Below are 65,499 nucleotides of genomic sequence, written 5' to 3'. Positions count from 1 at the left end.
GCAAAATAGTCGATAAAATACATGCATCAAAAAAGCGACTTTATTAATAGTAAGTATAGATACAAACATTTTTAGTCTTTATGATGCATGTAATAAATTTTATTTTATATAACAAAATTTATATTAAATATTTTAAAATTATATTATTATTTCAAAATTTGTTGATAAAAGACATGAATGAGAGGAAAAAATTCACTAAAAATGTTGGCAAATACTTTACACTAATAATATGGTGAAAAAATTTATTATTATGATAGAGAGGATATATGTAAAATATCAAAATTTAATTTAAAAATTAAAATGAAAGAGAATAAATAAAAAATTATAAGTAGTTAAGATCAATATATTTTTGTTGATAAATATTCTAATATTTATATTCAGAGAGGATTATATATATATACAAATGTTGAATATAATTTATATATTAAAGTATAATATTTATTTGTATATATAATTATTTTAAATTTTATTTATATGTAATCAACATTTAACTTGTAAAAAATACACGCTAGAATATTAGTTAACTTAAAAAAAAACATGATTATTTAAAAAAAAACTAAAAGAGACGTGAATATAATGAAAACTACAAGAAAAAGTAACAAGCAATTGAAAAAGAGTTTGGTATTATATTTTATGATTATTTGGTATGTAATTTTATTTTCAAAATCTATACTATATGGTATGTTTAGTTGGCGATAAGTAAAAGTTAAAATATTATTATCTTATAATTTATAATATAAGATAAGTTTATATTTCTTTTTAAAAAAGAGCTTATTTTTCAGCTATCATTTATATTTATAATATAAGATTATTAATTAACTAATAAAAGGGATATAATGGTATTATGAAAAAGAAGAAGGGACATAATGGTAAATAGAGGGCGAACGCGTCTCTGAGTCGTCTCTTACGGTGAATAATCCAACATGGGAACCGTGTTTGTTCATTGTGCGATGGAAATCCCGCCCTTTTTCCGTTTCTCTCTCTCACTCCTTTTTCCTTTTTCATTATTTAATTTAATAATTAAATATTTTTGTTCTACTTACTTTTCCATTGAGTAGGGTGAAAAAGGAGGAAGGATCTCAAAATCAAAATTTAAAATATAATAATAATAATAATAATAATAATAATAATAATAATAATAATAATAGTATAAAGGAATTGTTTCCATGCTTTCTTCTTCAAAGGGGAAGAGAAGGGTTGCAACTGTTTTCTGTTAAGCTCCGAAATCAAATTCCCTCTCTATCCTCTTTTCAGGTTTCACGCCAATTCCTCTCTCTATTTTGTTTTCATCTCACATCATTCTCTTTATTCTTGTTGCGTGGATCTAATGTCTCGTATCTCTCGCTCCTTATTTTCTCAACAATTCCGACTCTTCCTCTAGATTCCATCCTAAGCTGCATTTGCAATCACTATCTTCAAAAGCGTTTTTCGATTAGTCACAATTTAAATATTAGGTGCCGCGATACTCAATTCGCTTTACGATTTTAAAGGCAACGGCACCGTGCGTGCGTGCCCTAGAATTTCTCTTGAATTATGTTCTTAATTGAGCAATTATTTTGGAATTTAATCGCTTATGCTTTTTGCTATTTGTTTGCGTGTGATGTGATTTACGAATAGGGAATGGTGTAAGTAAATGTATTCGGTTCAAGTTACTCGATCATAATTCATATGTTTGCTTTACTTTTTCTTCTGTAAATTTTATCAACACTCAATTTTTCGTCTCTGAAAACTGCATCAAGCTAGTGAACTCCATTGTGGATTTTCTTGCTGCCCATACTTACTATATTTTTTTATGTTCTGTCTAGTTATTTTTGTCAGTATGATAACATTTTTTTTAAGAAAGTAATTGTTATCTATTACAATGCGTGACAGTTTGTCTTAAATGGTCAGGTTTTATGTTTGACGAAAGAGTTCGATCAAATGAGTTTAACCATGATAGATTTGGGGATTTCATTTCTGAGGTTGATCACGAGCCCTGATGCGTCCAGTGCATCTATTTTTGGATGGCTGATCACTGGATCATTTGGACTAATGGCTGTCGTATATGCTGTTCTCAAGTGGCAGCGTAGATCCTCGTTGAATTGGATTAAAGCTGCAGCCAGAGAGAAGAAGAAAGTTTGGAAAAAGTTTAAAGTACCCCTATCAGGTCATTCATGGATTAAAGATTTTACTTACAGGGAACAGCCATCCACTTGTTGTTTCTGCCTGACTTCCCTTTGGCCTTCTCAAAATTTAGGTACAACAGCCTCATCACGAACTCCTCTCCATCGTTGCTCTGTTTGTGGTGTGGCAGCTCATTTCCTTTGTTCTCAGTTTGCAGCAAAGGATTGCAAATGTGTGGCGCAGGCTGGTTTTGGCAATATTCGACACCACTGGTCAGAAAGATGGGTTAATGTGGATGACCATCATGAGATGTCTGCCTTCTGTTTTTACTGTGATGAGCCATGTGGTGTTCCATTTGTTAAAGCTTCTCCCACATGGCATTGCCAGTGGTGTCAGCGCCTTATTCATGTGAAATGTCATAACAAGATGACTAGAGATTCTGGCGACTTTTGTGATTTGGGTCCTTTGAGGCGAATTATCCTTTCTCCTCTTAGTGTCAAAGAAGTTGATGAAGATCAACAAGGAGGTCGACTAAGTTCTATTATAACCTCTTCTGTTCAAGGTCAAATTAGAAAGCGGCATAATCGCAGTAAACAAGGAGGTGGTTACCATACTAATTGTAAGTCACGTGATTCTTTGGTTACTGAAGCAACATTTTTGGAATCTGTATTGAATGGTCTCAACTGGAATAAGCCCAGTGATGAGAAGCGTTTCAAGCATGTAAATAATAATGGAGTATTAGGAAACGGTTTAACTGCTACCCCTAGTCTAATCAAGAAATACACATTGGTTGATTTGCCGCATGATGCAAGCCCACTTTTGGTCTTCATCAATGCCAGGAGTGGTGGGCGGCTTGGGCCTTTTCTTCAGAGGAGATTGAATATGATACTAAATCCTGTTCAGGTGATTACTTTGTCTTTGATAAACAAATGTTTTTATTTTTAATTGAAGTAATGACATCTGTTTATTAAGCATGTTGAAGATATGTCTTTTCGATCATTTTCAAAGTCAAGTTGGATCATATGATTTAGGATTTTGCTTGATTAGTAGTTATATTTAATGATGATCTTATATCAAGAATCCTTTGATTCTACCTTTCTCTTTCCTTCATACTGCTATGTATATATTTTAAACAGATAAAATAAATTGAAATTTCTATATTTTAAGATGTAGTCTGTTTTTAGGTAGGGCTGCAGAGTGACAATTTTGGAAGACAATTGCAATCTTAACTGTTTTCTACCAATATTCTTAAAGAAAAGCAGTTGTTAAACTGTGTGCTAATATTTGTTAAGAGAACATTTTTATTTAATAAGTAATGCTGTAATTTCACTATCGAGCCATGGATATCAAGTGCAAATTGTCTAATCATGAAATTTTCCCGACTATTTGCCATGTGACCTAGTGGCTACTTGTTTAATCCATATAATTCCTAATTATGAAGATTATGAAGATTTGCTGAGGTATATTATTTTAAACTATCCATTGTTCATGAATGTTTAAAGTAATCCAAAATCAAATGTTTTGGTGTTGTACCAAGTATTTTAATCTTTCTTAAAACTGCTGACAAGTTAATAAAAAGAAATAGAAACTAGGTTCTTATGTAGGTAAAAGAAAAAAAAAAGTTAAGCATAATTGTGGTTTTTCCTCCTTACCATGCAACGTGAGAAATTCAACACATTATGTTTTATCATATTGTTATCTTTCTTTCAACATTCTCATAAAATAGAACTTTCTGTTGATTTTCCCCTTGAAATTCTTGTGTTTTTATGGTGGATAGTTGTATGACAATACAGATTAATGTTTTATTGAATCCTAATAAATAACTCTTTTAAGAGCAAGTTATTTATGAAAATTATTTTATACTTTTTCTGTAAACTAACATGTCTAGTATGAATGTGGGAAAAAATCACTTTTCTAGTATGAATGAAAAAAAAGCATTACTTGTCTAGATAGATAATGTTTTCTTCCATATCATTGTCTCACTGGACATTTTCTGGTTTAGATCTTTGAATTGAGTGCTTCTCAAGGCCCTGAAGTGGGCCTGGAATTGTTCAAAGGTGTGCGATGTTTTAGAGTACTGGTATGTGGTGGGGATGGCACTGTTGCATGGGTCCTTGATGCCATAGAAAGACACAATTTTGAGTCACCTCCACCTGTGGCAATACTTCCTCTTGGCACTGGAAATGATTTGTCCAGGGTCATGAATTGGGGAAGAGGCTTCTCTGGGAATGATGGACAAGGCGGATTGACCATGCTTTTGCATGACATTAGCAATGCAGCAGTTACTATGCTAGATCGCTGGGAAGTTAAGATTGCAGAAGAAAGCTCTGAAGGAAAACCAATTAAATTGAAAACTAAATCCATGATGAACTATCTAGGTACTTTTCTGAAACAACAAATCAATTATTACCCATGATTGTTTCTTAAAGAGTTACTGACATCTACAACATGCTTTTATAGGCATTGGATGTGATGCAAAGGTTGCATATAAATTTCACGTCACACGAGAAATAAATCCTGAAAAGTTTTGTAATCAGGTAGAAGTTCTCCCTTTCTCTACGTATATCATTGTAAAATATTCATCCATGTCGATTGTCTAGTTTTCTTAAATTAATTTCAGTGCATATTATTTCAACTACCATTGTAAAGACTGAACCATATTTAATAAAAATTATGCTGCTGGTACATGCTTTAAGGATAAGCTTATTCTAAATTTCCCTTGTTAGCAATTAGCATTAAGGTGCAAAATTTAGTCGACTGAAATAGGAACCTATTGAGACTGACCTATCCTTTTAACGTTTTTTTTTATCAATCTCGTAATGACAACCTGGAGACTGGTAATTATAAGTGGATGATTAGAAATACAATTTTGGTCACTTCAACAAGTTATACATGTTTACTTCCTCATTTTTTTTTTTTTTTGTGTTTTCTTATCTAGGGTATTTAGCTTTTTGCTCAATCCATACAATGCTTTCTTTCTTACTTTTGAGTTTGGTTCTTACTTTTTGGGTTTGTTTATCTCTTTCAATTAACAGTTTCTGAACAAATTGCGATATGCAAAAGAAGGAGCAAGAGATATTATGGATAGAACTTGTGCTGACTTGCCATGGCAAGTATGGCTTGAAGTTGATGGGAGAGACATTGAGATTCCCAAGGTAAATTACTGATTTTGATAGTTATTTTCACATTAAGAGATTGATGTAATGAATATCGTGTCCTCTAAATTTGCATGTAGAGCATCGTTTATTAATTCTTCTTTCATACAGGATTCTGAGGGCTTAATTGTGCTCAATATTGGGAGCTATATGGGTGGAGTAGATCTTTGGAAAAATGGTTATGAGCACGATGATGATTTTAGTCTGCAATCCATGCATGATAAAATGCTGGAGGTGGTATGTGTATGTGGAGCATGGCACCTAGGAAAACTTCAGGTATAGGATATTTTAATCTTATGCGCTTCTGAAATATCAAATCAAGTCTTTATAATGACATTAATTTTGTGAAATTATTCTACAGGTTCAATACTAAATCACAAAAAATATTTTTTCTTATAATTATAAATTAATGATGTGAATACGTTTAGGTAAGTTGTTGAGGTGTTATTTCTTTTTTAATGTTATAACTGTACGGAGTTTAGTCATTAAAGAAAGTAATTCAAAATTTCAAATACTGAGTTCCAAACTGATCCAAATTTTAACATTCCAATTTCTAAAAGTGAAAGGTATTCACAGGTTTGATCATCCCCATCACTTCCTAATTAATAGTTAGGTCTCGGAGACTCTTTATCATGACTTTATTTTATTTTATTTTATTTTGTATGCTTACTCTACGTTGGACTCGGTGGAAACAAAATAAGACCAAGTTCCTTACAATTAGAGGTATCCATCAGTTAAGACTAAAATCACAGAGAATGCCAGAAAAGAAAGAAAATAACTATGGAAATTCTTCTTAAGCCACTGAATATTCCGCCCTGCTAAAACTTCCCTACCTTAACTCTTGCCTAAACCTTTCTCACTCCCCTCCTTCACATTTACCCAGCCTTCTTGTGGTAATGCTCGAATCGCTTCACTCATTCCTTTCCCCCTTCATATTGCACCAGCTTTCTAGGTTGTTAAAAATCCTTTTATTTTCTTTTGTATTTTTCTCCTGACCCCCTCCCAAATCCTCGGATGGGAATCCTCCTTTCATATACACACGGCCCACTCTTAGTTGGCCCATTTGTATCAATTCTTAGGGTCAATAAACTAATAAAGTAATTGAAGTTTTGGATTTGTAGTACATCTTTCTGAATTTAAAAATCCTACTTTTCCATATATACTATACCTGCGTGATTTTAAATTTGATCCAACGTCAATATAAACAGTTTTTACTAGTAGTATCTTTTAATAAAAACTTGTCATACTATTGCAATGCTTATAGAATAGATAAAAGATGAAATTTTAAATTCATGGTAAATTAGTAATAGCAATGCTTGATTTTCCTGTACAGGTTGGACTTTCACAAGCAAGAAGGCTTGCTCAAGGTAAAGTCATCAAGATACACTGTTCCAGTCCTTTCCCGGTTCAAATTGATGGGGAGCCGTTTATCCTACAACCAGGCTACTTAGAAATAACTCATCGCGAGCAGGTAATGGTATGCTTTCATATTTTTGTTGTAAATAACTCATATTTTCTACCCAATGGTTCATTTCCAGTATGCTGTTTAAGCGAAATAAGCTGTTGTGCGTATGGGTCTAGGATGTATTCCGCTAATTAACTTACAATTACTCTCATAAACTGTGTACCTGCATCTTCTGGGTATAAAACAGTGATATGTCATCGAGCCTTTTCATAAAATAAATAGATAGAATCACGGTTTGTATTGTATTCACGTGTAAAATTAGGAGGTGGGGTGGGGGTTGACACTGACAGACTGCTCGTCCCTGTTGCAATAATTAAAAATGGTTTGTATCTCCTTTCAATCCCTGGGAGGAAAATATATGCAGATTAACACGTCTGAGGGTTTAATGTCTGATTAGCCGAAGAGGCAATACCTTGTTTTACTCGTTTTGTTTGATGTTTTAGTGAAAAGAAAAAAAGTTATCTCATTCTAGTTGTTATTTTACAATACCACGAAACATTAAATATTATTTTCTATTATACTCTTAACTATTTATTATAGGGTGAGAAAATAAAAATAGAAGTTTATGTTAGAGAATGTAATTATTAACTAATATGAAAGACAAATATAATAATATTATGAAATTACATTTTTCAATTCCTGTGTTAGAACTTCAAACGTTAGAACAAAATAAAAAAGAATGGAGGATTGAATAGGTTAATTTTACTGATCTCTTCAAATTTAAGCATTCGCAACTGTGCACAGTTTAACAAGAATTCTGAATAGAACCAAATTTCACTTTTATATGGAAGTGTGTTGATTTGATGAAGGTCTTAATTTGTACATTCAGGCATTCATGTTGAGAAGGACTTCAGAAGAGGAGCCTAAAGGACGAGCAACTGCAATTATGACAGAGGTGTTACTAGATGCGGAGTGCAATGGCATTATTAATGCATCTCAGAAGAAAGTTCTTCTCCAGGAGATGGCCATCAATCTTTCTTAAATATCCATACACGGGTTTTTCACTTTTTGCCCTTTAATCCCTTTTTATAGGACCATTTTTGGAAATAGACACACAAAGATTAGCTCCACGAAGTGGCTAATGTAGTAAGAGCAAAAAATGTGCGGCGGCATGGTTAGGCTTTCCATTTACTGTCGTCTTGCGTCTAACACCCTACACACTGTATATTGTAATCCGGCCAAATATAATTTCATGAAATCCTTGTAGTTGTACTATTATTACCACTAATGAGAAAAATTGTTGAGTGTTCTTAGTGAATTCAAATTTTTTTCTCAAGTATCTGATGAAAAATACCAGTTTTAGTTATGAAACTCGTTTAAAAATATCTTGAGTAAAATAAAATTGATTGGTTTTGTTAACATTAACTTAAGGGTTGATATTAGGAAAATGCAAGTAAAAAGTTATCATCAACAAAATAAAGAGGAGATTATTCTCCCCTTCTTGAGATATGCAAATGCTTGTGCCTTTCTCCTTGAAAGTTAGTATTACTCGAATGAATATTGCGATGGGAGATTATGGGTTCTAATGCAAGTTTAGACTTAGCGGCTTCTTTGTGATGGTTGTTGATGTTTTCACAATTTACATCTTTACGAATGATGGGTCTCTGAATCAAAATATAATGAAGGATAATTATAATACTACGTAGGAGGCTACTACAGCATCTCCCTCCGTTGCCACGTGGAAGATTTTCTGCTTAATGGGGGTACTTTTGCAATAAGGCACTTTTATGCTAAAAAAGAGACAAAAATTTATCCACAAAGGGTATCCTGGTCCTAACAACATAAATTAATGGGATTTAACGGAGTTTTTATAGGAAACATAAAAACTTAAAGTGAAAAGACGTTTTTGCTTCTCTGATAATAGAGTGTATAATTAAATTGAGAGAGGAAGAGAATGTTATATTATTATCTTTTAAAAGGAGGTAATGTAATTTAATAAAACATAAGTGAATTATATTTCTGGTATAGTAATAAATATTTTTAAATAATTTGTTTATTATATTGTCGCACGTGTTGTCATACGCCTATATTTTAATTTAGTATATTGATCGTTATGTTTCATATATATTGATTTATAAATATAATTTAAAAATAATATTTTCAAATTTAGACCAGAATGTGACAGTTCAGTCTGTCTAGTCAAACGGTGTTGTATTATTTTGAACTGAATTCATTATATTTTAATATTAATTCATTATATTTTTCTCTAAATCTAACTAAAGTTACCGGTAGTAATCTCTCTATTAATTGAAATTATTTGGCATGATTTTTGCTCTTGAAAATGCATTGCTATTTTTTTTTATTATAAACTTTTCCCTTCATGTGTATAGGAAGAGTTAAAATTTAAAATTGTACTTCTTTTTACAATGTATGTTCTCATTAATAGGTTTTATTACTTTATACTACCAAGTCTTATTTTTTTTGTTCTCTAACGAAAATAGGAGGATCTTTTAGAAAATGTATTTAAGGTTTTCATAAAGAAGAAAAAAAATTACTGTTTATTTAAATAAGCATAATTTTATTAAATTATATAATATTTTATTTGTTCTTTTTTATCTGTCAAATTTTTAATAAATTTTTATTTATATTTGCTTATTATTTTTAAATTTTAAGACAACATTAATTACTATTTTATCAATTATATTCTTGCATATCACTTAACTTTTAATTAATTTACACATGACAATTATTATACATTTATTAGGAATAAAAAATGGAAGAGAGTATAATAGAAAACATTAAAATCATTTTATGAATAATAGAAAAATTTATTATATTTTTTGGTATATATAATACAACTTTAAACCACTATTATAAAGAAACAAAGATAATATAAAAATTAATACAACTTATATATATCAACTATCATATGCAAAAAGTTTAGATATCATATCATACGAGTTACCAAAATAATCCGAGCATCAGACGAGTAATGAATCTAGTTTCTTTGGTTATAAAAACTTGCTTTTTTCCATTGATACGTTTAAATTTACACAAATATAGTTAGTTGTTGTTACTCCTAAAATTTAGATAATCATTATAATAACAATATTTCTAATATAGTTGGTCAATTAATTAAAGAAAATATTGCTGTAACAAAATTCTTAATATAATTAATCACTAATTTAAAAAAGAGTTAATTACTTATACATTGTTAGTGTAAAGTTTTTTTACACTGACAACCAATCATAACTTTTAATAGTGCCATGTTAGTTGCTTATTTAATAAAATAAAAATAAAATAAAATAATTTAAAAAATATGATTGGTTGCCACTGTAAAAAACTCTACACTGACAGTGTATAGATGATTAACTCTTTAAAAAAAGACTTGTCTATAATAATGAGCAATTCACATTTATTGAGCTAATTTATCTATAATGAATAGTTTTTCTTCTTGATGAACAAATAATATATAAAGAGTGTGTTTGGTAAAATTTATAAGTTAGTCGATTGAATTTTCCATCAATTTATAGATCGCATGAACCAAATAACAAATTTTCTTGGCCTAATATTACCTTTTAAGTATGGAACCACCTTGAGTGCAACATCCAAGTACTTAATACATAGTTGTTGCATAAACTAGGACAACACATGAAATTAGTATGAAATTAAGACAAGTAAAACACAAGTACATTAGTAGGCTATCGGTACTTTGCTAAGATTAGCTAGTAAAGGACCCTCTTTGCCAAAGCTAATCGATGATTTTATTTATAAGATATTTGGGCAAGTTTAACTCCCAATAAGTTGAGTTCAATTCCATGATGATATCTAAAGTATATTTCCTTTAACAAGGAAACATACTAGTTGTACTTCAAGTAACCTATCTTAACACCCAAGAAATATTTTAGATTGCTCATGTCTTTCGTATGAAAGCAATCACTCAGATATGATTTGAACTTCCTAATGGCTACATGATCATTGCGTTCTATTGATAAGTTATACACATCAGCCAACACCATAAGCTAAGAGTTCATTTTCTTGCGGTGAGAAGCGAAAGTAATTAAAGTAGGATGTGTGAAGTTGTAGTAACATAATAATATATGTGAGAGATTTTTAAAATTAATAAAAGATTTTTATCTTTTCATGAAGTTTTATGTCTCTTTATGCAAAGTCATGAAAGTGACTCTTTACTAAGAGTCACGAGATGTATGACTGTTAACTAAGAGTCATGAGTTTGTGACTCTTCATTAAGAGATATGATTGTTGTGACTCTTCAACAAGGGTCATGAAATATAACTCTATTAAAAGTTAATAGATGTAACATTTTTTTTTACCAAAAGCTGTGAAATTATTTTTTAAAAAGTTATATCTCTTTACCAAAAGTTAATAGATGTTATATTTCATCAATGTCTCTTTCAAATGTATGTTATCTCTCTTCACCAAATGGCATGCAATGGTCTATACATATAGATTTGGTATACATGCAAAATAAAATAAAAGAAGAAGCAAACAACTACAAAAACACAAATTATCCAATTCTCTATATTCAAATTATTTCTTTTCACCCCTTGAGTAGACAAAATTGAGAAAATTAATATATTGTAAACTACCATTGACCATTCACTCAACGTGAGTGTGCAAACCACATCAAGGAACTCATTTTATCCTGAAGGAGATTCGTTGGTACACCCTCTTACATCCAATTCATTGGTAGGGAAAATTAAACTTAAAGATATTAGTGTTTTACACATGCCCTTGAGATTGTATCTTTCTTTTCATTTCTTCATTATTGAATAATCACACTTTAGTTGTACCAACAATCTTCAAATTCAAATACCATTAAGCAAAATCCTTCCAACAATATACAACTTTACAAACTAACATCTAAGAACTTGTTTTAATACGGGTAATTTTCAAAGTTCGTCATTCATTTTTTGTTGTTATGCAGGAAAACTCAAAGGAGTCATCATGAGCGCTTCTTATAACTCACCATGATTAAAAAACTTTATGGACATCTATTTTATGTAATTTCCAATTATTTGTTATTGTTAAAGCATGCAATAATTATTCTCACTATAATTTGTTTGCATGCTACAAGAGAAAATATCCCAATATAGTTTAATCCTATATATATCATTAGAGTTGTGTTTTATTTTGTACATCCACTTACATTCTAGTGCCTCAAGTGGGTCATAAGTAGTCTATCCATTTAATTTGTATATCATGAAAAGATAATAGCTCTAATTCAATTTCTCCTTTTATTACATAAACTCATGATGCTCATCAAATAACTTAACAAATTTCAATTGATCAAATCATAAGTCTTTTCATAATTAATTTTATCAAACAATATATAATTCTTTGCAGAATCAACCAGTTCATTCAGTATGGACTTACCATCTAATATTTGTTTTGGAAGAAAAGTTTATGACATTTAGAGATGACTCCCATCAGCGCACCTTTGTAAATCTAGCTGCAAATTTTTTTAATATGATTTTATATATACATACCACCGATTTATAAGGAAATCAGTATAAATCAAGATAGAGACCGAGTATTGTCATTTTGAGGTACCAAAGCTAGAAAAAGAAAGTGTTACCTTTAGGGAACTCTAGCTCAATAGCATGTAAAACTCCTCCATGAATTCATACACCTCAACTTTTAGAGTACTTTAGTAATTATTAAAAGGAAATATTGAAGCCAGTAGGGTCAGGGCTTTTGTTTCCCTCTCACAACTCCATACTACTTCCTTTATCTCCTGAACAGAAAAAGGAGATATTAAAAAACTTTTGTCACTTAATTGAATCCCATCCTAAGAATGTCTATCAAATAAATTAATACCCTCTCAATAATAACTGAGCACATAATCAATATATAGATGCTAAGCGTAATAGGAAATGATTTTTGGACTCTTGATGAACTATTTGACACTTAATGAGAAAGACAAAAGAGAGAAAAAAATAAATAAATAGATGATATAATGTTATAGAAAAAAAAAAGATAGAATAATTTGAGAATCACAAGATTATATAAACATACATTATTGCTTGATCTCAGAATCTTCCAAAAGTCATGTTTGATATCGATCCTTGGGTCAGATGGCTATATACATACAAGTCGCTTGGATAGTGTGAGATCAGTGATGAAGAAATTAACTTGCACAATTGTTAAGCTCATGTCAAAAACCAGCTGGATTCATACACGTGCAATGGGTTCAAAACAAAACGAATGAAGACATATATTGCCACTCTAGTACTGTATACATTTCCTTTTCCAACCTCCCTGAGAGGGAGGGATGAAACATGATGCGCCAACAAAAATTGCATATCTTCTTTTCCCTTACCTCCATTGTTTCTTCCTAACAAACAAATCATGATGGCCCAAATCATTTTGTCTCTTCTCTTTTCTTTTCCCTTCTATATGTGTGCATACCAAATAGAAGGAGAAGGGAAACTTGGAGTGCAAAAGGGAGAAAAAGATCAACGTGCAAAAAACAATAGTTTAGGATTAAAAATAAGATGATGGCTCAAAATCAATTAAATTAATATACTTGAATAAAACCAAACACATATGCTGACCTAGCTCTTAATAGTTTTTTGAGTATAGTAGAAACCTCCCCCCTTTGGTTTAGAACATAGGTATTTTCTATGTCACTAGAGATAATTCTAATAAAATTATTTTGCATGACAAAGTTTTCATTCCAAATATTTAACAAAGTTAAATTATCGAGAAACCTCCCCCTTAATCAAAACTTGAACTCGAGAAACTCTCCCTTTGGGCACACTCAAATTAGCAACACATTTAAAATGAAATGATTATAGCCAGGCAGCAAAACATTTGAACATAAGTCCAAGTATTAATTTGCATCCCCATCCAAGAAACTCGCTGTATTTTCATTATTTTGACCTGTTTTTTATGCTGTAGCATCTAATAAAAAATTTGACTGATCAATGACGGAAAGATTTAAATTGGATGCATGCCTCATCTAACTAAGTATCTACACATGAAAATGAAGCTATATCTTTTTTATTTTTATTTTTCTTATTTATCTATAAACATGATGCACACAATATTTTAAAGTTAATAATCAAAAACTAATTTGCATCTATGAAGTTTAACTTTTACTGACTAAATATTATTATTTTTATTGATTAGATATTATTTTAACATAATTAAAAATCGAACTTAAAAACATTCGACTATTTATATCTTAGAAGGTCAATTTATCTATAAATATGATTCACACAATATTCTAAAATTAATAATCAAAAACTAATTTACTGAAGTTTAACTTTCGCCAATCAAATATTATTTTTATTGATTAGAAGATATTATTTTAACATAGTCAAAAAAACGAACAACAATCTATATCTTAGAAGGTTAATAAGATAAAATGTTTGATTAAATAAAACTATATATAAACTAGTGACAAAATAATTATAAGAATTATAAAATCGATGCTTGGTATTTTTAAAAAATGGCAAGTGAGTTACGCAAATTTATCACTATATTCGTAAGTAAACAAACATTACACAATATATTGAATTTGTTTATCATTAGTATTAGTATTCTTGGGAAAGTTTAACTTTGTTTTTGAAGATTTTATTGCTGGCATAGCTGGCTGACAGTGGAAAAGGTAGCAGGAAGCTCAAATGATAATAAATTGATGATGAAGCTGTCAACAATAAATGAGTGCAATTGTTTCACTTCTTTAAAGAGACCAAGTTTGTCATGAAGCGATCCCCGAGTAGCTGTGTCTTTCTCTCAGTTTCATTTCCCAAGAAACCATCAGATACTCTTCATTAATTTACTCTCTTTCTCTCTCTCCAAATGCTTTTCAATTTCAAATGCTAGCCAAAAGATCTCGTCTCAGTATTACTATGACTGCACGAAAAGGCGCATGAAGCTGATATTGCTGATCCAAGCCTTTTCCTTTCATGGTTTCTGCATTTTCAACAACTTTAGAAGCTCCATAAATACATTACACTAAAACACACACAATAGTAATAATGGAATAGAAGAAAAGAGAAGCTCTATTTTCTCCTTCTCTTTTTTCCAGGTTTAGTTATGCATGCAGCTAGATTCATACAACATCTGGGTCGTCATGATAATGGAAGCTGGCATGCATGGTGTGGTCATAAATCATAATCATATCATATATCTGATCTCTAGCTACTTAGCAAGAGTGACATGACAGACACATAGAATCCCTAACTAGCTTCTCCTGATTCTCACTTCTTCTCGTTAACTGTTCCAGCACATTGATCTCTTATCTCTTCTCAATGTTCTCATGGATCCCTTCTTTCATTCATTAACTCATTCACACGTATTTGCCTCAGCAACTTCAGCATCTAGTGAGTGCATGCTTCCAACACTCATCACTGTCATTTCACTGCACAACAATACTATAATAAATTCAGCAGTGCATCATGTTTCAAAAGCTCACATCACACTCATAAATATTCAGATGTATCATATGTTCAGTTCAAGGTGCGTTATATGATCATTAATTTAATTAATGACTTATTAAATGTATATTTATTTGTTGCTTGACAGGGTAACTGTTGATTTACCTGAAGTACATTCATTCAGATGTTCATGAAAATGATGGCTAGCCTGTTTCCCGAGTAAATTGTTGTGAGGTTGCATTCCCTATAATTTTCACCGGCCTGAAAACGGGTTAATTGAAAAAAAGCTGAAAGGACTTCAGAAGAAGGATGATATGTTTGAAACGCTAGAAAGACCTAAGAGGCATAGCAGCTAGTTGCAGAAAATAAAGAATTTCACATCTGATAGGTTTTCACTGTTGATGCTTTCATTCAGCTTTCTTGTCCACGTGAAATAAACATTCCCGCAGGCCGCAGGTGTTATGGCCTGGGATTAGCCATCGTATTTGTTAATAATATATTCATTATTCACAGTAACAGTATCTTATCTCTTTCAAATGTTAATCTAAAATTAATAATGTACCAGAAAACTAGACAGATTTGCTTTGTGGTATAGTAGTACATGCCATTTTCTCTCTCTTTGTGTGTGAGAGAGAAAATATAGAAACACAAAGAAAAAGTCCATTTTGAAAAGAAAATCATTTATTTAAAAAATAAGATTATTTCTTGAAATTAATAGATTTTCAAGCATGGACTAATTCTTCATACAAATGCTTCAAATTAGTGAGGAAAACTAAATCTATACATGGGAGACTTGAGCACAGTTACATAATCTGAACAGATGCAAACTCAATCTCTTGTTTTCTTTTTCTTTCCACATATGTAAACAAATTGATTCAGCCATCACTAACATTCACAAACGAAGGTAACGAAACCACAACCTTTATAAAACACACAAGATTGGCAGTGAGATGAAAATTCTGAGCTTGCAAAAACAAACAGTAAAAGAGCATTATTCTTTTTAGTTATGGAAATTGAGAGAAAAATAAAAGGAAGAGAAAGGCTTACCATGAGGGCATGCAAAAAGGAAATTGAAAGGAAATAGCAGCAAAAGTTGGGTGGGGGGAATGAAGCCTGGTCCGAGATGGGTTAGAGGGTAAATTTCCATTGGAAACTTTCACTGATCTCAGTACTCCATGACCTCGAGCCAGACAACATTCCTCTCAACCTCACCTTTGCAAGGAAAGAACACACAAACGCACATGACATGTGTATAGAAAGAACCTATTTGTGTTTGAAGTTTGAAGAAGTTGAAACGATGATGATGATGATTAGAAAGATATAAGCCAAATGAACAAGTACTTTTGAGGGGAATGAAGCCTGGTCCGAAGCCTTATAGTTCCAACCACTGTGAACCTCCTTTGTGAAAAGCCTCGAGCCAGCCAACATTCCCCTCAATACCAACCCATCTCAACAACACCTTTTCCTGTTCTCTCCCTCAAAACCCTAACCCACATATACCTTCTTATATAAGAGACCCATGTGTGAGAGAGAGAGAGAAAAAAAAAAAAAAAAGCAAGCACTGACTCACACCACACTAATGCTGCTTTTAAGTCACCCTTTCAGATGTTCCAAAATTAGCTTATGCAAAACGGAACTTAAACTAACTACTGAGGTGCGTGTGAGATAAGATAAACATAAACAAAAACAAAAACAAAATATCCCCAAGTATCGTACGTAGTTAACTCAACACCACAAAAGACGGAGAAATTCTTTGAACAAACAACATCCAAGTGATTTCGATTCGTTTTATGTAACGAAATTTACTCATGATTTACTAAATTCGGTTACCTAAAGTGAAAGCACACAGTTACATTCATCCATTTTTTTTTGTAATTTAATAAGAATGTAAAACTCTTTCGGTGATATGAATTTTTATAATTTTTGGTAAGTTATATTTTCATAAAGTGAAAGCACACAGTTACATTCTTATTAAGAATTTTTGGTAAGTTATATTGTCATATGATCATGTTAGAATTTTTTACTTATATTTTTTTTATAATCACGTCATTGGTTCAAAATATTCATTAATCTTATGAAATATTTATCAATTTTAATAATGATTAATTTTGTAGAAAAATCTGATCAATAAACTTAGTGAAATATCTGATCTTAAACATGATTTTTTTTAATATTATTTTTAAGATTCATTGAATAACATGGTGATACTTTTCACTTATATGAAATAATTTATAGGAATCAAATATGCTTATAAGTTTCCATGTTGGTTAGGGAGAATGAATTTTTAGTTTATCATTGTTTTTGTCAAATGATTAACTTTTTTATGTATAAAAAAGAAATTGTTATGGGAATGACCTGGTGGTGCCGGTCAACCAACCGACCCGTAACCTGCTAGCAACAGTGGGTGGTAGTCAAACACTACACAGAGAACAAGACAAAGTGAGTATTTAAAATACACTTGACACGAGACAAGTATGTCTTTAATGCGATTCTTTCATCATTGCCTTATTATTTTTAGCCTTTTGTTATCCCTACTTTCAAACTCAACTGTACCATACTTTACCCGCACGGCCACATCATATCACAATGACATACTTTTCTTTTTCACTTCTCTTTTCTTTTATCTAGCCACTGTATTTTATTTGATATTAAATATCTGTACACTCGCTCGTTAATTTAACGTTAAATATGAAATTAAATGGCTACAATGATACTGTAGACAAGAGAACTACCTGGATGGTCTAGTTGAGCTAGACAAAATAGTCTCAGCCTTTTGTGCTACACCAGTCTCGTCAATTATTGGACTCAATGTAAAAATTACCAGTCTCTAATTCTTTCAATTATATATAAAAAACAAAGTGTAGCCATGTCTTTATATTTATTTCTTCACCACCATTTTTCGTTGAAATATTTTTGAAAATAAAGGTAGTTTACATATTATATAAAACATTTTCATTTACTAATAGCCTGAGCAGTTATACGCTTAAAATGTTTCTAATAAGCACACATCTATATATGCGTGTTAGCATGCTAAAAAAATAAGGATTTATACTTGTGCCATGTTCATATACAGATGCGTCTTGCACAAGGATGTTTGCAATGGCATAAGAAAATCACATGTAAAAAAAGTATACTATATTGTACGTATAATAATTAATTCGAGTAGAGAAAAGATATGTGGGTCATGTGGGTGGAAGAGAGATATATCATTCAATCTGGAAAGAAATGGGTTAATGAGTAGCGTATAAGTTTTGAGCTGTTGAATATATTATAGGTAATATAATTAGCATATGATTTACTGCACCTAAAGACCACTAAATTTTCATGTGGGAGCAGATAAAAACTATCATAAAGAGAGCCAGATATACACTTCTGACTCCAACCAGTGTCATGTCTAATGTCTAGCTTCTTATAGGTCCTCTCATTTTACATTTTCAAGACACTAACGATCCATCAGGTGAGTTGTAAATACGTATATTTTTTTTTAATGTTTTTATGTAACTTCTCATATCATTTTACGTTATTACTTGTGCTTGAATCTTTATTATTCCTTTCTTCTAAGGTAACAAGCACACGAGTTTTATTCAAAAATATATTATTCTTATTCGTAATATCATTATTTTATAAGTTGGTATTCATCAACATAATTGATATAATGTTTGGAAAAACTATTATAAGAAGCTTATTTGAATTTACGAAAATATATCTTATAACTCTCATAAGTTCTTTTTAGAAGATTTGGTTTTTTAAAACTGAGCAAGTCACTATAGAGGATAAAGTAATAAGAAATATTAGTTGCTGATAAAAAAAAATCAACAATTGACATCCACACCACGTACACTGGTTGATTCATACTAAATGAGAGATTAAGATTTCTGATATTAATAACCATTAAAATAATTTAATGTCATGTGAGATAAATACACAAAATGAAATGAATAGATCATATATAAATAATATTGAGCCTTATTATAATTGTTTCATTATCTCTTCATGTAATAATAATATATAGTATAACATTGTGATAGTAACTAATGCCAGGATCCAAATCCGTAGAAGTGTGCAAATAGCATAACCGTATTACTATAGGTAAGGTATCTTGATGACTAGGTACGCCAATTTCATGCAAATCATTGAATTCATGAAACGGTATATGTACTGTTTTATTTTTTTTTCCCTTGTTAATTGATATGATAAGGCAGAGACGTTAGAGATTTGATAGTATCTTAATAAAGCAGAAGAAAGTAGAAGGTAGTATGAATTAATTAGGTGAAGTACGTAATTGTATGTATAAAGAGTAGAGCAGTAGGCGCGTTACAGAAGAGAGTCCTGCGGCAAAAGGAGCAGTTATGTATTTTGTTGAGCAGAAGATGTAACATTAGAAAAGAAAGTTTTGAAGGCGTGGAAGCTTAAGGCATAGAACTTTTGTCTCAGCATGTATGTGAATAAAAGAGGAAAATGGGACAGCGTATGTTAGGTAGGTGAAAATTAATTAGGACAGAGGACATGCAGCTTGTGAAAATTGAGGAATGGAAGGTGAATGATACTAATGCACATGCATGAATTATGAATATGATGCATGCATGCATGAAGTTGGGGTATGGGTGGGAGCGTGAAGAGTAGTGAAGAGTGAAAGACGTCATGGGAAAGACGGCGAATAGGGAATGGGAGAATCAGAGCCGTTGAATGAGAGGATCGAAGGGCTACAGAGACATGTCGGTGTCAGCGGGAGCGTAGGATGGGGAGAAGGGAGTAAAGAACCCGAGTAACGAGGAGGAACAACACCATTATATCACTTCTCTTCACCTGGACCACTCCTGAGTCCTGAGTGACTCATAAAACACCATTTCAAAATTAACTTTAAATCTTTAATTACATCGATAAATTTAACTTTAAATCTTTAATTACTGTATCAAATAAATTTTACAGATTGCACTTAAAATCATGATAATTTGTACTAGTATGTATGGTTTAATAAAGAGCATGTTGAGAGCAGTAGTAATTAAAAATATAAAAATGAGAAGGGATGTATTTATAGTAAAATGGGGGTCAAAGCGGTGTGTGTGGAATGGACGGCCGAGATTCTCCGAGCATGGTAGGCTGCAGGCATGGCCATGTGATAGCAATAAATGCTGGTTGGTACGGCGGGGTGTGGGACCCGCGTGGAGGGGACAAGAGCACGTGGTGCGAATTGAAGAGTTGGGTCACGTGGGGGACCACCCATGGTGACCAGATATGTTTGGTTCTTGTTACTTACTGTTCCTGTTCCTGTTCCTGTTCCTGTTCCTGTAGGGACCACTCTTTTCAATTATGGGCTCATCATAATGCTCATCACTAAGCATCTTCCACACCACCCTCATTTCTCGGGCCCTCCCCTAATTTACATGTCGCCTGCATCTCCCCTACCCTGCACTTCAAATCTCACTCCTAACATCCTTTGACTTTGCATTCCATCTCACATTATTATCAACAACAATCACTCCCAAATATCCATCACTAATACTATATCTTATCAACCATAAACACATAATAAATACAACAACATCCATGAGCCTTCAACTTTAAATAATATATATAATTTGTTACTAATACTTATTCATTTTTAGTTATCAATTTTACAACTACACTAGGTTAATTTATACATCAAACAAAAAAATGTATAATATTTAAAATTAGAATTCAAATTGTGTAGCATTTGATTAAACTTTAACCACTATTACACGATTAGTGTTATACATTAAAACAGAAGCAACAAGAGGTGATGGTTGTGTGTTTAAAAACGGTGGGAGTGAGAGGATGAGGTGGTCGGGTCTGGAGTCTCAAATCTCGAGCCATAAGCTCAACAGGAAAGCTATGTCCCAATGTTTTGACTAATCAGCGCAGACATTTATTACCGTCGACTTTATATATGAAGATCTGTGCATGTCAAGCGGGGGAATCCAAAGATGTTTGCCATTTGGACAACTTCAATTCAAAACAAGATGATCATGACCTTGCAATTGCATTTTCCACATATATAAATCACATCACAAGCTTTATGTTTTAAAGGACAATTAATGGCTCATTGCAACTTATTAATGGGTGCAAAGAAAGCTGCATTACAGGACCACTGTAGTGTAGTGTAGTGCCATTTTCATGTTCATCAAATCACATTTCTATTTTCCTTTTAATAAATGCTTGGTAGGTCTTGTTGGTGGAGATACCACGGGCAAACAACCTCATCTGTTTAATTCTGACCAATGTCACGCCATATTAATATTCCTCACATCTTTTTCTTAGACAAAGCATAAAGATCCCAATTTCATATTCAAAATGAGCCCACCCTCGTACGGACTTCCTGGTATTCCAAAATGTTTCATCATCTTGATGGATAGCCAATTGCAAAACCAGACATCCTTACATCAATGAGAATATCCATACAAATAAAAAGGATAGCATCAGCACGTAGGGTGACAATTAACAAGATATAGGTTCATATAATTGCACCTACTACTACAATTTAATAGAATCATCTGGTTAACTTTCCGTGGGGAACAAAACGAATGGCAAATGACCTTAGCTTTGTGTGCGTAATCCATAACTTACCATACCCAAAAAATTAAATGGACCATGATAACCATTTTAGGATGTATTGCAATAGAAGGAAGAGAAAGGAAAAAAGGTGGGGGAGAAAAAGTGATATACTGTGTGTAATAAATTATTTGATGAGAAAGAAAATGCAATAGGAGATGAAAGAGAAAGTGGGTATATAAGAATAATTAGTCAGATAGAATAAAATTATACACATACACACACAACAGGATTTACAAACAGAATTGTAGGCAAAATAGCACCAAAATGGTAAATACAGGCAACGAAAATGTAAAGCAAATTTTCAAGGCAAATGCACTGAGCTATCCTACATGGTAATTCAAAATAACTAAAGACAGTACATGGAACCAAAGTATCCCTAACTTTACTCGGATAAGAGTTTCCTTCAAATCTAGTGCATAATTATAGGTAACAATTTCTATCAGCCAAATGTTTGTTAGGACATTAGGCTGTTAGCTTAATATAGCTGGTTCATCAGTACAGATCATTTGCTTCAAACTTAAGTTACCAATGCCCAGGAGTTACTACTCAATCATGCAAAACCCTATCTTTATAGCATGCTTTCTCTTTTGGCTTTTTGATAGGACACTTTTAGCTTTCTATGTTCTGAATAAGCAAGCACCACAGAGGCACTAAGTTTTACGTCAATGCATGTCCATACATATGCTTCATAAAACATCGAAAAGCATTATCTGTGAACTCATCTACTTAAACAGTCATATCTTCAACAACTAAACTGCAAAGGATAAACAGCATCACTAGTCTGACAAACAAAAGACTTCAACAATTGACCATGAAGTTTATCAGGTAGATGAATGACATCCAAGGAGAAACTGGAAAAAAAATATATTATAATATCACCATTCAGATACAAAAGAAGAAAAATGAAGTAACGGAAGTTATAGCGGGCCCACATGATACCCAGCTTGATACATTACCCGACAGCAAAGCAGCACACTACTTTCATTTTAAACCAAGTTAAAATGTTCAGTAATAATATCTAAACGAAAACAATAATTACAATGATAATATAATGATCACTAAATCAGCACAGGGTTAAGTTCAGAAACTGATTAACTGCTTTTTAGGACACGGGTGTGATAGGCACCACATGCAACATCTGAGTATATAAATTTACTAATCAAGGACAATCGTTGGCTTGTTGCAATATTCATCTACCCCAGGTGCTGAAAGTTTTTATTGAAGAACCAATAGTCAATAGAAGCAGTACATGGTGGGGGGAAAAATAATTGCTATCAATTGAACATACCAATTTATCAATTCCTATTTCACCAAATATAAAAACAGAACCATTTCCTATAACATTTACATGAAATGAAGAACACACGCAACAGGTGAATTCTCAATGAAGGACAACCAAGGCATGAGAAGAGAGAGAATACACACGCACAAATTCAAGTATTATTTGTCCAAGCCAATTTTAGCTACTAAGCAGCGATATATTAATCAAATCATACACCAAAACAGCATAGATAATAATTAAAAGCTTCAAGCCAGTAGATCTACTTATATTAGAAGCAAAGGGACATTCAATTCAACAGCACATTTCCTCCATAATCCTTGGGGCATTCTCACTTCATGATTGAGACAAGTATTCCAAATATAGACACCAAGCTTGCACAACCAATTTTCTTATGGACTAATAAAGTGTTTCGAAGAGCTTTTGATGACCTTGTTTAGGCTCATGAAAATGGCTTATGATTCCTATAAACTCTCCTCAGTTATTTCAAAAGCTTTTAACGTCAAATTTATGGCGTAAGCTCATGTGACGAGCTTATTTAATAGCACTTAATTCAGTTGTTTACCCAAACAACATTCTTATTTAGGAATTTTGCAGACACACTTTGAAAATGTCTTTTTTTGATCTTTCAGCAGTTTGTGCCTCAATCGTGCCTGAGAAGTCAAGTAAATATATAAATTGACTATGAATTTGACAATTACATTAAATGATTAAATCATGATGGAAAACAATAGACTGTCGTATCCATTTAATAATAGAAATTATCACCTTTATAAAGAACAACTTCGTTCCCCAAGAATCTATTACCATTGATTCTATAATTATTTTTTGTTGAACTAATACATAGAGCAATAAAACTTCATCATCTTATTTTATTTTTTAGGTTATAAAACACAAGCTAATTATGTTCATCAATTAATTATATAATTAGCATGGCCAATGAAAAACCTTCTGGTGATATCAATATGTATATTTTATAATTCTTATTCTCATCTCTATGTTGTTAAGTGAACAAAATATTAAATAAAGAATAAAAATATCAATTAATGTCGCCAAAAAATTTGTTGGGATATTCTATAGTATTTGTATGGAGATATTATATAAAGATTATAACTTCGTTATTTTTATAAGGTTATAATTTCATTATTTTTATAAGGTTATTTTATATACAATTTCACAATGATAAGATATTGTCCATTTTGGACCTAAACTTTTAAGTTTTGCTTTTGGTTACCTTTTAAAAGTTTTCTTAATCATTGAAATATGTATGTATTTTTATAAGTTTTTATTTCTCTTCTTATTTTATCAAAATAGAATCTTATTTGTATCCTAACAATCCTCTCCTCAAATAAGGGATCTAATCTTTCATGCAGCGGAATATATTATATCACACTATCACTTATAACTTTATAAGAGTTATAATTTATTAATTTTCAAATATGATTTATTTTATATTTACATTTTGTAAAGATATAATTTTTATCAAAGGAACATAATCAAATTTTGTTTATAATATTTTTATTTATAGAAAAAATTATGATACAAAATCAAATATTAATATTATTTTATTTTAAAAATAAAGAAATAAATCATAAAATAATCAAAACAAATTAAATCTAAATATTCAAAACATAAATAAAAGATTCTTATCAAAACTAATTTATTTTCTTAAATATGTTTAAGCATATTTCCAACATAATTCTAAGTCTGTCTCACTTTCATCTTTTTATCAATATATTTAACAACTAATCGTCCACGTGAAGCTTCATAAACTATAATCCTATTCAGAAGAAAAACGGACTACTATCTTAAAAAATTGATCCCAAATTCGTTTAATACTCTTTGTATGGTTCTCTCTCCATTAATCTATCTTACCTTGTTTCTAACATCCGCCTAATGAATTAAGTGCCAGATTGGAGTTTTATTGTATCTTATAACAAAAACAATGACAATTAAAGTAAGATAAGAGCATTATTAATTTAAAATTAAACCCCTGGTAATACTTTGTTTCTAAGCTAGCTACATCAGAATTGTGTGAGCGTCAAATGCCATACATATCCTGTTTTTAACTCAACAGATAGTAAATAGACCAACATTATGTTTATGAAATTATTTTCCAGAATCTGCTTGTAATTGTAAAGCTATTGCAAGAGAGTCTATGAAAGTGTTTTCATTGTAGGCATCAATAATTTTTAAATGAGATATGATAGTGTACTTTTGACTAATAATTACAAGTCTGTAACAATAATTGTAAAGCTATTGAAAGAGAATGTAATGATGAAGAATTGGAGCAGAGAAGAATGTATTGTAATTGCGAATACCTGCGACTGCGAGTGTTGTCTGGCGGAATGATCAACACTTCTCAAAATCTTTATCAATTGAGATGTTGCTCCAAATCCAGCTTTCATTAGATACAAATTTAAAAAATAATTTAAAAAATTTTCTAATGAAAAAATACTTTTTATCTTCGATACAAAAGCTCTTAAAAAAAAACATTTATGTTTTGTATCCTAACATAATCAAATTCTTCTTGCCATTGTTTTTTCAACTATTAACGATATAACTCATCTGAATTAATACAATTTTTTTTGGTACCTTCAATAATCATTTTATACTTTTTTTTTAAAAGTTTTTTCTTCTTTCTCATGAGTCAAGTAAGATATATTTAAGACTTGGAGCTGAAACATGTTGAAATAATTCCGGATTAGCTAATTACATTGAGCGGCCATTCTCAATAATAAACAAGATAATAATAATGGAGAGAGAAAACAATAGAATTGATGAATTTTTTTAAAAAAGGATATTTTTTATAAATTCAAGATTATTAAATAATTTTGTTTAAGCTTTTAATGCTTATGAATTAGTTAAAAATAATTTAAAATAATGAAGAGGGAATAAATAATATTATTATCTTTCCTTAAATTACTTAAAATTAATTTTCTCAAAATATTTTTATTAAAGAAAAAACTGAAGGATACAAAAATCCTTGAAACAAACATCCATGGACCATGGGCGAGTTAGCCCAGAATCTTTGTCTAAAGGAGTCAAGTCCCAACTGTTTTAGTTGAAGCCCAAGGTGGAAAATGAGATGACCCAGTCCATGGAAGAAAAGTATAGGCCCATCCATCATTCTATGTTCTTCTTCCCATTTTACTTATATACCCTTGTGAATTCAAAAGAAACGAGAAGGAAAAAAATATAAGCAAAAAGGACAAAGAAGAATAGTGATATTTTTTTTAATTTTTTTTAAAAATAATAAATTTTGTTGATCAAACATTTCATTTAATAAATCTTTCTTTATGACAACTAAAGTTGGTAATTTTAATAAACTTTAATTAATAATTAAAAAAATGTCATTAACATTTTTTTACAAAGAAAGAAAATAAAAATAATAATAATAATTCGATGCATGGAAATAATAAAGAAAGAAGTGGAGAATATTTTTTTACCTTATTTATTTGGATGATTCAAAAAAGTGAGAAAAATAAATAAATAAATTAGAGAATTACACAAAAAGTTTTCTATAATAACTTTTAAAAAAATCAGTCTAATTCAAAAGAAATTTAATTCTTACATTATTTTTTCTCAACCAGAGGTTATTTATTACTTTTTAGTATAAAATATTTAATTAAAAAACACAAAATTAAGCAATAAATATTCCCTTCCTCGTCACGGCAATTAGGAGTATTTTAGTTTTCTTTTATGTAACTAACTACCCTTTGATTTCAATTTTTTTCATTGGATACTTCTACCCTTATATTTGTATTACACATTTCATAACTTTTAAAACTAGTTCACTCTTTGCAATAAAAAAAATAATAAATAAAAAAAAAGACCTACCTATTTTGAAATCTTAGTTTTTTTTTTTTACAACTACTCTCAACCTTTTCAAATAAATGTACAAAAGCACAAAATATATCTTTCTTTTACTAGTAATTAATAAAAGGAATGTCCTATTTTAGTATTTACATTCGTTTAGACTTTTCTTTAACTAATTTGTTCAATTATCTCACTATTTTGAAGAAAATTGCACATTTTTTATTTTATCTTTTTTTTCCCCCATTTTTTACAATAAGACACATGACACCTCTTTTTCACTAATATATAATAACGGGTTCGACACATGAAGAAAAAATTGAACAACTAAGGAGAAGAAAGATCATTAACTAATCTAGTACTATAATAATTCATTACATATCATATTAAAAATTAATTAGAAACATGATCACCTGATTTACGGTGAAAGAAACATACATGTTCTCAAAATGAGGGGACCAAATAAGAGGGCACCTTGTGATGAAGGTGACAGATGAAGGAAATGTTGGTGGATGGAGGAGGGTACCTCCCAACAATGTTGAATGGGATTGGGGACAACCTCTTTTCACCAAATGCATTCGCCAAACGTTGGAGTCAACTAATAAGTTTAGGACGAGACCCAACACAAGGCCACAAAATTCTGCTTTAACAAAAGAGCATATCCCTAATTAGTGGCAGAATAATCCACCAAGAAAGAGACCTTAGTCATTCTGAATTAGACCACCACTTACTGCTAAACCTATCGATCCAACTTTTGACTACTCCATCAACACTAATCTTTATTTTATCAACAACTGAAAATGAAAATGTCGGCAATGAAATGTTCCTAAACAACTCCAGGACCAGAAGCATTGAACAATTAGCTATGCTATCGATGACAAATTTTATTCGGTGTCCATCCACCAAACTAAATAAGAAAAAGTTAATTAGATTAAGACCATAATACATATATATTAATAATTTTTTATACATTACTTTTTAATAATTCAACAATTAAATAAAAAGTTCTTATTCAATAGACTAATTATACAATTTTTTTATAAAAGAAATTTAAAACTGTGGAGTAAGTTGAATGTAATGTATACTATACTTTTTAAATATAAATAAATATTAATATAAATTATTTAATTACAAATCTCTAATTTATTTTTTTAAACAAAGGTAATATACATGACATTGAGATAATACCCAAATATTAAATAATTCAACTATTAAAATTTAACTCATACTTACACATATGAATATTTCTAATAAATAAACTCACATTTTAATTGGAATGTATTAACAATTTACACTTAAAATTTAGGATGAAAGAATTTCATCATTCTAATTTATTTTAGAGATATCATAGTAATTTAATTAACTAATATATATAATTTAAGTATGTTAATTGATAAATCTATTATGCACGAAATTTAAATAGTTAATAATTTTAGTAACTACTTAAGTTTCGTTCATATAATACTTAAATATTTTATCAATTAACATGCTCAAATTATAACTTACAGTGCTAGTCTACACTGAGTTTCAAACATAAATATATTTGAAATAAAATATAATTATATTTGAACGTAATTATAAATTTCAACCATGATTTTTGTAGTAAAATTTAAAAAAAGTTGTATGATTAATATAATTTCAAAAGTGTTAATTAGGTTCTACAAGTTGTAAATTTGAAAATTTTCAATAATTATAAATAGTTTATAATTTTAAAATTTTAGTTTTTAAAAAGTAGTTTAGTTTTTTTTATATAAAAAAAATTATCTTCAAAATAAACTCATTTAAAAATTTCTTATATTGTTAAAATTATTTTAAGAGTACATTTGTATGATGCTAACAATGGTAATAGTAGTATTAATGATGATAATGACAATAACGACTAAAGTAATAATGGTAGCGATAATAAAAGTGGTAGTGGTAACAATTATGATAGTGCAAGTGTCAATGGTGACATAATAATTCTGACCTAATGGACTAGTGTGACTAGCCCACAAATAAATTTGTATTGGACTTTAAAAATGATGGCCTAAATATAATCATGTTATTTTGGACTGTCCAACTAAGATTGGTAGGCCAAATGAACTTAAATTTAGTTGACTCGTAGGCTTACGAACTGATATATGAATGATGATACATGATGATGTTTAAAGTTGCTTGAAAAGGAGATTTGATGAAGTTAATTAAGTTGTATGTTGTATGTTGTTTATAGTTGATCAAGTTACTAAGTTGATAGGCATGTGGTAAAGATACATATCTTAGTTGAGATATATAAAAACTAGAGGAGAGTAAAGTAGTTTTAGAAATTAAAATATTTTATTGTGTGGATATAAGTTGTGGTGCTCTGAAAGCTTAGTTGAGAACCTTTTAAGTTGACTTCTAAATAGATAATTGTTTTAATTAAGTTGTCTCTTTTAAGTTTTATGTGAAATTTTTATAGGAGTTAAATCAAAGCATATGTGTATAAAGTGACCAATTAAGTAAAATATGAAGTTGATGAGTAAATCCTTAACTGGTTACTAGAATGGTGTATAGTACTTTGAGAATAGTTGACGGGTCAATCTCATAAGAGATTTAGTTTATACATGTTAAGGTCGTGGTAGACACACTCAAACTATTATACCATAACAGTAGTATTAGATTTTCATAATTTAAATGATGAAATATGAAAAATCAAATTAAGTTATATACCTAACACTCTTAGAGACCTAATAATATTATCTATAGTGACCATTATAATAGTGATAATGATAATATAATTAATAGTAATAACTACACTAGTAGTGATAATATTAATAATGATAGTAGCAATCATAACTTAAAAAGATTATTGTCAAATATAATAAGAGTGTGCTTTTCTAAAATTTAAAATTAAATTCATAATTTTAATTTTATTATTATCGAAGAACACAAAGAATAATAACCTCTATCTAACTGAGAGTATCTATCGGATGAAATTAATAGTATATTCAAAATTACAATTAAGTTTCTCTTCTCATTTAATAGATTTAATTTTTAACTTAAAAGTAAAATTCTCTAGCATATTTGAGATTTTTACTAAATTGAAGTTAACAAAATTTGTGATTTTTAACATATTTAAGTTAATAACAAAGAGAGCGTGTTATTAACACATTTAGAAAATGAATGTAAAAATATTTTATAATTGAGTTAAAAATCATTTAAACTTTATTTTAATTAAACCCATTATTTAAAATTTGTACTTGAAAATAAAAAAACAAGCTTGCAAAAAAAAGAAGCCTAATTCAATAAAATCTAATAGAATTGAAATTAAATTGATTTGGAAGTGCAATATTTGAAATGAAGCTGATAACATTAAAATATGAATTAAATAAGATAATATACATCTCATTTAAAATGATAGTGATACACGTGATGAAAAAAAGAAGAAACACATACACGATATCCGTAAACACCATGGTCTTTGGTCGAGAAGAGATGTAAGTTGAATATATGAAAAGTTATGAGAAAAGAAGAGAATAGATATATAGTTACATAGACTAGTCCAATCCTCTGCAATAAAAAGACACAGAGACATAGGCACACAAGAAGTAAAAAGTAAAAAGTGATGTAAGATTTGTGTTGCATGTGTAAATAGAGAGAAAATGGAATCAGCAAGAGTGGAAGTTGAAGGCATGAGGAAGGTGTGGATGATGATGGTTAGTGGATTCTTTGTGGATCCTCCATCTGAGATGAAGAAAGTCATCAACGGAACATGGGAGCTTGAGGGGTCCCTGGGTGTGGTAGCCATAAACCTCGTAAGCCTTATCCAGAAGGTGCTTGAAGAGAGGGTGATACAGATACCAAATTGGAATCATAAATCTTTCACACCCATGCCCACCACCCTCTTCCACCTCAACTGCTAGCCATCCCTTCTTCACCTTCATATTCACTAAGGATTATACTTATACACCTCTTTCTCTTCTTTGCTCTTTGCTTTCACCCTTTCTTCCTTTTCTTCTTCTCTATATATATATATATATACACAAATAATAATAATAATAATAATGCTTTTTCTTTTGCATTATTTTTTGTCAACTTTTTAAAAATAAAGTATGCATATCAGTGTTATCTTTTTCTTTTTTTTTAAGTGGGGATTAAAGAAATCTCAATCATATATAATAAGACGACATTATAATGAATCGTGACGCAGCACACGATTAATAATAGTAACACTGTCATGGTATCATTAATTAGCATGGCACTAGCACCCTACGGATATGCTTTTATTTAATTTTTCTTTATCCAAATACTAACCCTGGACTCACTACCTTTATAATACTCAAACTAAAATATAAATTAGTCAAACTTTACACGTACGGATGTCCGGCCATTTCTCTCTCCTTATCTTTAACAATAATATTTTGACTATATTCATATTTTAGTCCTAAAAAATAAGAAATGGGTTAAGAGCTTACACGAAAAAAAATATATTATCTTTAAATAAATACTAACCAATCCAAAGCTTTATTTTTTCTTCTTCTAAAACATAATGATTATTTTAAAGTTTAAGTTTAATTGATTTTTTTTTTAATTATATCTATTCAATAGGCGTTTTTTTATATCAGTTATTTACTTATCTTTTTATAAAACAAAATAATAGAGTTTAAAAATGAGATATATTAAATAAAAAATTTAAATCTAAATATTTCTTAATTCATATACGTTAATCTTAATAACTAAAACTTAACTTTTGGAATAGAAAGAATAAAATTTAACTCTTAAGACAAATTAATTATCATGTATGTTAATAACATTGATAAGAACTAAAAAGATTAAAAAGCTACAAATATTAAATTAAAAAATTTATCGTAAATTATAAAAACTAAAAATAATTAAAAAATATATACTTTAAACTAAAAGAACTAAAAGAAAGAATAAGTAAAATTATATGATTTTAAAAAAATTCTTTTAACCTTTAAAAAATTATATGTACTTCTACGTCTTATATTTATAAACGAGTTAATCTTATATTTGTATTATCTTTTGAGTTTTTTCCTAATGGGTCGTGTGCATATTTAAGTGTAGTTTGATTTTAAAAAGTCCAACGCAAGCAAATTTTGTAACCACATGCTGACACGAAACGAATCTTCTGACTAATTTAATGCATTTAAATCATTGAATTTATAATAATAAATCAAATTGTAACGTATATACATTTAAGTTAAAATATTTATTATACACATATCATAATCTATTTTTATAAATTTAATGATTTAAATACATTAAATTATTATAATTTTTATGTTTTAAAGTTAGAAAATTTGAATTCAACTCATCATCACCCCTACCTTGATCAACAGTAATTCAGGTGTTATGTATGATATTTTGGCTTAAAAGGCATCTCTATGTTTATTTTCTTAGAAGTTATGCTCACCCTTTCAAGTCATTTTGAGAAGAGAAAAAAAGTATAAAAGAGAACAAATTTTAATTGTTTATATTAGAAGAAGAGGAAAAAAGTAGGACCTATAATAAAAATAATATCTTCATGAAGGAAGAGATTTTGTAAAATATATACAAAAATTGTGGGATTTGTTAAAAAATAGTATTTTGATCTACTTTTATCTTGTTTTCTTTTTCAATTTCAACACTCTAAAAATGTACCTATTTTTATTCATTCTCTCTTTTCTCATACTCCTTAATTTCTTTTATATTTCTCTTGTCACCCCTCAATGTTGTTTTATTCCTTGAGGCATACGTACGTTACAGGGGTCCAGTTTATTCTTTCTTCCTTTGCAGTTCCTTTCTTTTTATTTCCATACTGTACAAAAGAGAAAGGATATATCCGGAAAACCAAAATAAATAAATAAATAAATAAATAAGGAAGGTTTCCTTTATGACGTGATTCTACCCTAAAGAAGCACAAGTGGCCGTGTTTCTATCTAGCAATTAAACATTTTAAGAGATTGATTCAAACGCATACGGGGAATAAAGTATTATTTTGCTATTTTGAATTATTATTATTATTTTTTTATAATTCAAAGATATGTCTCAAAATAAAAAATAAAATAAAAAAAAGAAATAACATATGGTAATGTTTGGACGTACTAATGAGTAAGGTATAGGTAGTGCGGACCATACCCTGATTTGCGGCTTTACTTTGATGTTTGTGGTAATGGCTGAAGCTGAATGAAGAGAAATAAATATGTGATAGTTCAGAATTGGCCGGTGGTGCTGCTGCTGGTGCTGCACTCTTCCCAACATTATCATTATCAATTCAACTCTCCTGCTTCACCTCTTCCTTTCCTTCCACACCACTCACTCACACTTCATCTCTAATCATTACTCCCACTCTAATGAATTAATATTTTATTAAAATAATAATAATAATAATTTTAATGATTATTGTACCAGAAAATATAAGACAATTACATATCACAATACATGACATGACTATCACTCCGACATTAACTGTTTGACTATGCTGTCTTGGTCATACTGACAATTAAGATGGCCGAATGACCACATATCGTGATGTCTTGACTCCTTTAACCACTTGGTCACAATTATGATCATCAAATCAACCAAATCATCACTAATCTTATTTCTCTCTCTAAATTTTATTTGTTGTTCGACTTAGTCATAATGAAATGAAAGTTTAAGGGTTGTAATTGTTTGAGATGAATATTTTTATGAGTTCTTTTAAAATGTAATAATATTGAGTACATTTTTTTTTTCTAAACTGAGTAAAAAGGTGAACATTTAAAATTTTCTAATGTAAAATTTATTATTTGAATTCTTTTTTCATGTTTATTACTACCTCCTGTTCTTTCCGTAAGAAATAAATTACGGTATATTTCTTATAAAAAGAACCAAAATAGTATTATATATACAAGTGAATCTCATAGAAGAAAAATTTATTAGGAGAGCATCTGGTGTCCTAAAATTTATTGTTATGAAGATGAAGAAGAGGTAAAAGAAAAAGGTTGATAGAAGAGATGATTGTGTTGAGCATGATTCGAATATGTATTAATAAAATAAGGAGGGTAGGTGTGGGTGGGTGATGTTTTCACTTCAGTTATATATGGTCGGAAAGTGAGTACGAATGAAAAAGAAAAACCGAATACGAATTCATCCTCTTCATTTACTCGTAGAATCTTCTGTTCCACAACTTGCCACGTGTTCGGAGATGTGAGCATGAAAAATATGAATTTCATTTTAACCTTTTTGGGTGCAGTCTTGTCTATGTTCACTTCATCCACCATCTTTCCACTTTTGAACACAACTGCTGCTTCATTCAATTCCATTACATGCAACATATTTTCAGAGAAATCAACACAACCCCAGATGCTCTTCTAAGATATGCAATGTTCATGGAGATATATAGGTTTGAAAGTTTTTTATGTCGCGCCATATTTTTTACAATTTCCTCTTCAACCCCATGCTTCAACTAATGTCCACAGTAGTTTTTTCTTTTCTTTTCTTCTTGTTGGTCCTCTTTACAATAAAATAAAAAAGTTATAGATGGATTTTTCTTTACTACATTAATATTTCAAACAATAATATTTGTACACATGATCAGTGAAAAACTACAAAGGGTTGTTAACTATCTTGGGAGAGATTACATCCGGTAAAAAAGTCTTGATGGTTCATGTTAGCTCCATATGAGTTGAAATGCACCATTGTCCATTGTAATTGGGTGACTTTGAAAAGTTATAAAGAGATATCTTACTGGTTGAATGTGGATGGGTGTCTATTAGGATCTTCAAGAAAGGCTGGTATTGGAGGTTTATGTCGTGACCATAATGGTAGCTTCAAACTAGCTAGGTTAATTTCTTTGGCACTATAGAAAAAAACTCAATCCTCTTCGTATAGATACTTGCACTTCTTCAAGGATTGAACTTTGTTGGGATGCTAGCCTCAGACATCTCACCTACAACTCAGATTCTTTGATGGTAGTGGAGCTGGTTAATAGAGTTTGATGCCAACCATTTCCATTTAAACAAACAACTCATTATTCGTAGACTACTGAGACGCGACTCATCGTGCGAGTTGTGACATACTCTACATGAAGGGATTCAAGCCGTTGAGATTTTAATTGCTTCACTCCCTTTATTCTTTTTACAACCATTTTCATTTGTATACTTTTTTTTTTCATACTTCACACTCCTAACATCTATTCCACAACTTCTCCTATATTTTTCTTATCAATGAATGATTTGTTATATAATAAAAAAAACTAAACATTTTAAGAAATATATATTTTATATTCAAAATTCAAATATTACTCTTCTTTATCATTTGAATATTCAATTTCATATTCATTTTAATACTTTTAATTTCTTATTACTTTAAATATATAATTTTAATATTTTTTAAAAAAGAATATCAATAAATAATAAAAAGTAATTTTGTATCATAATATAATTTTTTATTATAGATCAAAATTGTTTATTTATTATAAATTTTAATTACATAAATAAATAATTATTAATAGTAGTGTCAATAAAATCACAGTCAAAATAATTACAATTAATGTTTAAACCAATTATTAATAGTAGTGTCAATAAAATAGGTGTCTTACTATGTAGCAAAAACAAATGTGTCTTGTAAATGGGCCATATCTATTAATTGGGTTTGACAGCCATAGAGGCCCATATAAGCAAAAACGAGAGCCCCTTTATAAGGATAACACTGGTGCTACTTATCGTAATGTTGTGTTTCTCAGATTTTCTTTCTGTGCGAATAGTTCTTCGATTCTTGTCTATTGTACGTTTTTATCTCTGAAACTTTCAATATTTTTGTAAAATAGCAAGTTCAGCTTCTTGGTTGGACCTTGATGCTTCTACGGTTCCGTCAATCTTTTTCTTAAACTTGCAACATCAAAATTTGCAGTATCACTCGTCTGAATTTGATTTTCCCGTGATATTTCAGGCCCTTTATCACTGCAACATCTTACTCTTTCTTCTTTCTTCTTTTTAATTTGAGCAAACATACTCTGTCCTAATGTTTTGAGCAATTGTTCTTGAATGTTCAAGAACGTACGATGTCGTACAGACCTGGAATATTGATTTTGATGTTTAGGGTTTAGAGATTTTCTCCCTAATCAGATTTGCAATTGTATGGTGCCTCTCTCCCCAAATTTTGATGGTGTAATTCTCACAGCTTACAATTATATTGTGAAAATGAACCAACCTAGCAGGGGTAGTATTTTCTCAAATATCTGAACTGGAAGGGACATGAAAGTGGTGGGTAATGTGCTTCCATCTAAGCAATTTTCTCATTAGACAGTTCTGATTGTGTAAACTTACATACAGCACTTGTCTTTACATAAAAGAATTTATACTTTTTTAAAAGAATACAACTTTTCATTCCTGCACCGTTTTATGAATAAATACTTATCTTCATAAAAAGATGCAACATTTTCATCATTTTAAAAATCTCTCACAAATTAATAGTGCATTAATACCATTTTTAATAAATAAAAAAATTTCTTTTTCTCAAGACATTGGTTAGCTTTCACGTTAAGGATGATCAGAAAACCAAAAGCTAGAAGAAATTAAGAAAGAAATATTGTAGCAACTATTATAGCACATTTCTAAAGTTACAAAAGCAACACAGTTGTGATATACATAATGCAACCTGAATCTTCCCCTGTTCAAATATGTAGCCTGTGACAGACCCCTCATTCGTTTCCTTTCTTTTCTGTTGTACATCCAGCATTGTTTAAACACAGACCCTTTTAGGTACTTATACATCTTTCAAAAGTACATTAAAGTACACATATGTATATATTATATTGTATGTCATATAAAACTACAGGATTTCAAAATTGACTCTCCAGCTCTGCTTATCTTGCTCTGGAAAGCTGTATGGCTTCTTGATCAAGAGTGGTTTCATCATTCCAAACAAATTGGTGAGTCATGAGTGAGAGTTCTTGATTCCTAGCCTCTTCAAGTTGCTGCCAATCAGCCCATCTATCTGCCAAGCCCACTCCCTGCAGCATTTTTACCACCTCTGACATCGTTGGACGATCCTCAGGAAAGCCTTGGGTGCAAAGCAATGCAACCTGAAGAATGGTCTCAACTTCCTTTGGATCATAACTCTTCAAGTTTCTATCCACAATGTCCTGCAACCTCTTTTCTCTCAGCAGATTTTTTACCTGTTTAAACAAGCTTCATTAATATAATAGTACAAGGTGAAAATATATTACAAGTTTGTAACTTTGAAGCAATATCTGTGTAAATACTTTTATCTTGCTAACCAATTAGAATTCATGTGAAATATGACTTTGATATAGTTATTATAAAGGTCAACAAACTTAGTACACATGATTGGATAATAGTGTAAAAAGCTTTTATAAGGGTTAGTGCACTTTGATTAAATTCATATATTATTTATAGGGGTTGGATCAAGAAAGGACTAAACATTAGAACAAGCTCATAACAGCAAGGCAATAACACATCCTTGTATCACCAGTAAGCAGCATTTATGTGACATGATTAAGTAATTGGTGAAACAGATTACATGATCGATCAGAAGAACATCCTCGTCTTCTTCGAGCCGAGAAAGGTCTATTGCACGCTCACCAGAGACTAGTTCAAGAAGCGTTATGCCATATCCGAAAACATCAGTCTTTTCTGAAGATTTTCCAGTGGACAAATACTCTGGGGCAATGTGACCCATTGTGCCCCTCACTTGAGTGGTGACATGAGTCATCCTTGCATCAACCAGCTTGGCTAGACCAAAGTCACCTAGAACAGCTTCAAATTCATCATCTAGAAGGATATTTGCAGCCTTTAGATCACGATGTATTATCTTAGGATTGCATTGTTCATGTAGATACTCCAAACCATGTGCAGTGCCAAAAGCCACGCGTTTCCTTGTTGGCCAGTCCAAGCCTTTCTCACCAGGTTTTAAATCTAAGGCAGCAGAGAGAAATAGTGTTAAACAATAAGCACAAAGCTTGGAAAGGGATGGATCAGATAACAAATTCCTTTATTTCTCTTATTTTCAGTATGGACTAATGATATTTGTTCATCTTGGACAAAACTTAGATACAGTATTATATATATTGTTAGGACTGATCTCCAATTCAAATTCAAGTTTTATCTTGATAATATGCATTGACATTTAATGAAAATCATTTATTACATATATTTATGGTGATGAAACTTTAGTTCCAATTTGAGAAACATATATGATACTCTATGAGTACTCCATATTTTGTTGTCAATATTTTCACATGCTCAAGACTGAAACTTAAGTTTGAATTTGAAGCATGGTGAAAATGATAAAAACAGCAATCTAGTTTTAGTTTTACCTCTGAGTCGATATGCTACACTAAGATTTTCCATGAAAGGGTATACAAGGATTTTTTCAGTTGTGGTTGTGCAGAAGCCAATTAGTCTTAGGAGGTTTCTATGAACTGCAACGCTTATAAGTTGAACTTCTCTCTCGAATGCAGCCTCTCCACCAGGATTATGATAATCAAGAAGGCGTTTTACAGCGACCTTTGTGTTATCAGAGAGTACTCCTTTGTACACTTTTCCAAAACCACCCTGACCAATTACATTGCTTTCACTGAAATTTTTAGTGGCAAGTTGGAGTTCACGCCAAGAAAATTTTCTCAACTGCCCAAAAGAAACTTTGGTATCGTCTTCACCTGTAGAATTAACTTATCAGATATTACTATTACTTTTCTATGGTGTAAGGAATATGAATTAGCCCACCCTGGTTGTCTACAGAAATCAAAAGGAAAATGAGAAAAATTTGAAATTTATATTGAATAGAAAATCAAATTAAAGAAAAATTATTATTATTATTTAATTTTTTTTCATTTCCCCTTTATTTTATTTTCAACTAAATAAAAGATAATATATCACTATTCGTGTTTTTTTTTTCTATTTCCTTTCATCCCATTTAAATGTAGTATGAAACTCTTAAAATATCTATAAAGGAAGGATGCAAATGAATTATTATATTTCTAAGTATGTATTTGGATTTGCGGATGAAAATTTGATTTTCATCTTTACCAGCATTGACCAAAATCAATTTCTTCAAAACGCAGAAGTAATCTTTACTAGTATCGGCTAAAATTGATTTTCATCTATAGAATCATGTAAAAATAAAGAATTCCAAACATACATAAAAATGAAGAATCACGTTTTAGAAGGAAAAAGTGTGAGTTGTCTTACCAGAACGTGTATCCAAACACATGCTAAGTCTATGATTATGTACTTGTATTTACGTGTAAGGTTGATTCTGATTTTGTATGGAATTATGCTTTATCTTAATACAAACGTAATTGTAACAAAAAAAAAAAAATTCTATGTGCAAAACTTTCCGTATCCTATTCTTATAAATTGAATACACTTTTAGAGGATAAACTAAATAATATTAGCTTTAAATAATTTTTTGATACATGTTAGCTTTTAATTAATATGAAAATTAACAAACAACATTTCCTCTCCCTCTATATATAATAAATCATAAATGTAACTATTAATTTACTTTCTTTGTTTATTTTTGTGGATCTTTGTTTCTTTGTTCTCATTATAAGAGAAAGTTAGGATATTCTAGTTTAATTGCTTCCCTTTTATTTTTTATTTTAAAAATTTAGGCTACAAATAGTAAAAGTAACTTTTTTATTTTCACTTTTAATAATGAAAATATCATTTTATTTTATTTTTAAAAAATTATACAGAAAACAACAAAAACTCCTTATTTAAAGCGTAAAACATTTTCACTGATGCTTATACAAACTTTTAAAATTAGAAATTAAAATAAAATAAGCTGTCATTATTATAATTAAAATAAAAATAGAAAATGTGTTTTTTTTATCAAACGACTCTTATTTTCATCATTTTATAGATAAATATTTATAAAAAATAAAAAATAAAAAAAAGGAAAAAAAGCAAGATATCATTTTTTGAATTATCTGGCAAAACAAAAAATGAAATGAGAATTCATTTTCTCAAAAGGGAACATTTCCTTATTTCCAACTAGGCATTGATAAGTTATGGTGAGGCAAAAGGGTGTTGAAAAGAAAGGAAAAATTACCTGAAACATCAACAAAGATTTCCCTTGTGCGCCTAAGCATTTGATGGTATCCATACGTAAGGATAGCCCCAAGACACAGAAGTGCAAAAGCACCACAACTTGCATAACGTACAATTTTTGCCATTTTTGATTTGTGGGATGAATCTACAATAAGAGATAAAGTTTAGGTACGTACTAGCTTACTAGCTAACCTTTTTTATTCATAGTTCATATTCTTCAACTTTAATTACATTTTCTTTCACATGTATCAAAAACCTATGACAGATTCTTTTTGTCTGTGTTAAACAATCAAACCTGGATTTTCAGATTTAAAATCACAAGGTTGATCGAAGCCAGGGCCACATTTAAGATGCGTATCTGAAAAGCTGAAAGCAATCATGGAAACGAAATTTCATTAGTTAAGAGCATACAGAAAAATGTTTGTTATTAAAAGAACATACGCAAATGAATATGAAGTTGTAATAAAATTTAGGGAAAATTTACTTAAACATTGGAATTGAAAAGAGTTGCATTGGGATACTTCCAGTAAGATCATTGGATGAAAGATCCCTGTCAAATGAAAAAAACAAACCAATTATATTATCCAATGAAGTATGGAGCAACTAAAGTCATAAAAACAAAATAGTCTCAAGAATACAATTTTTTGTAGTTTTGCTGACCCTTTAATTGTTCACACATACAAGGATGGAAGACCAGAGAAATGGAAAGTGATGCCTTACAGTTGCTTTAGATTGGATAGTTGACCCCATTTAGCTGGTATAGGACCGCTAAAATTATTGTCAGCAAGATTTAGATATTGTAGGTTTGTCATGTTTGAAATGTAATCAGGCAAGGATCCTGAAAGATTGTTATTGTGCAAATCCCTGCATGAAAAGTGTAATTAAGACAAATCATGCAAGGAAAACATAAGAGATAGTTTGTCTTACAAATTGAGGATGAATTCGTAATTACATAAATTATTCTCAGTAAAATGATGAGCATGACTTTTAAAAGTTTTCAACAGAGAATGAGAGAGTCCAACATGCAATTATGCATTGTAGATTTACAAAAGTAAAATTAAACACTACCTTAATTTTCATGGCATCATACTCCTAATAATTCTAGGAAATTTTACTTAGGATAAATGAAGATGGTCTGATTATCTGGATTTAGTATAGTAGCAATAGAAGCAAATCTTATAAATGTCAACTTACAAGCTAACCAAATATTTCAATTTGGTAATAGAGGGAGAGAGTGTTCCAGAAAATCCAACTGAAGCTAAGGACCTGTAGATTGATCAGAATTGACAAGCTAAATTACTACAAATCTTAGAAATCTACAGTGAGACATAAAAATGATAGACAAGGACGAAAAGACTAGATTAAGAATATTGTAATGAGAAGTATTTTGTATTTTCTATGAGGATGAACTTACACAGATATGACATGCTGGTCTCTGCAAGTAACACGAGACCAACTGAAGCAAGGGCTCACTAAATGACTGTCCCAGTCTCTTATTTGCTTATTGGAATCATTGAGGAAATGCAAAAAATCGAGCAGAGCTTCACCTGGATATTTGCCTTGATAGTTAGTTCAGAATTATTCAATTAAGAGTGCCAAAGTAGTTAATTCAGAAATATACAGTTATGCACAAAGAAGAGAATACCTTGGTCAAAAATTGGTCTATGGAAATTGGAAATAATTTAGTAAAAATACTGGAACTCAAGCGGAAAACAATATTTTACCACACCTTCTATATCAGGATTGTTGATAGCAGAACTGAGTTTGAAGATAGTAAGGAATATGAGCCACCTCGTCAATATTTTGAGAGGACCCCTGCTAAAATTTGGGCGAAACATATAAACTTTTTTGATCTTCAAGGAAACTCACCTGGTTGAATCCCTTTTCACGGGGAAAAAATCACCAACAAAAACAGTTTAATAACATTTTAACATAAATAACAATAAAATTAAGCAGCAAAAAAAAAGTCCAGATACATATAGATGTTTTGCTCCAAAATCCAAATAGTAACACTATATATATATAGCCAGCAGGATATAAAGTCTACAACAGCAACTCCTTGTTTTCAAAGATGAATGCGAGAGAGAAAAAGCAACATATGACATAAAAGCTTAAGAAACCAATATAGAAACATAGAACATTTGTTCATCAAAAGCATGGTAGTTACACAGAGGGACACAGTTGCAAGGGGCCTGAATATGGAATTTAGTAGGGTGATGAATTAGATTAGAAAACCAAGATGTGTCCAAAAACATAAAAGAAGAAATATAAAAACAAACCAAAATAACCCTGCACCTAGACTAATATTAGTCCATGAATTTTCAAAGTCAATCATTGATATACGTATTTTCACAACATCACATGCATGTTGATGTTTGTCTTTTATTTATGTAACAAGAAGCTAGCAAGTGTTTCTACGAAGTTAATTGACAAAGGGGAAAAATGAGGAGGGAGAAAAAAAAAAAGACATACTAGTTTAGCGAGCTTGAACATTGGAAGGAGAGAAGCAGTTGAAGAAGGAAAAGTTTAATGTGATGAATGTGATGATCAAGTGGAAGGGGCCCACGTGGCATTGAGCAATAGGAGTGAAAAGGGAAACAGCGATGACTCCTTACATTGAATTGAAAAATGTATGCAGGAAATTGATAGTGTGAGTGGTGGGAAGAGAATGAGAATCCCACTAAACAAGGATTTTCACTTTGTTGATAATAATCGCGTTTGTGATCCCTTTTAATACAAATTGACGTTAAATGCTCCAACTCCAAAGCATATATCTCATTCCCACACAATGTGGCACTAAAAATGATTTGATTATATATTCTCGTGTTCCGTGACAGTGGCTCTTCAATTGTTTTTTTAAAGGCAAAGGAGCACTTTAGATTTTAAAAGGTGGCATTAATTAGGGAAAATTGGTGGACCGTGGAAAACTCGTTGCTAAAGTGTCTTAAGAAGGATAAGGAAAGGAGGTGTGGATAATGATGGGATCACCTGTGCAGCACGTATGAAATGTTATGCTGTAGTGGGATTCTGACACTTGTAATGTGCAAAGTGGTTGACCTGCCAGTCAACTTTGTGGCCACTGCCTGAAATGTTTTTTTTATTGACATTAATCGTTATTTTTTATAATAAATGCTTTTTTATTAATATTATAATTATTAAAATAAGAATATAAATATTATTAATATTATTCCCTTATAAGAATTAAAGTTTCATCACCACCATGAATTAGTTATCGAAGCGTATGTTAAATGTAACATCGTGTTACTGAAATTCTGATTAAAAAAACATCATCATTAATACAGCAATACTGTACCTATGGACGTGTTGGATATTTCGACGACAATCAGGAACGAGAGGCAAGGAAGGATCAGCTAACTGCTACTGAGAAAGAAGATATATCATTTAGATTTGTACTTTGTTTGGATTGAAAAATCCAAAAGGCCAAAATTCTCACGTGTTCACTTACTTTTTTTTTTCTTTTCCTTTCTTTGTGTTTTATGGAAACGTTATGTATGTTTTGAAGAATATAAAGGGGGTTAATTACAACAATATCCTGATTTAAGTGGTGTTTATTTCTTTTTTCCTTAAAAGAAAAGACTGGATCATATATATATTTAAAGAAAAGCTCTTAAAGACCTAAAGATCTTGATCTTATGAAAAGAAAAAGAAGAAAAACAACTTTTAAAAAAATTAACTAAAAGTCACTTTTGAAATAAGTTGTATATATGCTTAGTGTCTTTCTCTTTCTCATCCTAACATTTCAACTTTTCTATAACAGGAATAATATATTAAGTTGATTCGTACATAATAGGAAAAAAGCTTTCATAATTAAAACATTGTTGAAAGCAAGAATAGTCACACGGATTTAATTTGAAATATATTTATATTCAATCTTATAACTTTAATTAGACTGGATTTCCTCGGTTGGTTTATTATTCAATTTCTAATTTTATCTGATTTCGCCTAATTATATTTAGTTTGATTTGATTTAGATAAGTTTATTGAATTTATTGTTAATATATAAAAAAATTAAAAATATTATATTCGATAATTTATAATATATTTTGTCATGTCATTCACTAATAAAATGTTTAATATTATTAATTTATTTGTTGATAATTAAATATTATAGAATATCCAAAAATTGTCAAATTTTAATAACATTACAGACTCAAAATAAAATCTCCAAATCTGCCATGTTACAACATTACAAACTTAAAAACAAGATTTTTCATTAAGTCAATATTACAAAACAAGTCATTCAAGGATTCTCAGGTATTGAAAGTTTTAATTTACACTGATAACAATAATAATAAATAATAAAATATTTATTTAATTGGATGGATTAATTTCGTTCAATTCTTAGAAATCAAAATTTGATATTCGACTCAAACTGACTGAATTTCAAATTTTCAAATCTAAACTAATTAGAGATAGTTTGAAGTTTTAACCAATTTGAATTTTTTTCTTTCAATTTCCTGGGATCGTCAGATTGATTTGGATTCATGCTCACTCTTATAGTTCAAAGTAACTGATCAATTAAACAAAATCAAACATCATAACAATATAGGAGAAATCTACTTACATTGATAATACAGTACTACAAGAAAAAATTTAAGTTAAAATTATCAAATTTCTAATTTTTTAAAGCTCTTATTTTAAGTTTTACTTTTAAAGAAATTTTAAAACTCAAAAAATTGGTCCAAAAATAACCTTAGTTTATTTTATTAAAAAAAGTTTATGTTTTTAATTATCAACCTTTAAAAAACACTTAAAAAAAGCGATTTTTTTTTTACATTGAACATAATCAAACATGTTAGTCTAACTCTTTAGAACTTAAAAAAAACTACTTCAAATTAGAAATAAAAATTAAAAAAAATTTAAGTTCATCTGCTAATGTGAATTTCTTATATAAAATTATTAGATTAAATATATTTGTTAGGGTTTATTGAATCTTGAAATTTAAAATTAAAGAGGAAAACAAGATGCAGAAATTAAAAATACGAAAAATGATATTATAAAATCTCTTCTTTTAAAATAAATTCATAGTTTTGAAGTTTATTTTTCTTAAATTTTGTTTAATACAAAGTGATGTCCGAATGAGATAGATCATGGAGCATCAAGCTAGTGATGGGAGCGAAGTTATTGACATCACGTCCATATATTTAATTAATTATTGAGGATGGAATGACAAGCACTTCAAAAAGCCCAATGGCAATGGAATTAGAGGAGGAGATAATGAGCATAAATTAGGGGCCACTAAATGTATAGCTGTTGTTGTTGGGGCATATAGCTTACCTTTCCATAACTCATCCCGCTGTGTCTAGAGAAAAAGAGAAAGGCCCATTTGCTTCTTACATGGCACGTAACAAAATCTCAAGGGTTATTATTATTGAGCAATAAGAGAAATTAGAGTCACTAGTTTATTTTTCTATTAGTTTAATTTAGTGTTGATCAAAATATATTTGAATTTGTATCATAGATGGTCGACTTAGATTTGTGACCAATGTATTTCTTAGGTTTGTGGTTGACATATCTCCTAGATTCGTGACTGATCTCATTTTTAGACACGCGTGATCAACCGATCACGATGCATTGTTTTTGATCAACTGATCATGATACTTTGTTCCTTGTTAATCAATCATGACACATTGAATTAGATCGATCGACAAGATATCTGACAAACGATAACATCTTGTAAACAAGGTTTGGTTTATGATTCAATTAGTCTCTTTGTCTTTTAGATTCTAAATTAGGGATTGTGTGCCCTCTTAGGCCCATGGTCAACTTATCTAGCTACTAGGTTCATGGCCGATCTATCTTGTAGGCCTATGGCAGAACGACGACAACTAAAGGCCAACCATCTTAATAACTATCAATACACAATGTATCTACACCTTTCACGTTTATGAACTTGACTCATAAAACTACCAGATAATATACTTATTGTACTATTATAGGTCAAAGATTGATCAATCATATTTATGTCAATCACTATATGTCGCCTGATGCCAACTGATTTTGTCTTAAAAATTGGAATCGATTGGTGTGTCATGCCCATAATAATAACTCACTTAATGTACCATATATAGAATATAAATCATCATTTGATAGAAATAAGTATATTAGAGATATGCAAAATTCAAGATAAAAAGAAATGATAAAATCATGATAAGAAAATAAGTCAAAGATTAGGCTAAAACATTCTTATTGATTTTAAAGGAGAGACATGTTTCCAAGGAAAGAGAACATTCATTGTATAGAAACAAAATACATCTAAGGAGAATAGAAAAAGGAGAATTATTGAGTCATCTTTGTGATCAAAACATAATTAATTACGTTTTTACTCCTCTATTAAAAAAAATGCTAACTTGCTGGAAACCGTTAAAATTACTTACTCATTTAATTCAAGTTCCAAGCTCATAAAGTCGGATACATACATGATTATGAAGGCATAGAATGTTGAAACTATGGAAGTGAAAGGATAACAAGACACATAACTGCACATGACTTTGTACATTTAATCATGTCGACGGAGACAAATTAAGGAGAAGAAAATGAACATCATATGTCGAAAAGAAGAAAGATGAATTGAAGGCGTAGATATAACTAGACTAGACGACTTGAGTGGCACCACTAGCGATGACATGATGGTGAGTGGTATCATCTTTGTAGATGCTAAGTTTCTCTCCATCACCCCACAACGCATAGGCCTCTTCCCCATGAACCGCATCATCCCCAATGAGAAGCTCTTCCTCGGTCATTCTCAACGGAACGATGTAACTTATAACCACACAAATGATTGAAGTGGCGACGAGGTTCCAACCAATGATGAACAAGCCTCCCACGATTTGTTTAAGGACTTGGACTCCACCAGAGCCTCCATAGACTGCACCTTTGGAGTTGGTGACGGGTAGAAAGAGTGTACTTAGACGTGGCTCCGCAAATATGCCAGTGAGTATGCCTCCAAGAAGACCAGCCACAGCGTGAGTGTGGAACACGGCGAGGGTGTCATCAACCATTTCAAAGACTTTCAACTTTTTGCCTAATACCATCATGCTGAACCATGGGACACTGCCTGAAAGCACTCCCATTATTATGGCTGCCCATCCTTGAACCAAACCTGTTCAGTGTTCACAAACATCCAATGTTAACAACACCTACTTGAACCATAAAATTGTATGATTAACCAATAACAATAAATCAAGACTTGATCCATATTCCATACATATTATTAGACAAGTGTATCAGACATAAAATTAGACTTGGGTTTACATAACGAAATTTTAATAATCACTATTCTACTAAAATGATCAAGTTAATATTGGAATCTGAGTACAGATTGCATGTTGAAATTATAAACTTGCAATAACTTATTAGATTTGAACTCACATTCTTTCAAATTATATAAACTAGCAAATGTTATACGATGAGTGTCCTCTTAATTAAGAAAATCAAAATAAAAATGTTTATATTATTACAAACATAAAATATATATTTATATCTATTGTTAAAATAATTAAATATGTAATTGCGCGAATTAAATACTTCCATTTCTTAGTCAACGCCTTTCGTTAGCATGACTTCAAATAATTTAGGGATTTGGTCTTTGATAGTATGTATAAATAATGCAGTATCTGTTTGTTTCCGCTAAAATGTTGAATGTTTCATGCTTCAATATTTTGAGTAAAGTCATGAAGATATTACTACTAGTATATAATAATATATCTTTCTCGTACATTAATGTTGAATGATTAATTTGAATTTATTCTTCAAATTAATTTATCTTTCCACAAATGCGTGCAACCCGACATAGGAGGAAATGGTAATCAAGACAATTTAAAAGCATTTAAGGAATCAGTTTATTAAGCATTCAACTCTATTCAGATTTCAGATACCAAGGTCAATCGTGGAATCTCCCAGCTAGCTAGTTTCATACCCAGAATCAGAAATTTATAAATTAATAGATTCTTTGGGATCATTAGGGTTCCTATGGCACCGTGAAAGACGATGGACGCAAGAGAAATTAATGGAGTATTCGATGTGACCGATATCATTTATAGCCGAAAATCATGTTTGGGAATTCTATACATGGAGGGTAAAGTAAAATTCTCCATTCGAATTCCTAATGTAACTGTATATCATATATATTTCAGTCTCGATCAAACACAAAATTCTTAATTAAATTAGAAGTCAACATCGGGTTACTAATGAATTAGTTTATTATTCAATGGCGTTAAAATGAAGAAATTGTCATAAGTTTAATTTAAAAATTGATTAGAATAAATAAAAAAAAAAAGATTTGTTACAGAAAATTAAGTCTGGTTTAGAAAAGTTTACATTTGGATGTAAAGAAGTTGCGATATGTGTGTGATGTATATGAAGAATTTAAGATGATAGAAGAGAAAGTACGTACCAGCTCCAGGAGTGATGCAAACAAGGCCAGTTATCATGCCCTGAACGGCTCCAATAACGGAGGGTTTTTTGAAGAAAATAACGTCGAGCCAGGTCCAGACAAGGATGCTGGTGGCGGCGCAAATGTTGGTGTTAAGCACAGCCATAGAGGAGTCGGTGTTGGCGGCGTAGGGATCTCCGCCGTTGAAACCGGCCCATCCCATCCAGAGGAGGCCGGCCCCGGCCAACGTGAGTAGGACGTTGTTTGGGGGGAATCTCTCTCTGTCCTTCTTGGATCTTGGGCCGACCCAATAAGCAGCAGTGAAGCCAGCAATCCCAGAAGAAAGATGAATGACATAGCCACCAGAGTAATCCATAACACCCCAATGGAAGAGGAAACCCCCACCCCACAAGCTGAAGGCGCCAACGGTGTAAGAAAAGGTGAGCCAAAGCGGCACGAACATCATCCAAGCCTTGAAGCTCATCCTAGCCAAGACCGACCCCGCCAAGATAACGAGCGAAATGGCCGCAAAAACGCACTGAAACCACACCATGGTCGCCATCGGGTAGAAGGGCTCAATCTCCGCCGTCTCCAGCTCGCCGTTGCTGAAGTGATGCGGCGTGGCGGGCAGGGCGGCCTGCTTGAGCAAAAACTTCTGGCCCAAGGCGGGCCCGGCTTTGCCCCAAAAGGGCAGGAGCTTCTCCCCGAAGGACATCTTGTAGGCCCACGTCACCCAACAGATGACCACCGCCGCGAAGGCGTAGAGGGCCATGAAGGCCGAGTTCACGGCCCATTTCTTCTTCACGATGCTTCCGTACAGGATGACCAGCCCCGGCATGCTTTGGATTCCGACCAGCGTGGCCGCCACCATTTGCCATGCGTTGTCTCCTTTGTTCAGCCAATCTGGGACTGCCAGACTTGTCCATGCTTCGTATGCCACTGCCAACGAATTCACCGGAGGACTACTCATCGCCACCTTATTTTCACTCCGATACCATTGCTAACTCATTATATAAAACGTGCTTACGTTTTTTAATTGCATGCCATGTAAAACCTATTCATCCTTCAACAGTATTTTCTTTTTTTCTTTTTTTAAAGCTAATACAATCACATTCTTTCCATTAAAATAATATTTCCAAACTACTAAATTGACCATCTTTATAATTTTTTCTATTTATACCAAAAATATGAGAAATTTCATTATGAATATTTTCAAAGTCAAACAAAATATAATTTTTAATTAAAGAATGAATTAACAAATTATTTTCTCTTTTAAGAAAATATCTCATAATCTATTTGATTTGATTAACAATACATTTTTTTTTTGTTCGTCCTTAGAGTATCCACGTGACGAATCTCTTCGCTACGTTGGAGGCACCTCAAAAGGTGCTGCATACACAAGGTAGGATTCGAACGCCTGACCTTGCTTAAGCGTGGATCAACCCCTACCGCTGAACCACACGCTTGGGGTTGATTAACAACACATTTAAAAATATGTTCTTTATTATTAAGAATTTGACATAATAATTATATTATAAAATTAGTAATTGTAGAACTAATTAAAAATATACAATATAACACTTATTTCATTCCTTAACAAGCTCTAATCCATGTGATATATACCTTCCTCAATAATAAAAAATTAAGAAAAAAAATTGTATCACAATTGTAATTTAATTTATTTAATGAAAAAGAAATCCACACATTTAAGACAGGTTTTGTAACTGTACAAAATTCATTCATTGATCATCAACGTCCAACATTTTATTAGTGAGATAATTTTTATAAGATCAGTTTGTTGCTAATCAATGCTCAACAACTTCATAATTTTCTTAGTGAGAGAAGACCTAGGTCAATTAATTGAATAAAATATGTTAATTGTTATAAAACTTGGTAAAAAAAACAAAAAAACAAAAACGAAAGAGTCTCGATGTAATGTGCAAAAATTCTTGCAATTGGCAATGATATAATTTTAAAAATTTTATACCAGAATTACGTATTTGTTTTGTCTCATTTTTTTAATCATATTTTCTTCTCCTTACTTTTTATCTCTTTGTCGCTCGATATGCATGCACTTTGTTAAGCTGTGAAAAGAAAAATACTTTCCTTTTGATTGGAATACTATAGAATATTGTTAGTGATAATGAAAGTGGCACAAATTTTAAAAAAAAACTTAAATATATAATGAAAATAAAACCCAAATATACAAATTTGTTAAATAGTTATAATATTTTAAATTGTATGAACAATTTGGTAATTATATATATACATATATTAAGAAGAAGATGGGAAAAAAAAAAAAAAAAAAAAACGTGTCCCCAAATGTGAGAAGTAGATCCCTCCCTGAATAAGATATAGATTCATTCTAAAGAAAAAGGTTAGCGGAAAAGGCTGACAATTGGGGGTTGTTGATGAGAACGGTACGTGTTGTCGTATTAGCCACCTTGCCAATTGCCACAAACCAGACCTACTCATATTTTTTATATCATTTTTAAATAACAGAAATAATTAATTGTTTTTAAATTCTTATAAATATAGTTTAATTTAATTTCTTAAAATATGTATATATTGATCGTGATTGCTTTAAGTTTTTTTAAAGTAATCTCTATTAATGATTATTGATGTTACGACATTATACTGCGTCATTTGAAGTAACATTTAATATAATATATTTAAATACATTTTTATTTAATTATAAGAATTAATTTATAATAATTATTTGTTATTTAATATAAAATTTAATTTATATTAATTTACATATTAATTAGTTTTAAAATAAAATATTTCTAATTAAAGTATATTCTTTTTTATAAAATGCATTAATTATAAACTCCTTAAAAAAATTAAATTCTAATCAAAGAAAGATGAGTATAAAAATTAATTAAGAAAAATAAATAGTATAAAAGTAGTTTTAGAAGAAAAAAATTAGTATATAATTGAGACAAATTTATTATTATCAATTAAATTAACTATTTTTCTTAATTTTAATAAATTAGGTAATTAAATCTTATATATAGGAAAGGAGATGGTACATTATTAATAAAATTATTTTAATCATATTTATGTAAATTATAAACAATTTTAATCCTATTTAAATTTATATAAATTATAAACATATTTTATTTTAATAAAAAATGTACACCTTTCAGTTTTTTTGTTTTGTCTTTTATTTTCTCTAATCTTCATATATATTGTATGTAATATGTAATAATAATGTAATTGTTGTAAAAAAAAAATGTAATGATGGAAGAGTACAAACTGCAAATTATCCTTGTACCGGAAGGACCCTATCGGTCACGCGGACCAACACGTGACTTGCCGTCAGACACCCATGCAAGGTGAATAACCCTAAAAGCCTTAACATTAGCACCGGCTCGGGTTACAGCCGAAAGTATGTTATGAGTCGGATAGCGCGATCAGCTCGGTGTGAGATCGATACGAACCAAACTGTGGGCTTCGCAAGACATACACCGGCTCAGACAGAAGCCGATCAAGTATAACAGCACAGTAAACATATGACGACTCGGCCGAAGGCCGGGCCGAAAGGCGCAGCAAACGTGTAAACGGCATGGCCTAAGGCCGAGCCGAGGGACGAGATAATAATTATAGCCTCCACCATGATTAATGAGGATAAGTACGTGATTAAAGCATAATAAGCCTATTAGCGGCGTATTACCTAATTTGGTAAACTTCAGGAGAGACCCACTACTGACAAGGCCCATCAGTGGTAGTATAAATAGGTCACTTTTGTCAAGGTATGTCACTATTTATTAATTACCCTAGAATATCGTGTTCAAGGACGGAGCCAAGGGGGGACCTACGGGTGCCACGGCCCCCCCAACAATTTTAATTTTTTTTTATATTTTTTTTTATATGCTTTTGATACTTTAATTTTCATTTATTATAAATTATATATTATTTATTCTCGGCCCCCCAGTATTGAAATCCTGGCTCCGTCCCTGATTCGTGTTTGTCCTGACTTTGCAGGTACCTCCCCCCCCCCCCTCGCGCAGAAGAGCTCACCTGAAGACCCTCGTTCGGCCCTTCCCTCACTGCAAAGTACGAGTGTGCCCCTAGACAGGTACATTTTGGCGCCCACCGTGGGGCCGAACTGAGAGACATCAAAGAAAGATAGTTGAAGGGAAGCATGGTAAAGACAAGAAAGACCAACATGGGAGATCATCAGTCCGAGGAGCATCAATCGGGAGCCGACAATACCGAGACCATTGAGGAGACGAATGTGACTGAAATGATGCGACAGCTGAAAGAAGAAATGGCTGCCATGAAGCAGCAACGGGAGAGGGACGCGGCCGAGATGGCTGCCTTGAGAGCGGAAAATGCTAACCTAAGGAGTCAACACCGAGACGATACCTGGAAACCCTCCGAGACAACCCATTCTCAGGGATCTTTCCACTCGCATGGTCAGCACACGACCGCCCCGAATACCTCTGCCGCGGCCCACGGCATCCACGCATCGGCCGCACGACCAATACAGTCAATGTCGACCGGAGCGCACCGACATCCGTTTACAACGAGTATTATGCAGTCAGCACTTCTCGACAACTGGAAGTCACTCCCCCTCGATAAGTATGATGGCACCACAGACCCAGACGAACACGTGGACGTGTTCTTGAAGCAGGTAACCTTGAGTACCACAGATGACGCCGCGCTATGCCGGATTTTCCCGACCTCCCTGAAGGGTCGCGCGCTGAGTTGGTTTACCCGACTCCCGGCAAGCTCCATCGATTCCTTCAGCACGCTAGCATCCCAGTTCACAGTTTAGTTTGCCACTAGCCGTCCTCACCAGTTGACCTCACTAGCCCTGGTCAGTATTCGTCAAGAGCGCAAGGAGTCCCTACGGGCGTTCATGTCTCGATTCAACAAGGCGGCCTTGGAGATCAGAGACCTTAATCCCGCCGTCGCTTTGCATCATTTAACTACCGCTTTGAAGCCGGGTCCCTTCGCTAATAGCATATGCAAAAAGCCGCCCACAGACATGGATGATCTTCGGCGAAGAGCCGATAAGTACATGCAGATGGAGGAGTTAGCCGAGTTTCGCAATCAGGCTAGAACAGAGGTGGCGGCCAAGTTGGAAAGGCCGATCGAAGGCAATACCCGAAGCCGACCGAAGGAATTGGTACCCCCGGGAGAGGTCCCGGAACGGACCGAGATACCCGCAGTACACCCCACTGAACACTAGTAGAGCGGCTATACTAGAGCAGGCATTGGCCTCTGAAGTATTGACGGTCCCGAAACGAGCCTCGACCCCTCCCAGGGCCGACACAAGCAGGTCTTGCAAATATCATCGTAATCGGGGGCACTCAACTAAGGAATGTGCGGCGTTGAAAGACAGGATAGAGGATCTAATCAAGCAGGGACAACTACAGGGTTTCGTGGAGCGTCCCAATGCATCCCGGCGTACCGATCGGTCGAGACGGCCTGATCACCCCGAACCTAGAGCCAAGACACGCGGGTATAGAGAGCGCAGCCGCTCCAGAGAAAGGCGAAACCCGGAACCTACATCACAACCCAAGCGAGTCATCAACACGATAGCAGGCGGATTCGCAGGTGGTGGTTCTTCTTCATCGGCGCAAAGAAGACACCTACGCGCCGTTCGACACGTCAATGCCGTTGAGATGGCTCGGCATTCACAGCCTACTATTTCCTTTACCAGCGCCGATTTCAAGGGGATTGACCCAGATCAAGACGACCCAATGGTAATCAGCGTCGAAATTCATAACTGCATTGTGCGAAAAACGCTGGTGGATCAAGGAAGTTCGGCCGACTTCTTGTACTGGAGCACGTTTAAGCAGTTGGGCATCCCGGAGTCTGAGTTAATCTCGTATGACGAACCATTGGTCGGATTCTCTGGCGAACGGGTTAAAACAAAGGGCTATATCAAGTTGTCGACTCGTTTCGGATTTGAAGGAGCAGAATACCGTGACATCCCGGTAAAATATGTGGTAGTCAACACCAATACGTCCTACAACATTCTGCTTGGCCGCCCATCTCTGAACAGACTCGGCGCTATCGTGTCCACACCTCACCTGGCCATGAAGTTCCCATCCGGTTCGGGGCGGGTGATCACCGTCCATGCCGACCAAAAAATGGCACACGAGTGCTATTTTGCCAGCCTGCGGTTACCGAAACCTCGTGCGGAAATTGTTGAAGAGCCCAAGCGTATCCACTCGGTATCGTCAGAGGGGGCGCTCGACCTTGACCCCAGAATGGATCAAGATGAAAGAGTTGAACCTATTGAAGAAAAGCAACCTCTCCAAGTCGGGACTTCTGATGCACAACTTACTTATCTAGGCACCGTTCTCTCAGAACGAGAGAAGGCATCTATCGAACAAGTAGTCCTTGACAACCGAGATTTGTTTGCGTGGCACCCCTCCGACATGCCTGGAATCGACCCAAACTTTCTTTGCCATAAGCTCTCGATTAGTAGGGAGGCGAGGCCGATTGCCCAGCGGCGTCGGAAAACCGGAGAGGAGAAGAAGGCGGCAATCGAGGCCGAGGTAGCCCGATTGCTGGAAGCGCAGTTTATACGGGAAGTGCACTACACAACGTGGCAGGCCAATGTGGTCATGGTCCGAAAGCCGAATGGGAAATGGCGTATGTGTACTGATTACACCAACTTGAACAAGGCCTGCCCGAAAGACGCCTACCCGTTGCCCAATATCGATCGGCTCGTCGATGGGGCGTCCGGCCACCGATTCCTATCCTTCCTAGACGCCTATTCAGGGTATAACCAAATTCGCATGCATCCTCAAGATGAAGAAAAAACGGAGTTCATCACCGAGACGACCAACTACTGCTACCGGGTGATGTCGTTCGGTCTGAAGAACGCCGGGGCCACATACCAACGTTTGATGAATAAAATTTTCCATGATCAGATCGGTCGGTGCCTGGAGGTTTACGTTGATGACATGGTCGTAAAGTCTGGCGAAGTTTCGGCCCACGTGCACCACCTCGCTGAAGTGTTCCGAGCGCTCAGGCAACACCGGATGAGGCTGAACCCTGAAAAGTGCGTATTTGGTGTTTCAGGTGGAAAGTTTTTGGGGTTCATGTTGTCCAGTCGGGGCATCGAGGCGAACCCGGATAAGTGTCAGGCCATACTGGAGATGAAAAGTCTCGGCACTCTTAAGGAAGTACAGAGGTTAGCAGGTCGGCTTACCTCGCTCTCACGGTTCCTTCCTCGGCTGGCCGAGATATCTCAGCCAATCCTTGCCCTGTTAAAGAAAGCAAAGCAGTTCAGCTGGACCGACGAATGTGAAGAGTCGTTCCAACAATTCAAGCAACGCCTTAGCTCACCCCCGGTACTTTCCAAACCGAATGCCAGCTCTGATATGATAGTCTACCTGGCCGTATCAGGTCATTCGATAAGCGCTGTTTTGATACAAGAAGACCAGAAGGATCAGCGACCGGTGTACTTTACCAGTCGGACACTACAAGATGCCGAGAAGCGCTACCAGTTGATAGAAAAGATGGCTTTAGCGCTCGTTTACACTGCTCGCAGGCTCAGGCAATATTTCCAAAGTCATAGGGTGGTAATCCGAACTGATTGCCCGATTGCAAAAGTCCTTCGAAAGCCAGAAATTGCTGGTAGAATGATGGCCTGGTCGGTCGAACTCTCAGAATTCGACATATCTTTTGAGCCGAGGGGACCTATCAAGTCACAACATTTGGCTGACTTCGTCAACGAGCTCACCCCAGCAGGTAGTTTTCAAGACGACCCGTGGACCATGCATGTCGATGGATCATCTAACGCTCAAGGAAGCGGGGCGGGGATAATTCTCGCTAGCCCTTCAGGCATCACGGTAGAACAATCGCTCCGCTTCGGTTTTCGAGCATCTAACAACCAAGCGGAGTACGAGGCACTGCTGGCCGGAATGAGACTAGCAGCTGAAATGGGTGTGAGAAAAGTCGTATGCTGGACCGACTCAAAGATTGTGGCTGAACAAGTCAACAACAACTTTCAAGTCAAAGATGCTAATTTGTTGCAGTATTATCACCTCTTCCAGAAACTCAAAGATGATTTCGCCGAGGTTCAAATCCGGCATATTCCAAGAGGTAGCAACGAACGAGCCGATCAGTTAGCTCGGCTTGCTAGCACTAGAAAACCGGGACAGCTAAGAACAATAATTCACCTCGAAGTCCCTTCTCCAAGTGTGGCCGTAGAGTGCATGGCTACCGATGTCGAAGTTCCAAGCTGGATGACTCCCATTCGGAACTTCATCCTCCAAGGGGAATTGCCCACCGATCCGATGGAAGCGAGAAAGTTGCGTACCCAAGCAGCTCGGTATTCCATAGTAGCTAGCGAGCTCTACAGGCGAGAATTCTCCACCCCGTTGCTTAAATGCATTGATAATCTGCAGGCTGAATATGTAATGCGGGAAGTCCACGAAGGTATCTGCGGATCCCACTCCGGAGGCCAGACCCTAGCAGCAAAGGTGTTACGAGCCGGCTATTATTGGCCGACCCTGAGAGGAGATTGTGCAGAGTTTGTCAAGAGGTGGATACCGTGTCAACGGCACGGAAATGTCATTCACGCATCGGCCACCGAGTTACACAGCATCAGCTCCCCATGGCCGTTTGCGTTGTGGGGTATCGACGTGCTCGGACCGTTCCCCGTCGCAAAAGGACAGGTAAAATTTCTTTTGGTCGCGGTTGACTACTTTACCAAGTGGATAGAAGTCGAACCGCTCGCCTGCATCTCGACAACTAACGTTCAGAAATTTGTATGGAGGAATTTGGTTACCCGCTTCGGCATTCCATACGCCATCGTTTCGGACAATGGCCTCCAGTTCACAGACAAGAAGTTCAACACTTTCTTTGAGAACCTTGGAATTCGGCACCGGTTCACGTCAGTGGAACATCCTCAGTCGAACGGCCAGGCCGAAGCTGCAAACAAGGTTATTCTCACCCAGCTCAGAAAGCGTCTCGATACGGCTAAAGAAGCATGGGCCGAAGAGTTACCGGAAGTCCTCTGGGCTTACCGATGTACGCCGCAATCAACTACCAGGGAAACACCCTTCCGCCTGACGTACGGCGTAGATGCAATGATTCCGGTGGAGATAGGCGAACCCTCGTTCAGGAGACAGCATTTTCATGAGGAATCTAATGATGACTCATGCCGAGCCGAACTGGATGTCCTCGATGAAAGGCGAGAAAAGGCACAAGTGGTGGCAGAAGCATGCAAACAACGAATGAGCCGACGCTTTAACTCTAACTTAAGGCCGAGGACGTTTCAGGAGGGTGACCTAGTCTGGAGAGCAACTGGTCTGGCCAGGCGGAACGCTTCCGAGGGCAAGCTCTCAGCTAATTGGGACGGACCATTTCGCATACGGCATGCGCTTAACAATGGGGCATACAAGTTGGAGGAGCTGTCCGGCAAAGTCATTCCGAGGACCTGGAATTCAACACATCTGAAGACGTATTATAGTTGAACCCAACTTGTATTTACCTTACAATTGTGTGTAAAATGGTGCACTCTTTTCCTTGAACCGATCTTTTTTCCCCTTATAAAATTGTGAAAAGGGGTTTTTGATTGGCAAGATTTTTAACGAGGCATCAAGTCAATAAGAATACACTTCAAAATCTCAGACATCGGATGTTGGCTTATAGTTAAAATTTTAAAGGCTTAAAATTTTTTACAAGTCTTCCCTCCCGAGATGTCTCTCGGCTAAGGACGCGGCTTAAAATTTTTACGAGTCTTCCCTCCCGAGACGTCTCTCGGCTAAGGACGCGGCATAAAATTTTTACGAGTCTTCCCTCCCGAGATGTCTCTCGACTAAGGACGTGGCTTAAAATTTTTTACAAGTCTTCCCTCCCGAGATGTCTCTCGGCTAAGGACGCGGCTTAAAATTTTTACGAGTCTTCCCTCCCGAGACGTCTCTCGGCTAAGGACGCAGCTTAAAATTTTTAAAGTCTTCCCTCCCGAGATGTCTCTCGGCTAAGGACGTGGCTTAAAATTTTTTACAAGTCTTCCCTCCCGAGATGTCTCTCGGCTAAGGACGCGGCTTAAAATTTTTACAAGTCTTCCCTCCCGAGACGTCTCTCGACTAAGGACGCGGCTTAAAGTTTTTACGAGTCTTCCCTCCCGAGATGTCTCTTGGCTAAGGACGTGGCTTAAAATTTTTTACAAGTCTTCCCTCCCGAGATGTCTCTCGGCTAAGGACGCGACTTAAAATTTTTACGAGTCTTCCCTCCCGAGATGTCTCTCGGCTAAGGACGTGGCTTAATTTTTTTTACAAGTCTTCCCTCCTGAGATGTCTCTCGGCTAAGGACGTGGCTTAAAATTTTTTACAAGTCTTCCCTCTCGAGATGTCTCTCGGCTAAGGACGCGGCTTAAAATTTTTACAAGTCTTACCAATTTTCAGTACCGTGTGAAATAAATACGACAACTAAGCAATTATAACCGAAATGATAACATATTCATTAAGGCACTATCGGCCTGGGGAAGTACAAGGATAAAAGGGGCACTATCGGCCCATCCATACACAACAAACAAAACAAAACAACAAAAGTCAACTAGAGCACCACTGGCTCATTAACACGAGGCGCACGAGAAAAGATTCAAGACTGGACCTCCGCCTCACCCTGCACGGGGCCGTCTTCCGGGGCACCTTCCTCGTAGGCCGTCTCGTCGTCCAGCCTGGCCGCCCGAACCGGAGCCGCTTCGTCCGGCTGCTGATCCGGCGGGATAGACGTTAAGTCCACCAACTTCCCCTGGAAGAAGTCCTTGGTCATGTCCAGCTGGAAGTCGGAGGGGAAGTCACCAAAGTAGCGCGCTTGCCGAGCCGCCTGATTGAACCCAGCCTCATGCTGGGACAAGACCTTGCTACGAGCTTTTTCTTGGTAAGCCCCGAAGGCTATCTTCTCGGATTCCAGCTCTTTGGTCAGCAGCCCAACCTTCTCCGTTTCCCCCCTCAAGGCAACCTCTAAGCGCTGGACTTTGAGCGCCAAGTCATCAGCAGTACGCCCTCGGCGGTCCAGTTCGGCCTGATACTTGCTGTTGGCCGTTTGAGCATCAGTCAACGCCGCCAACGTCTCCTGCAAAGACTTCTCTTGCTCCGCCAGTTGACGACGGAGGCCGTCCGCTTCTCCGTTCGGCTCCATCACAATACTTTGAGCCAAAGCAACCGCTCGCACCTGGAACTCGCAAAAGAAGTTCCACTTTTGAGCCGAACTCATGCGGCTCAGCACCCCCTGCCCAGCTTCGGAGGTCAGGTCCTGGCTCAAGAAATCTTGAGCGTTGACGTTGTCGGCCAAGAAGTTAGGCCCAACCAACCCCTCAGGAGCGTTCGGGTTGGCTAGCCGTTGCTGCTTTGCCCGTCGGCTTTCATCTACGGCCCTGCCTCCCTCGGGCCTTCTTTTTTCTGCTTGAGGCGGGGTCGGACCCTTATCCCCCTTCCTCACCCTAGCAGTGGGACCCGACCCCCCACCTTGAGGTTGAGATGTATGGCCCGCCGCACGAGCGTCAGCCGGAACAGGGTTCCCCGTCGTCGTCGCCAGCCGATTGCGGATCAGCGACTGAATGTCCAAATCATCGTCCACACGGCTCGCCATTATACCTGCACATCATTAAGTCAAAATCAATGATAACGTAAGAACCTACACAACTAGGAAAGTTACTTTACCGATTAGTTCTTCGATCGGGTCGGCCAATTCAAGTAACCGAACAAGAGGTCGGCACGGTAGCGGCCGAGGCAATTTCAGCAAAAATTTTAAACTAGTGCGCTCTTCAGGGGACAGTCGGGACTTGGACACTGTGTTGTACTTGCGCGGCTTCCGAGTCCAGTACAACGGGAATAGAGGCTGTCCGTCGTCATCAAAAAAGTACTTATTCCCCGTCGACGGCCTAATCATCACTTTGAGAAATCCTCTCTTAAAGTTTTTATAAGAGGTAGTAAACGGCTGCAACAAATAGTCGGCATGTCGAATCAATGACAACCACGTTTAGCAAGCGCAGTATCCCCATGCAATACTCGTCGAACGGCAGTGTCACTTTTAGATCGCGGAACATGTAGTCATACATGTAAAAAAAAACTGGTATTTACAGCTTCCTCGATCTAAGAAGATGAAGTCTAGGTTGGGACCGCCGTCACCTCGGCACGGCTGAAAGAAAAGAGGAGCGGGATCTTCCTCGGCCGGGAAGGTCACACAATTCGTCGCAGAGAGAAAAAGCGCGATCGAATTCTTGTCGGCATACCGAGAGTAGACGCTTCCCACTTCCCCGTGCACCCATGAATAACCAGGAGTCGCAATAAGGGGAAAATGTCGTGAACCCGTAGACGGCCGTTCCTCCGAACCTATTGCCGAGGCGGAATCGCCTTCGCTAGTAATGTGCCTTGACCCCGAAGCGGATCCAGTGTTGTCGGATCCGTTCGACGCCGAGGCCGACCTGTTGTGTCGGTCCGACGCTGCCCTCGAAGCGACACTATCTGAGCCACCCGTGTCCTCAGAAGAGCCATCATGAACAATACCTGAATTTGCCATTACGTACCTGATGGTTGAGTTTGACCTATTATCAGTGAATAATCTAGCACTTAGATGATCTCGGCTCGGAGCAAGCTTAACAGCGTGCCTGAGGTTTCCCCCTACACACCTTTTTATAGGCGTTCCCGCAACCATGTTGAAAGCCATACCCCTCCGCGTACCGTTGGATCGCTTAGATCCAATGGCCCACAACGCGCGACCTTTCACATGCGTCATTTACTACTCAGCGGTTATAACCCTTGGCATTCTTCCAACGGCTATAACCCTTCATCTCCCACCAGCAGCCATAACTCATCATTAAGACTCAACCGTAGCAACTCTTCATTTCCCTACAACGGGTAGCCTTGTCCTGAAGGACAGTTGAGCCATTTTTACCCTCTGCGTCGTTTCACTCCTCAAGGCTAGGGGGCTTGTGTACCGGAAGGACCCTATCGGTCACGCGGACCAACACGTGACTTGCCGTCAGACACCCATGCAAGGTGAATAACCCTAAAAGCCTTAACATTAGCACCGGCTCGGGTTACAGCCGAAAGTATGTTATGAGTCGGATAGCGCGATCGGCTCGGTGTGAGATCGATACGAACCAAACCGTGGGCTTCGCAAGACGTACATCGGCTCAGACAGAAGCCGATCAAGTATAACAGCACAGTAAACATATGACGACTCGGCCGAAGGCCGGGCCGAAAGGCGCAGCAAACGTGTAAACGGCACGGCCTAAGGCCGAGCCGAGGGACAAGATAATAATTATAGCCTCCACCATGATTAATGAGGATAAGTACGTGATTAAAGCATAATGAGCCTATTAGCGGCGTATTACCTAATTTGGTAAACTTCAGGAGAGGCCCACTACTGACAAGGCCCATCAGTGATAGTATAAATAGGTCACTTTTGTCAAGGTATGTCACTGTTCATTAATTACCCTAGAATATCGTGTTTGTCCTGACTTGAGCGTTGGAGTGCCTTTTGCAGGTACCTCTCCCCCCCCCCCTCGCGCAGAAGAGCTCACCTGAAGACCCTCGTTCGGCCCTTCCCTCACTGCAAAGTACGAGTGTGCCCCTAGACAGGTACAATCCTTAATGTGATCTATTCCACCACAATTCACCTGTCTAGATATGGGAACAGATCTTATTTGTTATACTTCATTCATTCATGTAATGATTAAAATTATATTTTATAGTTCTATTTTAAAATATATCCTAATTCGATACTCTACTTATCGAAATATATATTCATCGATCATAGGAGATTCTGTAGAACAGCAACATTCCTGAAACAACTTGGAATGTATAAATTTAAGTTATACATACCAACAGATCAAATTTTATTGATATGATGTTTATCATAACATAAATTAGGCTACACCCCAATCATATCAATTCGCATTGATAATCCATTTGCCATTTAAACATATAGCAGGACAACAGACAGCTGAAAAAGACAACAAATATATTATAGATTTTTGTATGTGTTCGCTAATTTTTAAAAACAACCTAAAACTGTCACCATAAAACAAATAAATGAAAGAAAAGAATTGTCACCTGGTTGAGAAGTGCTAACGGTCACCATAAAACAAAAGTTACACTCTAGACTCTAGTAGTGATTTTTTTTCAAAGTATAATTAACATGTAATTAATTATTCTCTTTAAATATGTAGTTGAAGTTTCAATCTTTTATATAGAAAAAATCTGTCAGAAGGGGTAAATCTCTTAAATGATTTTTTATATATTGAAGAATTATTCTTTAACTCTCGATTAAAAAGTATTATATAAAATATATTAAAAAAAATAGTAATTTATAGGTAAAAATATCAAATAAATACTAGCGAGATGCCAATATAAATTTTTTTTATTCCTTTTACTTATATCTTTCTAGATTCATTAATCGTGATATTAAAGTCAAAATCATGTGCTTATAATCAGAATCCCTTTTATTTAGATCAATACACATTAATTAAGATCAACTGAGGCTAGCTTCCGTCTGAAATCAAGGACTGGATTAAGAAAAAATAAATATGTACTATTAAATTAAAACATAATTAAGTATCATTGAGCGGATTCTTTTTTTCTGTTTTGATACCATGCCTTAGGATAATTTTAATATGAATATACAATTTATGTACTAATTAAATTAAGTAACAAGTTAATTGGTAATAAACCAAGTAATATGTAATATATCATAATTTCAAGATACAGAATATTTAGGTGGCACAACATTCCATATATTAATTGACTGAATTTAATTTTTTTTTTATTTGTATACAAGATTCTATCTTTCTTCGAAGATGAAGTGGAATTCCATCGCGTAGGTTCCGTCATGTTCTTCCCTTTTCAAACATGAATATTCCTAAGATCTAAACCCTTAACTAGAACTAGACAAACAAACCAAAATAAAATAAAATAAACCCTTAACTAGACATGTTGGTTAGGTATGTGCTTTGTGCCTCAAGCAAGTACATATATTCAAAATAATATTATTTAAGATATTTTTGGACGCTAAATATGAACACTTATTTCTGCAATTTATTTTATTTTATTTTATCACATGTGAAGGAGTAGCTTTATTTATTTATTTGCTAAACTCAACTCTCATTGATATCTCAAGCAGATAGATGACGAGATGATGATGGTATAATAATTAAAGATCTATTCTCAGATTTCAAGTTTTAAAGAAATATAATATGTATAGATTGAAACAGAAGAATGGAAGCTGTATTCTGATCCGTAATTGCGTGATTAGTATTAATTTATACAATAGTATAATTAGTTATTGAATATATACGCTATCTGTAGCTTAATCAGTATTTTAATTACAAAAATGTCAACAGCAATTAACGTTAACTGCCAGCTAGCTTTAATATTATTTTGGGTTTATATGTCAAAGTCGTGAATCAGCCAGATATTAATCCGATTTTTCAGAAAGGTATATTCTGTTTTGTCAAAGAAAAAAATAAGAGGTATTGTGATGTCATGTTATAAAAATAAATAAATAGTGTGTGTGAGCTGACACTAAATACTATTTTACCTGCAATTTGCACATATTGATTGAATTGTAAATTTCTTTTTTTTTAATCAGGCACTAATTTACAATATTGAATAACTTGATAAATGACTTGTTTTGCAACTATCCATTCCTCACACATGTGATATATTTATAACATATAAAAATATATATAGTCTAATTTAGTGTATATATATATATATATATATATATTTTTTAACTAATAAAAAATATTATTAAAAATTAATTATCTTTACAAATACAAAATTCAAACTTGAGACTTTTATATTTGAGGATCAAGTGCAATACTAACTAATCTAATAAACATTTGTAATTCTTAAATACCTTTATATTTGAAAAGAAAAATATAGAGACACAAAATGTAACGATCCAACAAGTTACTACACCATTCTACGATTCAATTATTACACAGTGAAAAAAAATTAAACACATACATCTTTCTTCTCAAGATTTATCATGTAACCAATAACTAATATCATGTACATACGTATTATATACGAAATATAAGACTAAGTGCAAAATAAATCTAAGTATCGTTCAACGTCCACACAAATCCCAAATGCATTAGAACAACAACAACAAAAGAGGTAAGGTCATCCCCTGCATGACTATCCATATAGCAAGACAAGCTAACCTACTAATCATGTCCTGCTCGCATGCCAAATATAATCATTGCAATTTCAAAATATAACAACTCATAACATGACAATAGTCTTAGCACAACAAGTTAATCAACTTTAGCAATTCAACACAACCACATATATTATTACATATGATGCGTTATCATGCATATCAACTATAAAGATCTTCGTCAACATAGGATGAATGGTTTAAGTGGTTAGACTCTACCGAACTACAACGTGTGATCTATTTCAACTAGGTCAACTAACAACTCAATTTGATTTCTCAGGTTCGTCACTTAAAATAAGAAGTTTAGCTTTATTGCTAAGGTAGAACAGTTTGGATATGAGTCTACCATGGCATTAACTTGCATTACTATCATCTATGGGATTAGTCCACCAACCTACCCTCCAAGTATTACGTCCCTCCAATATTAGGTTAAAGATTAAGTTTTCGATCTGATACTTTATTTAATTGGTCGCTTTATACACATGTGCATTGACATGGCCCACACATGGGTAGCACATAAAACCTAGGGGAGACAACATATGACTTACCATTCAACAATCAACTCACATACTAAGGGTTTTTCAATGCTTGAGCTCGTAGAAACCACATCTCATATCCTCATAATGGGATATTTAGTTTTAGAAGTCATCACTTACTCTTCTATAGTTTTTATATATCTTAAATACGACATATATTTCAATCATATGTCTAATAGTTTAAGTTAATAACTTAAAACATCATACATCTTTACAATATAAGTAACTTTAATAGAACAACAACTACAATTAACTTAGGCCACTTAAAGCAATTTCACAATTTTGCAACATATTTAACTTACAATTTATTCGCCATCAATCAAATATGAAACGACTTTAAACAACCAGTTTCCATCATATAACTCTCGCCCGACACCACCATAAGGACATCCAATGCTATTGAGGCAAAAAGCTCCATGTCTCATCCATGCCTTGCGCCAAACTACCTATGCCCTATGTGATTGTGGTAGAGAGTCTTTCACTCTCTCTCGTCTAACATAGTAAAACCCACGTGTTCAACTCCAAACAAGTAGAGGGTCTCTGCCTAACTCACACCCAGTGCAACACACATTAATTAGCACCCAATGTGAATCCAAGCAGAGACAAATCACTTTCCTCACATTCGACATTATTCAACCTATGTTCAACATGATTCCAATTCGAA

General features: G+C 33.7%; 3 protein-coding genes and 2 long non-coding RNA genes across 12 annotated transcripts; 2 read left to right on the top strand and 3 right to left on the bottom strand.

Moving 5' to 3' along the window:
* The first annotated feature begins 1,102 nt into the window (after positions 1-1,102).
* Positions 1,103-7,981, top strand: DGK2 (diacylglycerol kinase 2). Of its 3 annotated transcripts, XM_083069184.1 has the most exons (9): positions 1,103-1,254; positions 1,891-2,146; positions 2,237-3,006; positions 4,106-4,481; positions 4,564-4,640; positions 5,139-5,258; positions 5,370-5,534; positions 6,592-6,735; positions 7,553-7,981. In XM_083069184.1, the coding sequence occupies exons 2-9, from the start codon at positions 1,921-1,923 to the stop codon at positions 7,703-7,705; spliced, it is 2,031 nt and encodes a 676-aa protein (XP_082925310.1). In that variant the 5' UTR covers positions 1,103-1,254; positions 1,891-1,920; the 3' UTR covers positions 7,706-7,981. The 3 variants fall into 3 exon arrangements, with proteins under 3 accessions (XP_082925310.1, XP_020225832.1, XP_082925309.1); XM_020370243.2 differs by having other exon boundaries at positions 1,891-3,006; positions 6,592-6,729; XM_083069183.1 differs by having other exon boundaries at positions 1,891-3,006.
* A 4,425-nt stretch (positions 7,982-12,406) lies between these two features.
* Positions 12,407-16,964, bottom strand: LOC109806803 (uncharacterized). Of its 3 annotated transcripts, XR_002240428.3 has the most exons (4): positions 16,119-16,778; positions 15,237-15,537; positions 12,703-15,055; positions 12,407-12,421 (listed from the first exon to the last, which is right to left on the bottom strand). It is a non-coding gene; the product is annotated as an uncharacterized LOC109806803 (long non-coding RNA). The 3 variants fall into 3 exon arrangements; XR_014431829.1 differs by having other exon boundaries at positions 15,237-16,780; XR_002240427.3 differs by lacking the exon at positions 12,407-12,421 and having other exon boundaries at positions 14,153-15,055; positions 15,237-16,964.
* A 19,289-nt stretch (positions 16,965-36,253) lies between these two features.
* LOC109808269 (Leucine-rich repeat protein kinase family protein) lies at positions 36,254-42,485 on the bottom strand. 4 transcript variants are annotated; one of them, XM_020371180.3, is made up of 11 exons: positions 42,228-42,485; positions 41,485-41,636; positions 41,170-41,302; positions 40,950-41,021; positions 40,476-40,619; positions 40,240-40,305; positions 40,051-40,121; positions 39,757-39,900; positions 38,018-38,359; positions 37,222-37,616; positions 36,254-36,856 (listed from the first exon to the last, which is right to left on the bottom strand). In XM_020371180.3, the coding sequence occupies exons 2-11, from the start codon at positions 41,591-41,593 to the stop codon at positions 36,545-36,547; spliced, it is 1,788 nt and encodes a 595-aa protein (XP_020226769.1). In that variant the 5' UTR covers positions 41,594-41,636; positions 42,228-42,485; the 3' UTR covers positions 36,254-36,544. The 4 variants fall into 4 exon arrangements, with proteins under 4 accessions (XP_020226769.1, XP_020226770.1, XP_020226773.1 ...); XM_020371181.3 differs by lacking the exon at positions 42,228-42,485 and adding an exon at positions 41,923-42,221; XM_020371184.3 differs by lacking the exon at positions 42,228-42,485 and adding an exon at positions 42,051-42,221.
* LOC145954587 (uncharacterized) lies at positions 36,752-37,853 on the top strand. Its single transcript, XR_014431828.1, has 2 exons — positions 36,752-36,892; positions 37,098-37,853. It is a non-coding gene; the product is annotated as an uncharacterized LOC145954587 (long non-coding RNA).
* A 3,624-nt stretch (positions 42,486-46,109) lies between the features above and the next one.
* LOC109807579 (ammonium transporter 3 member 1) lies at positions 46,110-49,218 on the bottom strand. Its single transcript, XM_083069180.1, has 2 exons — positions 48,172-49,218; positions 46,110-46,878 (listed from the first exon to the last, which is right to left on the bottom strand). The coding sequence occupies exons 1-2, from the start codon at positions 49,118-49,120 to the stop codon at positions 46,370-46,372; spliced, it is 1,458 nt and encodes a 485-aa protein (XP_082925306.1). The 5' UTR covers positions 49,121-49,218; the 3' UTR covers positions 46,110-46,369.
* Between the last annotated feature and the right edge of the window lie 16,281 nt (positions 49,219-65,499).

Source organism: Cajanus cajan, chromosome 2 (genome assembly GCF_000230855.2).
Source record: "Cajanus cajan strain Asha chromosome 2, NIPB_CcT2T_4, whole genome shotgun sequence".
NCBI lineage: Eukaryota > Viridiplantae > Streptophyta > Magnoliopsida > Fabales > Fabaceae > Cajanus > Cajanus cajan.
This window is presented reverse-complemented; position numbering and strand designations above follow the sequence as displayed.

Excerpts from the sequence above, each read along its gene's own strand:
- DGK2 (XM_083069183.1), top strand. The coding sequence starts at position 1,921 with ATGAGTTTAACCATGATAGATTTGGGGATTTCATTTCTGAGGTTGATC. Across the intron at positions 4,482-4,563 it reads ATCCATGATGAACTATCTAG|GCATTGGATGTGATGCAAAG; the intron begins GTACTTTTCTGA and ends ATGCTTTTATAG. Across the intron at positions 5,259-5,369 it reads GAGACATTGAGATTCCCAAG|GATTCTGAGGGCTTAATTGT; the intron begins GTAAATTACTGA and ends TCTTTCATACAG.
- LOC109808269 (XM_020371180.3), bottom strand. The coding sequence starts at position 41,593 with ATGTTTCGCCCAAATTTTAGCAGGGGTCCTCTCAAAATATTGACGAGG. Across the intron at positions 41,303-41,484 it reads CAACAATCCTGATATAGAAG|GTGAAGCTCTGCTCGATTTT; the intron begins GTGTGGTAAAAT and ends GCAAATATCCAG. Across the intron at positions 40,122-40,239 it reads TTTTCAATTCCAATGTTTAA|CTTTTCAGATACGCATCTTA; the intron begins GTAAATTTTCCC and ends GATTGCTTTCAG.
- LOC109807579 (XM_083069180.1), bottom strand. The coding sequence starts at position 49,120 with ATGAGTAGTCCTCCGGTGAATTCGTTGGCAGTGGCATACGAAGCATGG. Across the intron at positions 46,879-48,171 it reads TTGCATCACTCCTGGAGCTG|GTTTGGTTCAAGGATGGGCA; the intron begins GTACGTACTTTC and ends AACACTGAACAG.